We start from the raw sequence: 72,089 nt of genomic DNA on the forward strand, positions 1-72,089 counted from the left end.
AATTTCGGTGTTAAAACCTAGTTTTATCGTTCATAAATATGTATAAACATGATTTTGAATTCATTTAATTGAAAATTTTGAAAAATTTTACTAGAATTGGGTAGTCAGTATATAAGACTAGGGCTGTTCTTTTTTATCAGAGAGCACTAGATTCTAATACAACTACTGCTTTACTAGTATTTTTAATGGTAACCAAGTGTTTAATATAAAAATTTTAAAATCCGAAAGAATTTAATCCCTTCCCACACTTAAGATCTTGCAATGCCCTCATTTGCAAGAAATCAGTAACAATTTAAATTATTGAGGGTGATTTGTGTGAAAATGATTAAATTTTTACCAAAGTTTCCAAATATATTGGCGTTTGTTTGCTGAATGATAAATGGTGCACATCATTTGTTCATTCCGTCTTGTTGTTATTTCACATATATTTTGCATCTTGTCGTCAAAATTAGTTGCTTTTGCTGAACTTAATGCCAGTCTTTGAAAATGCGTTGTTTTACCCTGTTGTGTACATAAGATAAACTGCAAACATATATACATATTTTTGAAGTTTGGTATATTACCCCACATTAAAAAATTATTAAAATCTAAGAATAAAAGTTAGATAATTATAAAAATGATTACAATATTAACAAAAATATTAAATGTATCAATAATTACAAATTACAAAATAAAAAAATAATAAGTAAACTAAGGATGATATTGGTACCAATAGGGGTTCCAGGCATAACCATAAGTGCTATAGAATGCTTCGGCAGGGTCATACGTAGGATATGGTGGCTGCATCTCTATAGACCAAGGAGGGAAGACGGGTTTTGGTGTAGGAATATAGTTTCTACCTATATGTTGGCAATGAGCTATGATCTGGTTCTGATGAACTTGCCAATCTTCAAATGCTCTCTGTCTAGCATTTTCGTATTCCTGAGAAGCTATAAACCTATGCATTTCTTGCATCTCATTCCCCCCTCCTACATTACCTTGCTGCTGGTTTCTCTCCACCTGTGGATGTCTACCATGGTATCGTACTGCGGCGTTATTTCGCCTCTTCAAAACTTTCGCACCATGGTATACATTTAAACCTATAGTATCGAGGGGTTCCGGCTCTTCTAGTAATAATCCCCCCCGACTTATATCCACACCGAGATATTCACCAATCAAAGTAATAAAAATACCACCTCCTATTATGCTATGTGGTCGCATCCCCCGAACCATAGCTGATAAATAATAACCCACACAATATGGTATACTTACAGCGCTTTGTGGGTCTCGAATACACATATGGTAAAACAAATCCTGTTCATTTACTTTTTCTTTGTTCTTACCCCTTTGTGTAATCGAATTAGCTAAAAACCTATGTATCACTCTTAATTCGTCTATATCTATATCCAAATAAGAGTAGTTTCCCCCTTTGAAACGGTGATGGCTTGTCATTTGACTCCACACACCGTGTGTATCAAAATTCTCATCTATCTTTCTACCGTTTAGTATCAATCCTCTACAATCGGCAGACGCTAATTCCTCAGGCGTATATATACGTAAAGCCTGAGCCATGTCCAGTAAAGACATGTGGCGCATCGAACCGCCTAACAAAAATCTAATAAAAGAACGATCGGTTAAACTAGCTACCCGATCATTCAACTCTATACTACATAACAACTCTTCACACCATACTTTATATACAGGTCTGCGTATGGTGAATAAACATATCCAGTCATTAAAAGAAGAATTACCATACCTCTGTACAAGTAATTCCCTAATTGGCCCGGCCAATTCTACAGCTTCTAAGGGTCCCCATTCTATGACCCTCGGTACCTCAACAACCTTAGAATGAAGAGTATGCAAACCCCGTTGATATTTTGGATAATCTATCCAAAGTCTGTCAAATCTCAGGTTCGGGTGCAACTCTTCCAAATGCATATCGGAAAAGGTCATGACTGGATGAGGTACATCCTGCTTGTAGTAGTTATCTACCTCCTGTTGTTCCAAATTCTCAGCAGGAGCATTGCGGGCTTGGGATGAAGATTCACCCCTTTCATTCTGCAAAACACATCAAACACAAATTTTGTGCATCCAAATATGCATTAGTGTCAGCAAAATCATCAATCAAAATAATTACAATGACATTATCAATTTATATCAAACTTAAGCTTATTTTCACATTTTTATCAAATCTACACTTTTTCAAATAAGCATATACGAAAATTTTCGCCAAGTTCATAAGCATTCAACTCAAATAACATGTCAAAATAATCATTACTAGCAATCAAACAAGTCTCAAATGGCATTATCTTTCAAAAATAAAGTTCATGAATTTTAGACTTGAAAAAGTCCACTTTTAATTCTCAAAATCATGTTTAGGCTCAAAGTTTGGATCATTTAACTACCTAGACATGTTACACTACTCAATTTAGCAATAATTCATGATAAAAATCGGCCATAACCTGTTTATATCAAAAAGCCCCAAATTGCTCAAGAACACAAACCCTAGATTACTCAAAATTTGAAGTTTAAGGCTTCTAATCATGTTAAACAGCATCAATCTAGGTTATACAAGCATAATACATAAACAATTTAAGTCTAATTACACTAAAAAGCATCAAAATCAAATTGGGGAAAAAATAGCTCAAGAACATCAAATTTCGAATTAAATGGTGTTTAGGTGTAGAAATTTACCGTTTTTCTTGAGTAATTCTTAGATAGCATCCTTCTCAACATGATTTTAGCAAAAAATTTGGTGATTAACGGTTAAAAATTGGGATTTTTGGGGTGTTTTTGGGTGTATTTTCGGGGTTTTTCGCGTGCAGAATTCGGGTGTTTTTGTGTGGGGAGTGAACTGATCGTGCAGTTCTTTATATTTTTTTTCTGATTTTCGGTCCCTCCGCGAGTCGCGGAGGTTTTGCACTTCAAACTCCGCGAGTCGCGGAGTTTGTTTTTTTTTTTTTTTTTTTATTTTTTATAATCATTAACTTATTAAAACAATTAAGTAATTAATTTTAAAATTTTGTTTCCCTTGTTATTTAGGACGAGGTCGTTTCGGATCGATGTCCTAGTCCGTCCTTCGACAAAATTTTAAAATTTGTCTTTTTGTAGCGATTGTTTTAAAAGCTAAGATTTTTGGGTTTTTTAATGTTTTTGGCATACTTTAAATCAATAAGATTAAAAATAATGATAATAAAAGTTCTCGTCCCTCCCTTGGGTAAAGCAATTTCGGTTCAAAGACCTAGTCTTCAACTTACGACGAATTTTAAAAATCATATTCTTAACTTAATGAGATAAAGTAAATTTTTGTTTTTAAATTCACACAACTTAAATCTAAAATTCAAAATTAATATATAAAAAAAATCACACCAAACTTAAAATTTGAAATGCATAAAATTAAAAATTCATATTTTAAAAATTCACACCAGACTTAATTTAAAAATTCATATTATAAATTCACACCAAACTTATTTTAATTTTTCAAATATTTACAATTTTAAATATATTGTTTTTACAAAGTTTACAATATTAATTTAAGATTTAAATATTAATTTTAAAAACATGGTAAAAATAAAATTAAAAATCTTTTTGTCTTTTTATCCCACTTTAATCAATCAAATATTATCAAAAATATGCGCCCCTCTTTTCGGTAAAGTAATTTCGGTTCCAAGACCTAATTTAACTCATGACGAATTTTTGAAATATTTTGGGTTGATTGATTAAAGATATTTATACCTTAAGAATAAACGTTAAATTTCGCAGTGATGTAATAAACTTTTGAATGATATCAATAATTTCGGTCGCCAAACCTAATTTTATTTAATACCAATTTAATACTTTTTAGCGAACAAATTAGCGTTTATTATCAAAAGGTTAAAAATAAAAATAAAAATAAAAACTGTACAGACATACCTGTGAAATAGATTTCTTAGTTATATGATCTATTCCATTCATAAGATAGTCGGTTTAATTGATTTTCCATGGCTACATAGGCGTAACCTCGAGCATTCAGTGTCTTTTCTTCTAAACATATGAACGGTCCGTCTCTGCATAAAGTAACAAATTCGGTATTTGAATAGGTTTGATTATTTGAACATTTACCTCCATGTGACCATTTTCCGCATTTGTGACATCTTTCTAGGTGTCGTGCTCTTCTTTTCGCTGCGGATTTTGATTTTCCTTTACCAAATTGTAACTTATTATCTTCGCATCTGGATTCTTTTCTAACTCCGTCCATTCTTTCTCTGATTACTGATACTAATTCACTCGGTAGTATGTCATTATTACGTTTAGTGATCAAAGCGTGTAGCATTAGACCATGGTTTAGTTCACAGGCAGTCTTCATTTCGTAAAAACCTAAAAAAAATAAAAATTCAGAATGGGGGAGAAGACTAGTTCTTTAGGGTCTGCTAGGGAAAGACCATTCGGGTTCCATTTTTGAGAACTACACGAAAATAGACAATCTAACTCTAACAGAAATACATATTATCCTTTAAAGACTTGATTCTCCCCACACTTAGTTAGCTGTGGCGTCGAAATTGTGATTAACTTCGTTGTCGACTTCCATCGGACCATGTATGTAATGTTTAACTCTGTGACCATTAACTTTAAATTCAATCCCATTTGAATTTATCAATTCTATCGTTCCGTATGGGAAAACTCTTTTGACTATGAATGGTCCAGACCATCTTGATTTCAATTTTCCAGGAAATAGCTTGAATCGTGAATTGAAAAGAAGAACTCTGTCTCCTTCTTTAAATTCTTTTGAACTTCTGATTCTTTTATCATGCCATTTCTTCGTTCTTTCTTTATAGATTAACGAATTTTCGTATGCTTCATGTCTTAATTCTTCTAATTCATTTAGTTGACTTAATCGTAGACGTCCGGCTTCATGTAAATCAAGATTACATGTCTTCAAAGCCCAAAATGCTTTGTGTTCGATTTCTACTGGAAGATGACATGCTTTTCCATAAACAAGTCTAAAAGGTGTGGTTCCAATTGGAGTTTTGTAGGCTGTTCTAAAAGCCCAGAGTGCATCCTCCAATTTAATGGACCATTCCTTCGGATTTGATCCTACGGTTTTCTCTAGAATACGTTTTAAAGCTCGGTTGGTATTTTCAACTTGTCCACTTGTTTGTGGATGATATGCGGTGGAGATTTTATGAGTTACTCCATATCTTTTAAGAACTTTATCAAGTTGATTATTACAGAAATGAGTACCCCGATCACTTATTAAAGCTTTCGGTGTTCCAAACCTTGCAAAAAGACGTTTTAAAAAGTTGACTACAACTCGTGCATCGTTAGTTGGGAGAGCTTGTGCTTCCGCCCATTTAGATACATAATCAATGGCTACGAGTATATATAGATTATTATGAGATTTTGGAAATGGACCCATAAAGTCAATACCCCAAATGTCAAATACTTCACATACTTGGATGACATTTTGTGGCATTTCATCACGTTGACTTATTTTTCCGGCCCTTTGACATGCATCACAAGATTTGCAAAGAAGGTGTGCGTCTTTGTAAATTGTAGGCCAATAGAATCCAGCTTCATAAACTTTTCTTGCTGTTAGTTGAGGCCCATAATGCCCTCCTGTTGGTCCTGTGTGACAATGGTTTAAAATTTTACTAGCTTCATCTCCAAATACACATCGGCGTATTATTCCATCGGGACAACTTTTAAATAGATGTGGATCTTCCCAGAAATAGTGTTTTATATCACTGAAGAATTTCTTTCGTCTTTGGTACTATAATCCTTTTTCAAGGAATCCACAAACTAAGTAGTTTGCATAGTCTGCAAACCATGGGATTTCTTTATAATCTATCTTCAATAGATATTCATCAGGAAAGTTGTCTTGTATGGCCGATTCATTTAGAACTTCTAATTCGGGATTTTCAAGACGAGAAAGATGATCAGCGGCGAGATTTTCTGCTCCTCTTTTATCTCGGATTTCAATATCAAACTCTTGTAAGAGTAAGATCCAACGGATTAATCTTGGTTTAGCATCTTGTTTTGAAAATAGGTATCTAAGAGCAGAATGGTCGGTATAGACCACCGTTTTTGCTAGAACGAGATATGACCGAAATTTGTCAAAAGCAAAGACAATAGCAAGGAGTTCTTTTTCAGTAGTTGTATAGTTCGTTTGTGCTCCTTGTAACGTCTTACTAGCATAATATATAGGTTGAAATCGTTTTTCAATCCTTTGTCCTAAAACGGCTCCCATTGCAAAATCACTTGCATCGCACATTAGTTCAAATGGTAGATTCCAATTTGGTGTTATCATGATTGGTGCATTAGTGAGTTTTTCTTTAAGAATATTAAAAGATTTGATACACTCATCTGAAAAGATGAATGGCGCATCCTTTTCTAGGAGTTTATTCATAGGAGTGGCAATTTTAGAAAAATCTTTTATAAAACGTCGGTAAAAACCGGCATGCCCTAGAAAACTCCTAACTCCTCTAACATTGGTGGGATGTGGAAGTTTAGCAATTACATCTACTTTAGCTCTATCCACTTCAATCCCTTCTTTTGAAATTTTATGTCCAAGAACGATGCCTTCTTTAACCATGAAATGGCATTTCTCCCAATTAAGTACTAGATTTGATTGTTCGCATCTAATAAGCATTCGTTCCAGATTAACTAGACATGATTTAAATGTATCACCGAAGACTAAAAAGTCATCCATGAATACTTCCATGCATTCTTCTATCATGTCATGAAAAATCGCCATCATACACCTTTGAAAGGTTGCAGGGGCGTTACAAAGTCCAAATGGCATTCTTTTGTAAGCAAAAGTACCATAAGGGCACGTGAATGTTGTTTTCTCTTGGTCCTCGGGTGCTATTGGAATTTGAAAATATCCGGAAAATCCATCTAGAAAACAATAGTAACTATTTCCGGCTAATCTTTCCAACATTTGATCTATGAAAGGTAAGGGAAAGTGATCTTTTCTGGTGGCGTCATTTAATTTTCTATAATCAATACATACACGCCATCCTGTTACAGTCCTAGTAGGAATAAGCTCATTTTTCTCATTTGTAATGACAGTCATGCCACCCTTCTTAGGCACGCATTGAACTGGGCTTACCCATGGACTATCAGAGATTGGATAAATTAAACCTGCATCTAGCAGTTTAATAATCTCTTTCTTAACTACATCTTGCATATTAGGATTTAGTCTTCGTTGGCGTTGCACATACGTTTTATGACCTTCTTCCATAAGGATTTTATGTGTGCAATACGAAGGACTTATTCCTTTAATATCATGAATCTTCCATGCAATGGCTGGTTTATGAGCTTTCAACACAGAAATGAGTTGTGATTTCTCATTTTCAGTAAGAGAAGACGATATTATTACAGGTAATTCAGATTCACCATGTAAATAAGCGTATTCCAAATGGTTTGGAAGTGGCTTTAACTCTAATTTCGGAGGTTCTTCTATCGATGATTTATATCGATATCTGTCTTCTTCTTTTAGCATTTGAATTTCTTCTGTTGTTGGTTCATATCCATTAGCTATAAGTGTAGCTAACATTTCAGCTTCATCAATTGGTTCATTACCTTCTCCTAAAGAACATTCTCCTGTTCCTTGTAATTCTGGAAATTCTTCTAATAATTCTGCATGTGCATCTATAGTTTGAATATAATAACATGTATCATCTGCAGATTGCGGTTGTTGCATTGCTCTATCAACTGAAAAGGTAACACTCTCATCCTCTATACTTAGGGTCAGTTTCTTACCGAACACGTCTATCATTGCTTTAGCCGTGTTTAAGAATGGTCTTCCTAATATGAGAGGAACTTGAGAATCTTCTTCCATGTCTAAAACAACAAAATCTACTGGAAATACTAAAGTACCAACTTTAACTAGCATGTTCTCCATTATCCCTCTAGGATATTTTATTGATCTATCGGCTAGTTGTATGCTTATTCTGGTTGGTTTCAATTCTCCAAGGTCTAGTTTAGCGTATAGTGAATACGGCATTAGATTTATACTAGCACCTAAGTCTGCCAATGCTTCTATTGAACTAAGACTACCCAGAAAACATGGAATTGTGAAACTTCCTGGATCAGATAGTTTTTCTGGTATCTTATTCAACAGCACTGCTGAACAATTAGCATTCATAGTAACAGCCGAGAGTTCTTCCATTTTCTTTCTATTTGAGATTAGATCTTTCAAGAATTTAGCATATCTTGGCATTCCTGAAATCACATCAATGAAAGGAAGATTTACATTTATCTGTTTAAACATATCCAAGAATTTGGATTGCTCGGCTTCAAGTTTTTCTTTCTTCATTTTACTCAGGTAAGGAAGTGGTGGTTGGTATGGTTTAACATAAGGTTTATCCTTAACTGTGTTATCTTCATTAACCTTTTCAACTACCGGTTCTTTTTCCTTATCTTGATCAGGTTGTGGTTCTTGTGGAGTAGGAATAGTTTCATCAGAAGTTACAGGTATTTCAGGTGATTTAAGTGTTGTACCACTTCTTGTGATGATAGCTTTAGCTGTTTCATTTCGGGGGTTAGCATTTGTATCGCTAGGTAGACTTCCCGGTTTTCTTTCACCTATTAACCTTGCTAGGTTACTTACTTCTTGTTCCAGATTTTGAATAGAAGCTTGTTGATTTCTAAATGCTTGAGCATTTTGTTCATTTGTTTGTTTTTGAGATGTGAAAAACTGCGTTTGAGTTTCAACTAGCTTCGTCATCATATCTTCTAAATTCGGCTTTTTATCATCGGTTTGTTGTGGTGGTTTGTTTTGAAAATTCGGTCTTTGCTGATTGTAAGTATTATTAGATACTTGTTGATTGCTAGGACCTTGTTGGTTGTTGTATGGAATATTTCGGTTAATTCTGGTTTTGGTTGTAAATCGGTCTTGGCGGTTGATAATTATTCTGATAATTATTTCCAGGCCTTTGGTTTATGTATGAAATATTCTCTCTTTGTTCCATTGTTAATTCAATACTGAGACAATCTTTTGTCAAATGTGGTCCTCCACACTGCTCACAACTAATTCGTATTGAGTGAATATCCTTAGTCATCTTTTCCATTCGTCTCTCCACAGCATCTATCTTTGCGGAAATGGAATCTAAGTCATGGCTAGAATCGGCTCTAGCTGCTTTAGATGATCTAATGATATCTTTTTCTTGGTGCCACTCATGTGAGTGGGAAGCAGTGTTATCAATAATTTTGTAAGCATCAGTTTCGGTTTTCTTCATAATAGAACCACCAGCTGCTATATCTATGTCTTTTCTTGTAGTGATGTCGCATCCTTGGTAGAATATTTGTACTATTTGACAGGTGTCTAAACCATGTTGCGGACATCCTCTTAATAACTTTCCATATCTTGTCCACGCCTCATATAGAGTTTCATTTGGTTTCTGTGTGAACGTAACAATTTCTGCTTGAAGTCTTACGGCTTTAGATGCAGAAAAGAATTGTTTAAGAAATTTGTCAATTAAAACGTCCCATGTATCGATCGCCCCTTCAGGTAACGATTCCAACCAATCTTTGGCTTCTCCCTTTAAAGTCCAGGGAAATAACATGAGATATATCTGTTCATCCTCCACTTCTCGGATTTTAAATAGTGTGCAGATCCTATTAAAGGTACGTAGATGTTCATTTGGATCTTCCTTCGGCGCACCACTAAATTGGCATTGATTAGTCACCATGTGTAAAATTTGTCCTTTGATTTCATAATCTGGCGCATTAATGTCTGGATGAGTAATTGCGTGACCTTGGCCAGTGCGTTTAGCTCTCATTCGGTCTTCTATACTTAAAGGTTCCAGATTCTCCATAATTGAATTTGTTGAATCGGTATCACTAGATGATTCTGATTTAATGGTTCGTTCCTCAACAATCTCTGTTTGAATGATTGGTGGTTCCGGAGGAAAGTTTAATGGTTCAGGATCTACGAACCGTTCCTGAATATTTTCCGGATTCTCAATTGTGAGGTCGGGTTCAAAAAATGGATTATCGAAAATTTGAACTGAAGTACTTGGTCGACTGGATGACGATTCTAAAGAAAAATCAACGGCAGTTATATTTGTTAAACGATGTCTTGATCTAGTTACAGGTGGTGAACGTACAAAAGGTGATGAACGTCTTGCTCGGTGCATTCACTGAATATCTTATTAGTTTTAAAAAGGAAAGAAAAATTATAATAAGTTATCCAATCAATAGACTTTTCTGATTTTGCCCACGTTTCGAATAGCCAAAAGATGCAGCAGAGGGGCAGGATTCGTTTGGTCTCAATATAATTGAGGACTGTTTGGCTCCAATAACCCGGTCCACGTACAAATCCAACTATTACTACGAACCAGAAAATTTTGATGTCTATTAATTTAACCACTTAAAATAAATTTTCGTAATTTTAAGAAATTTAGATAAGAAGTAGAAAAAAAAAAAATTCTAAGTCCTAAAAACTAGAATGGCGAGAAATAAGAGAGAAAAAGAGTTCGTCGCAAAAGGTCGAAAAAGAAAAAAAATGGTTGAAAAATAAAAAGTGACGGAAAAATAAAAGAAACTTATAAAAACTTAAAAATACTTGACTAACCTAACCTTATTACTACAACTAACTTAAAATTATAATCGCAAATTGAAATTACTAATTGGAATGATAATTGGTACATAGTAAAAGGTGTCTAAAAATATTAAAGCTTACAGGAAAAACTAAATCCCAAATGGAAATAACTTAAAAAGAAACTAAAACTTAAAAAGGCGTCGCAAAATTCTAAAGCACCTAAATCTTAGTCTAAAGAAAAAGCACTTAAGGAATTCTACGGCAAAGCCTAAAAATCTAGGAGTAAAAATAACTATAGCAAAAACTAAGTTTAAAATTAAATATGAGCTAAAAATACAAATATTACGCTACAACGATTAAAAAGGGACAAAATATAAAAATATACAAAAAGTTGTAAAAAGTACAATTTTTATAAAAATATTATTTTTATATTATTTATTTTATTAAACTATTAATTTTACAATTTTAATAAAACTAATTAAACAAAATACATAAATTAAATAAAAAGTAAAAATAAAACTAAAACTAATAATAATAATAATAATAATAATTAGGTAATAATAATAATTATAATTAATATTAACCCGTAATCAATGCTCGATTAGGGCTTCCTGTCGCCTGTCAGATACCCTCCGCGAGTCGCGGCATTTATTGCATCAAACCCCGCGAGTCGCGGGGTTCAGAATTTCAGCTGACAGGTTTGAGTTTTTACGCGTTTTTATTTATTTATTTATTTATTTATTTTTTTCGTTTTCTGTTTTTAAATAAATAAAAGATTTTAAAATAAAACTTATATTTTTATAAACTAAAATAAAAATAAAGAAACTTATAAAACTTAAATATTTAACAAAATCTTAAAAATACTTATATTTTTGTTTTTCTTTTTATATTTTCGAATTTTTAAAACGTATTTTTACAAAAACGACTTTTAATAAAAGTAACTAAAAATCTTTTTTTTTTATATTAGCGTTGCGCTTCCGGCTTTTAAGATATTCCCCGGCAGCGGCGCCAAAAATACTTGATGTGCAGCGGGGTAGTATATAAAATAGTTTATATTTTACTAGGAAAAACTATTAAATACGATACAATTTTACACAAGATATTTATTTATTTATAGAATGGATATACTTAAACCTTGCTACAACACTTATAGGCAGTGTACCTAATCGTACAGTAGTGTAGTTTTTAGTAAGTCCGGTTCGTTCCACAGGGAAATCTTTAAACAAAGCTCAACGCTATATTAGTTTACTTTTATAAAAATACAAATATATATATAAGTAATATTATTATTATAAAGGGGGGTTTTTACCGTTTAATGACCGGTTTGTCGATTTTAAGACTTTAGTCGCAGTTAAAACCTAATGTAAAATATAAAATAAATACAAGACTTAAATTAAAGCGTAAAGTAAATAACGATAATGAAATTGCGAATAATAAAAATGCGATAAAATAAAATTGCGATAATTAAAAAGTACGATAATTAAAAGTGCGATTAAATAACAATAAATAAAAGTGCGATAATTAGAAGTGCAATTAAATATAAAATAAAGGAAATTGAATATGAAATAAAAGAATTATGCTTATTTAAACTTCCGTAATCATGATGTTTGACGTGTTGATTTTAGTTTTATGCCCATGGGTTAATTGTCTTTTGTCCTGGATTATTTAATATGTCCGTCTGGTTTTTGTCCATAACAGTCCATCAGTCATAAATATAAATTGCAAGTGTCCTTGTCAAATTATTATTATACCCGAAGATAAATATTCCAACTAATTGGGGATTCGAATTGTAACAAGGTTTTAATACTTTGTTTAATGAATACACCAGGTTATCGACTGCGTGTAAACCAAGGTTTTACTACTTTGTTAACAATTACACCAATTACCCTTGAATGTAATTTCACCCCTGTTTTAATTATTCTAGTGGCTATTAATCCATTCCCGTGTCCGGTTAAATGAACGATTATTCGTACATATAAATACCCCGCCCATCGTGTCCGATCGAGTGTATATGGTAATTTATAGGGACGCCCAATTGTAAATCTTTATATTAACATTAACAAACTTTCATTTAGTTAAACAAATATAAAGCCCATTAATAGCCCATAGTCTAATTTCCACAAGTGTCGTTCTTTTGTCCAAACCCCAATTATGGTACAAAGCCCAATTACCCAATTTTAGTAATTAGCCCAACATCATGATTACTTCATTTTAAATAAGCATAATAATAACTTAGCTACGAGACATTAATATAAAAAGGTTGAACATAACTTACAATGATTAAAAATAGCGTAGCGTTACACGGACAGAATTTCGACTTACACCCTTACAACATTCGCTAACATACCCTTATTATTAGAATTATAATTAAAATTAAAATATAAATTATAAATATAAATATAAATTTTACGTATGAATGAGGAAGAAAAGATGATTCATTTTGATCAGAATTCGGTTGGCTTTATAGCCAGAGTTGAAATTTGGGGCTCCGCGACTCGCGGCAAAATGCTCTTCAAACTCCGCGAGTCGCGGAGGTTAATTTTACAGCTCAGTCCTTGGAGTTTTCTCTGCCGACGGTTTTATATATATAAATATAATATATATATATATAATTAATATAATTAATTATATATTATATTATATTTATATACATAGTTAACTTGTAATTTTTAGTCCGTTGCGTCGAGCGTTAAGAGTTGACTCTGGTCCCGGTTCCGGATTTTCGAACGTCCTTGCGTACAATTTTATATTTTGTACTTTGCGTTTTGAATCTTGTACTCTTGTAATTTCGAGACGTTTCTTATCAATAATTGGAACCTTTTTGATTGTCTTTTGTACTTTTGAGCTTTTTGGTCGTTTGCGTCTTCAATTCGTCGAATCTGTCTTTTGTCTTCACCTTTTATTATTTAAACGAACATCACTTGTAAATAGAACAATTGCAACTAAAAGCTTGTCTTTCTTGAGGAATAATGCTATGAAATATATGTTCGTTTTTAGCATTATCACTTACCGACTTGAGTTACCTCAACAACTCGCGGCTGTACATAACACTTTCCACGTCTCGAATTTGAAGAAATGTTTTGCTAAAGAAGATCTCACTATTCCGTTAGATGAAATCCAAATCAACGAAAAACTTCAATTCATCGAAGAACCCGTCGAAATAATGGATCGTGAGGTTAAAAGACTTAAGCAAAACAAGATACCAATTGTTAAGGTTCGATGGAATGCTTGTAGAGGACCCGAGTTCACCTGGGAGCGTGAAGATCAGATGAAGAAGAAATACCCGCATCTATTTCCAGAAGATTCGTCAACACCTTCAACAGCTTAAAATTTCGGGACGAAATTTATTTAACGGGTAGGTACTGTAGTGACCCGAACTTTTCCATGTTTATATATATTAATTGAGATTGATATTTACATGATTAAATGTTTCCAACATGTTAAGCAATCAAACTTGTTAAGACTTGATTAATTGAAATAGGTTTCATATAGACAATTGACCACCCAAGTTGACCGGTGATTCACGAACGATAAAACTTGTAAAAACTATATGATGACATATATATGGTTATATATATAGTTAACATGATATTATGATATGTAAACATATCATTAAGTATATTAACAATGAACTACATATGTAAAAACAAGACTACTAACTTAATGATTTTGAAACGAGACATATATGTAACGATTATCGTTGTAACGACATTTAATGTATATATATCATATTAAGAGATATTCGTACATCATAATATCATGATAATATAATAATTTAAAATCTATTTTGATATTATAAACATTGGGTTAACAACATTTAACAAGATCGTTAACCTAAAGGTTTCAAAACAACATTTACATGTAACGACTAACGATGACTTAACGACTCAGTTAAAATGTATATACATGTAGTGTTTTAATATGTATTCATACACTTTTGAAAGACTTCAAGACACTTATCAAAATACTTCTACTTAACAAAAATGCTTACAATTACATCCTCGTTCAGTTTCATCAACAATTCTACTCGTATGCACCCGTATTCGTACTCGTACAATACACAGCTTTTAGATGTATGTACTATTGGTATATACACTCCAATTATTACCTCTTAGCAGCCCATGTGAGTCACCTAACACATGTGGGAACCATCATTTGGCAACTAGCATGAAATATCCCATAAAATTACAAAAATATGAGTAATCATTCATGACTTATTTACATGAAAACAAAATTACATATCCTTTATATCTAATCCATACACCAACGACCAAAAATACCTACAAACACTTTCATTCTTCAATTTTATTCATCTAATTGAACTCTCTCAAGTTCTATCTTCAAGTTCTAAGTGTTCTTCATAAATTCTAAAAGTTCTAGTTTCATAAAATCAAGAATACTTTCAAGTTTGCTAGCTCACTTCCAATCTTGTAAGGTGATCATCCAACCTCAAGAAATCTTTGTTTCTTACAGTAGGTTATCATTCTAATACAAGGTAATAATCATATTCAAACTTTGGTTCAATTTCTATAACTATAACAATCTTATTTCAAGTGATGATCTTACTTGAACTTGTTTTCGTGTCATGATTTTGCTTCAAGAACTTTGAGCCATCCAAGGATCCATTGAAGCTAGATCCATTTTTCTCTTTTCCAGTAGGTTCATCCAAGTAACTTAAGGTAGTAATGATGTTCATAACATCATTCGATTCATACATATAAAGCTATCTTATTCGAAGGTTTAAACTTGTAATCACTAGAACATAGTTTAGTAAATTCTAAACTTGTTCGCAAACAAAAGTTAATCCTTCTAACTTGACTTTTAAAATCAACTAAACACATGTTCTATATCTATATGATATGCTAACTTAATGATTTAAAACCTGGAAACACGAAAAACACCGTAAAACCGGATTTACGCCGTCGTAGTAACACCGCGGGCTGTTTTGGGTTAGTTAATTAAAAACTATGATAAACTTTGATTTAAAAGTTGTTATTCTGAGAAAATGATTTTTATTATGAACATGAAACTATATCCAAAAATTATGGTTAAACTCAAAGTGGAATAATGTTTTCTAAAATGGTCATCTAGACGTCGTTCTTTCGACTGAAATGACTACCTTTACAAAAACGACTTGTAACTTATTTTTCCGACTATAAACCTATACTTTTCTGTTAATATTCATAAAATAGAGTTCAATATGAAACCATAGCAATTTGATTCACTCAAAACAGATTTAAAATGAAGAAGTTATGGGTAAAACAAGATTGGATAATTTTTCTCATTTTAGCTACGTGAAAATTGGTAACAAATCTATTCCAACCATAACTTAATCAACTTGTATTGTATATTATGTAATCTTGAGATACCATAGACACGTATACAATGTTTCGACCTATCATGTCAACACATCTATATATATTTCGGAACAACCATAGACACTCTATATGTGAATGTTGGAGTTAGCTATACAGGGTTGAGGTTGATTCCAAAATATATATAGTTTGAGTTGTGATCAATACTGAGATACGTATACACTGGGTCGTGGATTGATTCAAGATAATATTTATCGATTTATTTCTGTACATCTAACTGTGGACAACTAGTTGTAGGTTACTAACGAGGACAGCTGACTTAATAAACTTAAAACATCAAAATATATTAAAAGTGTTGTAAATATATTTTGAACATACTTTGATATATATATGTATATATTGTTATAGGTTCGTGAATCAACCAGTGGCCAAGTCTTACTTCCCGACGAAGTAAAAATCTGTGAAAGTGAGTTATAGTCCCACTTTTAAAATCTAATATTTTTGGGATGAGAATACATGCAGGTTTTATAAATGATTTACAAAATAGACACAAGTACGTGAAACTACATTCTATGGTTGAATTATCGAAATCGAATATGCCCCTTTTTATTAAGTCTGGTAATCTAAGAATTAGGGAACAGACACCCTAATTGACGCGAATCCTAAAGATAGATCTATCGGGCCCAACAAGCCCCATCCAAAGTACCGGATGCTTTAGTACTTCGAAATTTATATCATATCCGAAGGGTGTCTCGGAATGATGGGGATATTCTTATATATGCATCTTGTTAATGTCGGTTACCAGGTGTTCAACATATGAATGATTTTTATCTCTATGTATGGGATGTGTATTGAAATATGAAATCTTGTGGTCTATTATTATGATTTGATATATATAGGTTAAACCTATAACTCACCAACATTTTTGTTGACGTTTTAAGCATGTTTATTCTCAGGTGATTATTAAGAGCTTTCGCTGTCGCATACTTAAATAAGGACGAGATTTGGAGTCCATGCTTGTATGATATTGTGTAAAAACTGCATTCAAGAAACTTATTTTGTTGTAACATATTTGTATTGTAAACCATTATGTAATGGTCGTGTGTAAACAGGATATTTTAGATTATCATTATTTGATAATCTACGTAAAGCTTTTTAAACCTTTATTGATGAAATAAAGGTTATGGTTTGTTTTAAAAATGAATGCAGTCTTTGAAAAACGTCTCATATAGAGGTCAAAACCTCGCAACGAAATCAATTAATATGGAACGTTTTTAATCAATAAGAACGGGACATTTCAAAACTTTCTTTACAATGAAAGTTGACGGCATGCACACCATTTGATAATACATCCAACTATAATTGACATAATAATAATCTTGATGAACTCAATGACTCGAATGCAACGTCTTTCAAAATATGCCATGAATGACTCCAAGTAATATCCTTAAAATGAGCTAATGCACAGCGGAAGATTTCTTTAATACCTGAGAATAAACATGCTTTAAAGTGTCAACCAAAAGGTTGGTGAGTTCATAGGTTTATCATAACAATCATTTCAATATATTAATAGACCACAAGATTTTCGTTTATAAATATATGTACACTCGCAAGTGTATAAAAGTATTCTATAAGCTGTAGGCACCCGGTAACAAGCCTTAACGTTCATGTTTTACCCTCTGAAGTACACCAGATCAGGTGTGTTTAAAATAACCTCGAAGTACTAAAGCATCCCATAGTCAGGATGGGGTTTGTCAGGCCCAATAGATCTATCTTTAGGATTCGCGCCTACCGTACATAGACAAGTAGTTTAATGTTACCAAGCTAAGGGTATATTTCTGGTTTAAACCCACATAGAATTAGTTTTAGTACTTGTGCCTATTTCGTAAAACATTTATAAAATAGCGCATGTATTCTCAACCCAAAAATATATATAAAAAGGGAGCAAATGAAACTCACCATACTGTATTTCGTAGTAAAAATACATAAAACGTCATTTAACAAGTGCAAGGTTGGCCTCGGATTCACGAACCTATATTAATTATATATATTTATATGTTGGTCAATATTTGTCTAACAATTTTTGGTCAAGTCATAGTGTACCACAATCCTAATGCTCGAGACTAATATGCAAAAGTCAACAAAAGTCAACTTGACCCAAAATGACTTCTAAAATTTATACGTGTTTATTATATAACTTAACTATAGTCGTTTTATATATTTAAATATATTTATTAGATTTTATAATAATAAAAGTCATTTATTAATAAAAATTTATATTAACGTTTATATATAATATATACTTTTATATATCTTAAGTAGTAAAATTTAGAAAGTTCACTTAATATCGTAAAACTATAGTGGTAAGTATTATTAATGTAATTATATTACGCGTGGTGAAAAATATCTTTGTATCCCCTATTTATTTGATAAAATAATATTGATCATAATAATAATAAGTAAAAGTTGTATTATTTTGTAATAATAATTATTATTATTCTATAACAATATTTATATTTACTAAAAATGGTATTATGATAAAATGATAATACTAACATAATAGTAATAATGATATTTTATAATAACAATGATATTTCTATTAAAATAATAACGACGATAGTAATAATAATCATTTTAACAATAATACTAAAATTCAGTTGACTATAACTTCTAATCCGTTCATCGAAACCATTCGATATCTAAATGAAAAGTTCTTAATTTTTCGCTAGCTTTCCAATGACATGCATATCATATACCCTGTCTCAGTAGCATATGTATCTAATTCAGGATTCAACAAACCTATCTAAGGACAATATCGAATGTACAAGTATGCATAATCCTATATACTCGAGCACTAGTCAGGGATACACTATTGATATATAAAAGTTAAGTTATGAGTGCTCACGTATCAATATTGAGATTCAATATTGCAGGAAAGTACGTAGACGCAACGGAGATGATAAACACTAGATTGACCTCACGAGCATACCCATGAACCATACCCATCACCTCCATAGCTAAAACCCATAATTTCCTTAGCTTCAACTCATTCAAAAAAACTATTTTGAAATCACTCGGACATCACTCCGTCGTAATATTTTATGTATACTAATAATATCTTGAAATAATACAGAGCAATATATATATATATATATATATATATATATATATATATATATATATATATATATATGTAAATCGATTGAGAGAGTTTAGAGAAATATATTTTCAAGTTTCTATGAAATAATGAAACCTATTGAATTCTATTTATAATAGATTTTTGAATTATTAAAGTAAATTATTAAAGTATGAATTATTAAAGTGAATTATTAAAGTATGAATTATTAAAGTGAATTATTAAAGTATGAATTATTAAAGTGAATTATTAAAGTATGAATTATTAAAGTGAATTATTAAAGTATGAATTATTAAAGTGAATTATTAAAGTATGAATTATTAAAGTGAATTATTAAAGTATGAATTATTAAAGTGAATTATTAAAGTTAAAGTAAAGTAAAAGTAAAGTAAAGGTAAAGTTAAAGTATAAAAACTATGTATGTATAATACGCGTATAAATATATATAATATTAATTTAAATCGTTATATATATTTAATGAAATAAAATATAAATATCGTTATATTTATTATACTGGTTAAGTAATGAGTTGTCAAAAGTGATTCTAGATATTTATAAAAGTTATATACGTTTTAATAATAAAGTTCTTTTTAAACTGAAAATGTTTTTGTACGTTTGAAAATAGATTAATAGAATATTATGGAAACCAATTTTCCACTAGCTTTTGTCTAACTTTCGTAAATGACACTTTTTATTTTTATTTATAAATAGCTTTACAAATTATTCCGAATATCGTTAAGAGGAATAGATTTTCTCAAATCATAGTGGACCTCTCAACAGAGACTTGTAATCATAATTCAATGTTTATGATAATTCAATCATTTAATATATTTTTTTTAATTTCGTCGATAATCATATTGAAACAAATACGTTCATATAAAGCATTATACGTTTAAATACTTTGTTGACATTTTCAATTTATAACATATACACATATACATACATATTCATATATGTTCATTTAATGGTTCGTGAATCATTGGAATTTGGTCGAGGTTTAAATGAATGTATAAACATAGTTTAAAATGCTTGAGGTTTAACTTAACAAACATTGCTTATCGTGTCAGAATAATATAAAGATAAAGTTTAAATTTAGTCGGAAATTTTCGGGTCGTCACACCAAGATTATTATTTAATCAATTATAGTAAGATATGTTATGAAATGACCTGCATGTCGTCAACTTTAGATGTAATGAAAGATCGTCTTTTCAAAACGAATGCAATGTTTGTAAAGTGTATCATATAGAGGTCAAGTACCTCGCGATGTAATCAAATGTTGTGAATCATTTATAATCGATATGGACTTCGTCCGGATGGATTAGGATGGGTCTTTACATTCATTCCGAAATTCATATCTGCGAATTCTGGACCATTACATACGGTGCTTAATCGCAAGAAGAGGAAACGAAAGAATGAAGCTGCGAAATAGAAATAGGAGTATAAATCGCAGCAAATAGAAGGGAGCATTAACTGTGGATGACAATGATTATAGAAGACAGAAGTAGGGACTTCGAAATATATGATTATAGAACACTATAAAACTAGGAGTATAGTAGAAGTAAATAGATTCTTCCGGTGGTAGATGAAAAAGAAGAATGATAGATATGAAAGTTAGGAGTATATCAAGAATCAGAACTGGATGAAGCATATTGACGAATGCTTTAAAATATGAATTGTGAAAGAAAGAATAGAAGGTGTGAGTAGCGGAAATAAGAAAATGAAGAGAGTGGATTTATAGTGAAATATTAGATAGAGAAACCGAGACAGATTATTGCATTAAATCAAAGAGGATCATAATTTCCTTAATCGTCAAAGAATCAAATCTTATATAGATTACAAAGATTTTCTTTAATCCAGATATCAACCGTGATGATGTCAAAAGATAAGACGAATCCCTATTTTCTCATTTCACTCTTTTACGATAGCTTCACTCATATGTTTCAAGTAATCGAATTATTTTATCCATATTTCTCAATCATGATAAAACCCTATGAATCAACTTATATTCGTCATAATAACATTCTTATTGTTAGCCATGACGACCTCGATCAAATTTCGGGACGAAATTTCTTTAACGGGTAGGTACTGTGACGACCCGGAAATTTCCGACCAAATTTAAACTTAATCTTTATATAAATCCGACTTGATAAGTAATGAATTTTAATAAATCTTGAACCTCTGGAAAGAGTTTTACACAAGCTTTTGGTCACCCTTTTATTCCGACGATTCACGAACGTCATAACTTGATTTAATTATTTAATTGTTTAATTATTGTGTATATATATGGATTTATATATATTTAACTTGAAAATATGATAATTAAATATCTCATTAAGTATACTAACAAAGTATTATATATATATATTTTCATACTACTAATTTAAAGAATTTTCAAACAATATATATGTTACTATTTAAACGACGTAATTAACTTATGTTAAAATGTATTTACATATAATGTATTACGAGTGTAAATACATCCTTACAAGTATTGAATACACTTTATAATATACCAAAACATATAAAGGATAGCTATACTCGTATTTCCGTTCAATTTCCTCAAGAATTCTACTCGCATTCATACGGTATTTTTACCCGTATCATACACAGCTTCTAGAAGTATTTACTATTGGTATATACTAATAGAAATCTTCAATTATTTGTGTAATATGTCATCCATGACCTAATAAATTTAATATGTCATCCATGACTTCATACATTTTAACTTATCTTAGATATTTTCATTAAAAACAAATTTTCAAGCCTATAAATAAGCCCCATTTCTAACTCATTTTTACACATTCATTTTTCAAATTCTACTTCCAATTTTCACACACACTTGCAAGAACTCTCTCAATTTTTGTTCTACTACTTCTTTCTAGCAACTTTACATTCTAAACATGAGGTAAAAAAATCTACTTTAACTCTTGTTCAATTCATATGTTTATAACTATCTATATAAGAGTTTATAAACTAGAACATAGTTTAGTTGATTCTAAACTTGTTTGAAAAACTAATCTACTCTTTCTAACTTAGCTCTAATGACACTTATTTATATGTATTATGATGTTATATTAAGTTAATATAAGAACTTATAACTTGTACATATGAAGAACACCTTGAAACTTAACGTATATCCTTTAATCTCCATTCGGTAAAAAGCGGGCTGTTTTGGGTTGGGAATTAAAAACCTATCTTAGACTTTGAGTTCGAGGCTAAGACTTTGGAAATATGTTAATATATGTAAATAAAACTTCCAGTATTGTTTTCATGATTTTAGACAAAGTGGAAGTATTTTATCAAAAATCATATATTGGGTGGATGCCGGGATTTTTCCAAATCTTTCCACCGACATAAAAAGAGGGTAAAGCTCTAAAAATTACTACTTGGAATGAAATTTTCGAATTGGTTTTGTAAAATTTACTTCTTAAGGAATCCATAGCAATTTGATTCACTTTAAACGGAGTTGTAATAAATATTTGGGGAGCAAAATAAAATCTGCTAAAATTAACGTTGTATGGACGAAATTTATATTATAAAAACTATATTAACCATATTCTTGCTAATTTTTCCTATATCCTATATATATTTGGACATGTTATCATTAGTATAACAAAATATTATAATCTTGGTTAATTCCGAGATTGTATATATATAATAATCTTGGTACGTTCCATGACAATACATGCACAATACGTTTTGATTAATCCTAAGACAATACGTACACAATACGTCTTAGTTAATGATAATGCTAAAAATGAACATATATTTCATAGCATTATTCCTCAAGAAAGACAAGCTTTTAGTTGCAATTGTTCTATTTACAAGTGAGATTCGTTTAAATAATAAAAGGTGAAGACAAAAGACAGATTCGACGAATTGAAGACGCAAACGACCAAAAAGCTCAAAAGTAGAAAAGACAATAAAAAAGGTTCCAATTATTGACAAGAAACGTCTCGAAATTACAAGAGTACAAGATTCAAAATGCAAAGTACAAGATATTAAATTGTACGCAAGGACGTTCGAAAATCCGGAAACGGGACCAGAGTCAACTCTCAACGCTCGACGCAACGGACTAAAAATTACAAGTTAACTATGCACATAAATATAATATAATATTTAAATAATTCTTATAATTATTTAATATATTATATTTATTTAAAATCGTCGGTAAACAAAGAGCCAAACTCCTCTGAGCTGTAATTTCAAACTCTGCGACTCGCGGAGTTTGAAGGCAAAATTGGCCGCGAGTCGCGGACCCCCAAAATGAGAAACTGCCTATAAAGCCAACCGAATTCTGAGAATTTTTCATCATCTATCTTTCTCTTTTCTCATTCATACGTAATATATATATATATATATATATATATATTTATAATTTATATTTTAATTTTAATTATAATTCTAATAATAAGGGTATGTTAGCGAATATTGTAAGGGTGTAAGTCGAAATTCTGTCCGTGTAACGCTACGCTATTTTTAATCATTGTAAGTTATGTTCAACCTTTTTACATTAATGTCTCGTAGCTAAGTTATTATTATGCTTATTTAATCCGAAGTAATCATGATGTTGGGCTAATTACTAAAATTGGGTAATTGAGCTTTGTACCATAATTGGGGTTTGGACAAAAGAACGACACTTGTGGAAATTAGACTATGAGCTATTAATGGGCTTTATATTTGTTTAACTAAATGATAGTTTGTTAATGTTAATATAAAGATTTACAATTGGGCGTCCCTATAAATTACCATATACACTCAATCGGACACGATGGGCGGGGTATTTATATGTACGAATAATCGTTCATTGAACCGGACACGGGAATGGATTAATAGCCACTAGAATAATTAAAACTGGGGTGAAATAATGTACAAGGACACTTGGTATAATTGATAACAAAATATTAAAACCTTGGGTTACACTCAGTCGACATCCTGGTGTAATTATTAAACAAAGTATTAAAATCTTGTTACAGTTTAAGTCCCCAATTAATTGGAATATTTAACTTTGGGTATAAGGATAATTTGACGAGGACACTCGCACTTTATATTTATGACTGATGGACTGTTATGGACAAAAACCAGACGGACATATTAAATAATCCAGGACAAAGGACAATTAACCCATGGGCATAAAACTAAAATCAACACGTCAAACATCATGATTACAGAAGTTTAAATAAGCATAATTCTTTTATTTCATATTTAATTTCCTTTATTTTATATTTAATTGCACTTCTAATTATCGCATTTTTATTGTTATTGTATTTAATTGCACTTTCAAATATCGTACTTTTTAATTATCGCAAGTTTATTTCATCGCACTTTTATTATTCACAATTTCATTATCGTTATTTACTTTATGCTTTAATTTAAGTCTTGTATTTATTTTTAATATTTTACATTTGGTTTTAACTGCGACTAAAGTTTTAAAATCGACAAACCGGTCATTAAACGGTAAAAACCCCCCTTTATAATAAAAATATTACTTATATATATATATATTTGTATTTTTATAAAAGTAAACTAATATAGCGTTAAGCTTTGTTTAAAAAGATTCCCTGTGGAACGAACCGGACTTACTAAAAACTACACTACTGTACGATTAGGTACACTGCCTATAAGTGTTGTAGCAAGGTTTAAGTATATCCATTCTATAAATAAATAAATATCTTGTGTAAAATTGTATTGTATTTAATAGTATTTTCTGTAAAAATATAAGCTATTTCGTATACCACGCTGCAAACATCAAGTATTTTTGGCGCCGCTGCCGGGGAACTACTTTATAAGCCGGAAGCGCAACGCTAATAATAAGAATTTAGAGAAAAAAAAAATTTTAGTTAACTTTTATTAAAATTCGTTTTTGTAAAAATACGTTTTAATTATTCGAAAATATAAAAAGAAAAACAAAAATTTATGTATTTTTAGGAGTTTGATAAATATTTAAGTTTTATAAAGTTTCTTTAGTTTGTAAAAATATAAGTTTTATTTAATTTATTTTATAAATATATTTTATAAATATAAAAAACTGAAAAAAAAAATATATATATAAATCTATTTTTTTTATTGTTATAAAGTATTTTATTTTTATCTTAGTTATTAAAGATAAGTTTTATTTAAATTATATAAATATTTTAATAAGATAATATAAACAGAAAATATAAAAACAGAAAACAGAAAAAAAAATAATAAATAAAGAAAAACGCGTCGAATTTTAAACCTGTCAGTTGAAATTTGAAACCCCGCGACTCGCGGGGTTTGATGCTTTGAATACCGCGACTCACGGAGTTTCTCTGACGCCACCGACAGAACCCTAACTCTGCATTAATTACGGAGTATTTATTAATTATTATTATTATAAACCCTAATTATCTATTATTATTATAATTAAGTTTTATTTTAAAATTTCTTTTTATTTAATTTGTTTCATTTAGTTTAATTAGTTTAATTAAATTGTAAAATTAATAGTTTTAATAAATAAATAATATAAAAATAATATTTTTATAAAAATTGTACTTTTTACAACGTTTTGTATATTTTTATATTTTGTCCCTTTTTAATCATTTTAGCGTAATATTTGTATATTTAGCTCATATTTAGTTTTAAACTTAGTTTTTGCCATAGTTATTTTTTTACTTCTAGATTTTTAGGCTTTGCCGTACAATTCCTTAAGTGCTTTTTCTTTAGACTAAGATTTAGGTGCTTTAGAATTTTGCGACGCAGTTTTTAGATTTTAGTACCTTTTTAAGTTATTTCCATTTGGGATTTAGTTTTTCCTGTAAGCTTTAATATTTTTAGACACCTTTTACCTATGTATCAATTATCATTCCAATTAGTAATCTCAATTTGCGATTATAATTTTAGGTTAGTTGTAGTAATAAGGTTAGGTTAGTCAAGTGTTTTTAAGTTTTATAAGTTTCTTTAATTTTTCCGTCACCTTTTATTTTTCAACCATTTTTCTTTTTCGACCTTTTTCCGACGAACTCTTTTTCTTTCTTATTTCACGTTATTCTAGTTTTTAGGACATAGATTTTTATTCTACTTCTTATCTAATTTTCTTAAAATTACGAAAATTTATTTTAAGTGGTTAAATTGATAGACATCAAAATTTTCTGGTTCGTAGTAATAGTTGGATTTGTACGTGGACCGGGTTATTGGAGCCAAACAGTCCTCAATTATATTGAGACCAAACGAATCCTGCCCCTCTGCTGCATCTTTTGGCTATTCGAAACGTGGGCAAAATCAGAAAAGTCTATTGATTGGATAACTTATTATAATTTTTCTTTCCTTTTTAAAACTAATAGGATATTCAGTGAATGCACCGAGCAAGACGTTCACCACCTTTTGTACGTTCACCACCTGTAACTAGATCAAGACATTTAGCAAATATAACCGCCGTTGATTTCTCTTTAGAATCGTCATCCAGTCGACCAAGTACTTTAGTTCAAATTTCCGATAATCCATTTTTTGAACCCGACCTCACAATTGAGAATCCGGAGAATATTCAGGAACGGTTCTTAGATCCTGAACCATTAAACTTTCCTCCGGAACCACCAATCATTCAAACAGAGATTGTTGAGGAACGAACCATTAAATCAGAATCCTCTAGTGATTCCGATTCAACAAATTCAATTATGGAGAATCTGGAACCTTTAAGTATGGAAGGCCGAATGAGAGCTAAACGCACTGGCCAAGGTCACGCAATTACTCATCCAGACATTAATGCGCCAGATTATGAAATCAAAGGACAAATTCTACACATGGTGACTAATCAATGCTAATTTAGTGGTGCGCCGAAGGAAGATCCAAATGAACATCTACGTACCTTTAATAGGATCTACACACTATTTAAAATCCGAGAAGTGGAGGATGAACAGATATATCTCATGTTATTTCCCTGGACTTTAAAGGGAGAAGCCAAAGATTGGTTGGAATCGTTACCTGAAGGGGCGATTGATACATGGGATGTTTTAGTTGACAAATTTCTTAAACAATTCTTTCCTGCATCTAAAGCCGTAAGACTTCAAGCAGAAATTGTTACTTTCACACAGAAGCCAAATGAAACTCTATATGAGGCATGGACTAGATATGGAAAATTGTTAAGAGGATGTCCGCAACATGGTTTAGACACCTGTCAAATAGTACAAATATTCTACCAAGGATGCGACATCACTACAAGGAAAGACATAGATATAGCAGCTGGTGGTTCTATTATGAAGAAAACCGAAACTGATGCTTACAAAATTATTGATAACACTGCTTCCCACTCACATGAGTGGCACCAAGGAAAAGATATCGTTAGATCATCTAAAGCAGCTAGAGCCAATTCTAGCCCTGACTTAGATTCCATTTCCGCAAAGATAGATGCTGTCGAGAGACGAATGGAAAAGATGACTAAGGATATTCACTCAATACGAATTAGTTGTGAGCAGTGTGGAGGACCACATTTGACAAAAGATTGTCTCAGTATTGAATTAACAATGGAACAAAGAGAGAATATTTCATACATAAACCAAAGGCCTGGAAATAATTATCAGAATAATTATCAACCGCCAAGACCGATTTACAATCAAAACCAGAATTATAATAGAAATATTCCATACAACAACCAACAAGGTCCTAGCAATCAACAAGTATCCAATAATACTTACAATCAGCAAAGACCTAATTTTCAAAACAAACCACCACAACAAACCGATGATAAAAAGCCGAATTTAGAAGATATGATGACGAAGCTAGTTGAAACTCAAACGCAGTTTTTCACATCTCAAAAACAAACCAATGAACAAAATGCTCAAGAATTTAGAAATCAACAAGCTTCTATTCAAAATCTGGAACAAGAAGTGAGTAACCTAGCAAGGTTAATAGGTGAAAGAAAATCGAGAAGTCTATCTAGTGATACAAATGCTAACCCCCGGAATGAAACAGCTAAAGCCATTACCACAAGAAGTGGTACAACACTTAAACCACCTGAAATACCTGTAATTTCTGATGAAGCTATTCCTACTCCACAAGAACCACAACCTGATCAAGATAAGGAAAAAGAACCGGTAGTTGAAAAGGTTAATGAAGATAACACAGTTAAGGCTAAACCTTATGTTAAACCATACCAACCACCACTTCCTTACCCGAGTAAAATGAAGAAAGAGAAACTTGAAGCTGAGCAATTGAAATTCTTGGATATGTTTAAACAGATAAATGTAAATCTTCATTTCATTGATGTGATTTCAGGAATGCCTAGATATGCTAAATTCTTGAAAGATCTAATTTCAAATAGAAAGAAAATGGAAGAACTCTCGGCTGTTACTATGAATGCTAATTGTTCAGCAGTGCTGTTGAATAAGATACCAGAAAAACTATCTGATCCAGGAAGTTTCACAATTCCATGTTATCTGGGTAGTCTTAGTTCAATAGAAGCATTGGCAGATTTAGGTGCTAGTATAAATCTAATGCCATATTCATTATACACTAAACTAGACCTTGGAGAATTGAAACCAACCAGAATAAGCATACAACTAGCCGATAGATCAATAAAATATCCTAGAGGGATAATGGAGAACATGCTAGTTAAAGTTGGTACTTTAGTATTTCCAGTAGATTTTGTTGTTCTGGACATGGAAGAAGATTCTCAAGTTCCTCTCATATTAGGAAGACCATTCTTAAACACGGCTAAAGCAATGATAGACGTGTTCGGTAAGAAATTGACCCTAAGTATAGAGGATGAGAGTGTTACCTTTTCAGTTGATAGAGCAATGCAACAACCACAATCTGCAGATGATACATGTTATTATATTCAAACTATAGATGCACATGCAGAATTATTAGAAGAATTTCCAGAATTACAAGGAACAGGAGAATGTTCTTTAGGAGAAGGTAATGAACCAATTGATGAAGCTGAAATGTTAGCTACACTTATAGCTAATGGATATGAACCAATAACAGAAAAAATTCAAATGCTAAAAGAAGAAGACAAATATCGATATAAATCAGCGATAGAAGAACCTCCGAAATTAGAGTTAAAGCCACTTCCAAACCATTTGGAATACGCTTATTTACATGGTGAATCTGAATTACCTGTAATAATATCGTCTTCTCTTACTGAAAATGAGAAATTACAACTCATTTCTGTGTTGAAAACTCATACACCAGCCATTGCATGGAAGATTCATGATATTAAAGGAATAAGTCCTTCGTATTGCACACATAAAATCCTTATGGAAGAAGGTTATAAAACGTATGTGCAACGCCAACGAAGACTAAATCCTAATATGCAAGATGTAGTTAAGAAAGAGATTATTAAACTGCTAGATGCAGGTTTGATATATCCAATTTCTGATAGTCCATGGGTAAGCCTAGTTCAATGCGTGCCTAAGAAGGGTGGCATGACTGTCATTACAAATGAGAAAAATGAGCTTATTCCTACTAGGACTGTAACAGGATGGCGTGTATGTATTGATTATAGAAAATTAAATGACGCCACCAGAAAAGATCACTTTCTCTTACCTTTCATAGATCAAATGTTGGAAAGATTAGCCGGAAATAGTTACTATTGTTTTCTAGATAGATTTTCCGGATATTTTCAAATTCCAATAGCACCCGAAGATCAAGAGAAAACCACATTCACGTGCCCTTATGGTACTTTTGCTTACAAACGCATGCCATTTGGACTTTGCAACGCTCCAGCAACCTTCCAAAGGTGCATGATGGCGATTTTTCACGACATGATAGAAGAATGCATGGAAGTTTTCATGGATGACTTTTCAGTCTTCGGTGATACATTTGAATCATGTCTAGTTAATCTGGAACGAATGCTTCTTAGATGCGAACAATCAAATCTAGTACTTAATTGGGAGAAATGCCATTTCATGGTTAAAGAAGGCATCGTTCTTGGTCATAAAATTTCAAAAGAAGGAATTGAAGTGGATAGAGCTAAAGTAGATGTAATTGCAAAACTTCCACATCCCACCAATGTTAGAGGAGTTAGGAGTTTTCTAGGGCATGCCGGTTTTTACCGACGTTTCATAAAAGATTTTTCTAAAATTGCCACTCCTATGAATAAACTCCTAGAAAAGGATGCTCCATTCATCTTTTCAGATGAGTGTATCAAATCTTTTAATATTCTTAAAGAGAAACTCACTAATGCGCCGATCATGATAACACCAAATTGGAATCTACCATTTGAACTAATGTGCGATGCAAGTGATTTTGCAATGGGAGCCGTTTTAGGACAAAGGATTGAAAAATGATTTCAACCTATATATTATGCTAGTAAGACGTTACAAGGAGCACAAATGAACTATACAACTACTGAAAAAGAACTCCTTGCTATTGTCTTTGCTTTTGACAAATTTCGATCATATCTCGTTCTAGCAAAAACGGTGGTCTATACCGACCATTCTGCTCTTAGATACCTATTTTCAAAACAAGATGCTAAACCAAGATTAATCCGTTGGATCTTACTCTTACAAGAGTTTGATATTGAAATCCGAGATAAAAGAGGAGCAGAAAATCTCGCCGCTGATCATCTTTCTCGTCTTGAAAATCCCGAATTAGAAGTTCTAAATGAATCGGCCATACAAGACAACTTTCCTGATGAATATCTATTGAAGATAGATTATAAAGAAATTCAATGGTTTGCAGACTATGCAAACTACTTAGTTTGTGGATTCCTTGAAAAAGGATTATCGTACCAAAGACGAAAGAAATTCTTCAGTGATATAAAACACTATTTTTGGGAAGATCCACATCTGTTTAAAAGTTGTCCCGATGGAATAATACGCCGATGTGTATTTGGAGATGAAGCTAGTAAAATATTAAACCATTGTCACACAGGACCAACAGGAGGGCATTATGAGCCTCAACTAACAGCAAGAAAAGTTTATGATGCTGGATTCTATTGGCCTACAATTTACAAAGATGCACACCTTCTTTGCAAATCCTGTGATGCTTGTCAAAGAGCCGGAAAAATAAGTCAACGTGATGAAATGCCACAAAATGTCATCCAAGTATGTGAAGTATTTGACATTTGGGGTATTGACTTTATGGGTCCATTTCCAAAATCTCATAATAATCTATATATACTCGTAGCCATTGATTATGTATCTAAATGGGCGGAAGCACAAGCTCTCCCAACTAACGATGCACGAGTTGTAGTCAACTTTTTAAAACGTCTTTTTGCAAGGTTTGGAACACCGAAAGCTTTAATAAGTGATCGGGGTACTCATTTCTGTAATAATCAACTTGAGAAAGTTCTTAAAAGATATGGAGTAACTCATAAAATCTCCACCGCATATCATCCACAAACAAGTGGACAAGTTGAAAATACCAACCGAGCCTTAAAACGTATTCTAGAGAAAACCGTAGGATCAAATCCGAAGGAATGGTCCATTAAATTGGAGGATGCACTCTGGGCTTTTAGAACAGCCTACAAAACTCCAATTGGAACCACACCTTTTAGACTTGTTTATGGAAAATCATGTCATCTTCCAGTAGAAATTGAACACAAAGCATTTTAGGCTTTGAAAACATGTAATCTTGATTTACATGAAGCTGGACGTCTACGATTAAGTCAACTAAACGAATTAGAAGAATTAAGACATGAAGCATACGAAAATTCGTTAATCTATAAAGAAAGAACGAAGAAATGGCAAGATAAAAGAATCAGAAGTTCAAAAGAATTTAAAGAAGGAGACAGAGTTCTTCTTTTCAATTCACGATTCAAGCTATTTCCTGGAAAATTGAAATCAAGATGGTCTGGACCATTCATAGTCAAAAGAGTTTTCCCATACGGAACGATAGAATTAATAAATTCAAATGGGATTGAATTTAAAGTTAATGGTCACAGAGTTAAACACTACATACATAGTCCGATGGAAGTCGATAACAAAGTTAATCACAATTTCGACACCACAGCTAACTAAGTGTGGGGAGAATCAAGTCTTTAAAGGATAATATGTATTTCTGTTAGAGTTAGATTGTCTGTTTTCGTGTAGTTCTCGAAAATGGAACCCGAATGGTCTTTCCCTAGCAGACCCTAAAGAACTAGTCTTCTCCCCCCATTCTGAATTTTTATTTTTTTTTTAGGTTTTTACGAAATGAAGACTGCCTGTGAACTAAACCATGGTCTAATGCTACATGCTTTGATCACTAAACGTAATAATGACATACTACCGAGTGAAATAGTATCAGTAATCAGAGAAAGAATGGACGGAGTTAGAAAAGAATCCAGATGCGAAGATAATAAGTTACAATTTGGTAAAGGAAAATCAAAATCCGCAGCAAAAATAAGAGCACGACACCTAGAACGATGTCACAAATGCGGAAAATGGTCACATGGAGGTAAATGTTCAAATAATCAAACCTATTCAAATACCGAATTTGTTACTTTATGCAGAGACGGACCGTTCATATGTTTAGAAGAAAAGACACTGAATGCTCGAGGTTACGCCTATGTAGCCATGGAAAACCAATTAAACCGACTATCTTATGAATGAGATAGATCATATAACTAAGAAATCTATTTCACAGGTATGTCTGTACAGTTTTTATTTTATTTTATTTTCTTATTTTTAACCTTTTGATAATAAACGCTAATTTGTTCGCTATAAAGTATTAAATTGGTATTAAATAAAATTAGGTTTGGCGACCGAAATTATTGATATCATTCAAAAATTTATTACATCACTGCGAAATTTAACGTTTATTCTTAAGGTATAAATATCTTTAATCAATCAACCCAAAATATTTCAAAAATTCGTCATGAGTTAAATTAGGTCTTGGAACCGAAATTACTTTACCGAAAAGAGGGGCGCATATTTTTGATAATATTTGATTGATTAAAGTGGGATAAAAAGCCAAAAAGATTTTTAATTTTATTTTTACCATGTTTTTAAAATTAATATTTAAATCTTAAATTAATATTGTAAACTTTGTAAAAACAATATATTTAAAATTGTAAATATTTGAAAAATTATATAAGTTTGGTATGAATTTATAATATGAATTTTTAAATTAAGTTTGATGAAAATTTTTAATTTTAAATTTTAAGTTTGGTGTGAATTTTTAATATTAATTTTGAATTTTATATTTAAATTGTGTGAATTTTAAAAAAAAACAAAAATTTACTTTATCTCATTAAGTTAAAAATATGATTTTTAAAATTCGTCGTAAGTTGAAGACTAGGTCGTTGAACCGAAATTGCTTTACCCGAGGGAGGGACGAGAACTTTTATTATCATTATTTTTAATCTTATTGAATTAAAGTATGCCAAAAACATTAAAAAAAACCCAAAAATCTTAGCTTTTAAAACAATCGCTACAAAAAGACAAATTTTAAAATTTTGTCGAAGGACGGACTAGGACATCGATCCGAAACGACCTCGTCCTAAATAACAAGGGAAACAAAATTTTAAAATTAATTACTTAATTGTTTTATAAGTTAAAGATTATAAAAAAAAAAAAAAAAATAAGCAAACTCCGCGACTCTCGGAGTTTGAAGGGGAAATCTCCGCGAGTCGCGGGAGGACCGAAATACAGAAAAAATAAAAAGAGCTGCAACTGATCAGTCCACACCTCAAACCAAAAAATACTGCGAACATATACGCGAAAAAACCCCAAAAACACCCCCAAAATCACAATTTTTAACCGTTAATCACCAAATTTTTTACTAAAATCATGTTGAGAAGGATGCTATCAAGGAATTACTCAAGAAAAACGGTAAATTTCTACACCTAAACACCATTTAATCCGAAATTAGTGTTCTTGAGCAATTTTTTTTCCCAATTTGATTTTGATGATTTTTAGTGTAATTAGGCTTAAATTGTTTATGTATTATGCTTGTATAACCTAGATTGATGCTGTTTAACATGATTAGAAGCCTTAAACTTTAAATTTTGAGTAATCTAGGGTTTGTGTTCTTGAGCAAATTTGGGGCTTTTTGATATAAACAGGTTATGGCCGATTTTTGTCATGAATTGTTGCTAAATTAAGTAGTGTAACATGTTTAGGTAGTTAAATGATCCAAACTTTGAGCCTAAACATGATTTTGAGAATTAAAGTAGACTTTTTCAAGTCTAAAAATTCATGAACTTGATTTTTGAGAGATAATGCCATTTGAAACTTGTTTAATTGCTAGTAATGATTATTTTGACATGTTATTTGAGTTGAATGCTTATGAACTTGGCGAACATTTTCGTATATGCTTATTTGAAAAAGTGTAGATTTGATGAAAATGTGAAAATGAGCTTAAGTTTGATATAAATTGATCATGTCATTGTGATTATTTTGATTGATGATTTTGCTGACACTAATGCATATTTGGATGCACAAAAATTGTGTTTGATGTGTTTTGCAGACTGAAAGGGGTGAATCTTCATCCCAAGCTCGCAATGCTCCTGCTGAGAATGCGGAACAACAGGAGGTGGATAACTACTACAAGCAGGATATACCTCATCCGGTCATGACATTTTCTGATATGCACTTGGAAGAGTTGCACCCGAACCTGAGATTTGACAGACTTTGGATAGATTATCCAAAATACCAAAGGGGTTTGCATACTCTTCATTCTAAGGTTGTTGAGGTACTGAGGGTCATAGAATGGGGACCCTTAGAAGCTGTAGAATTGGCCGGGCCAATTAGGGAATTACTTGTACAAAGGTATGGTAATTCTACTTTTAATGACTGGGTACATTTATTCACCATGCGTAGACCTGTATATAAAGTATGGTGTGAAGAATTGTTGTGTAGTATAGAGTTGAATGATCGGGTAACTAGTTTAACCGATCGATCTTTTATTAGATTTTTGTTAGGCGGTTCGATGTGCCACATGTCTTTACTAGACATGTCTCAGGCTTTACGTATATATACGCCTGAGGAGTTAGCATCTGCTGATTGTAGAGGGTTGATACTAAACGGTAGAAAGATAGATGAAAATTTTGATACACACGGTGTGTGGAGTCAAATGACAAGCCATCACCGTTTCAAAGGGGGAAATTACTCTTATTTGGATATAGATAGAGCTGAATTAAGAGTAATTCATAGGTTTTTAGCTAATTCGATTACACAAAGAGGTAAGAACAAGGAAAAGGTAAATGAACAGGATTTGTTTTACCATATGTGTATTCGAGACCCACAAAGCGCTGTAAGTATACCTTATTGTGTGGGTTATTATTTATCAGCTATGGTTAGGGGGATGAGACCGCATAGCATAATAGGAGGTGGTATTTTTATTACTTTGATTGGTGAATATCTCGGTGTGGATATAAGTCGGGGGGGATTATTAGTAGAAGAAACAGAACCCCGCGATACTATAGGTTTAAATGTATACCATGGTGCAAAAGTTTTGAAGAGGCGAAATAACGCCGCAGTACAATACCATGGTAGACATCCACAGGTTGAGAGAAACCAACAGCAAGGTAATGTAGGAGGGGGAAATGAGATGCAAGAAATGCAAAGGTTTATAGCTTCACAAGAGTACGCAAATGCTAGACAGAGAGCATTTAAAGATTGGCAAGTTCATCAGAACCAAATCATAGCTCATTGCCAACATATAGGTAGAAACTATATTCCTACACCGAAACCCATCTTCCCTCCCTGGACTATAGAGATGCAACCACCATATCCTATGTATAACCCTGCCGAAGCATTCTATAGCACCTATGGTTATGCTTGGAACCCCTATTGGTATCAATATCATCCATAGTCTACTTATTTTTATTTATTTTGTAATTTGTATTGTTGATACGTTTAATACTTATGTTAATATTGTAATAGTTTTTATAATTGTCTAACTTTTATTCTTAGATTTTAATAATTTTTGAATGTGGGGTAATATACCAAACTTCAAAAATATGTACATATGTTTGCAGTTTATCTTATGTACACAACAGGGTAAAACAACGCATTTTCAAAGACTGGCATTAAGTTCAGCAAAAGCAACTAATTTTGACGACAAGATGCAAAATATATGTGAAATAACAACAAGACGGAATGAACAAATGATGTGCACCATTTATCATTCAGCAAACAAACGCCAATATATTTGGAAACTTTGGTAAAAATTTAATCATTTTCACACAAATCACCCTCAATAATTTAAATTATTACTGATTTCTTGCAAATGAGGGCATTGCAAGATCTTAAGTGTGGGAAGGGGTTAAATTCTTTCGGATTTTAAAATTTTTACTTTATACACTTGGTTATCATTTAAAATACTAGTAAAGCAGTAGTTGTATTAGAATCTAGTGCTCTCTTATAATAAAGAACAGCCCTAGTCTTATATACTGACTACCCAATTCTAGTAAAATTTTTCAAAATTTTCAATTAAATGAACTCAAAATCATGTTTATACATATTTATGAACGATAAAACTAGGTTTTAACACCGAAATTATTGTTACCTCGGAAAGGACATAAATTGAGAAACAAACCAAAATGTTAAAATTCATTTAAAATGGAATAGAGGACGATAAAAAGGAAAATAAAAGCCAAGTGTGGGAAAATTTACCAAGTTATCTTAAACATATGTCACATATATCTGTAACAAATAACTGAAAATACTTTTGCTTTGGACTAAACTAAAAAGTTTTACCTGATTTACTGTAAGAAAGATGGATCTACACGATGAATCAATTCCATCATCAAAAGGAAGTAAAGTCTTCCGAAAAAGAAACGCGCTTCTTGATTTAGGTCAAGAAGTTGTCATCCAGACCAGCTGTAGGTTGACGAAAAATCTAGAAAAGTCATCACTAAAATCAGCAGGAAATCCACGGACCTCAGCATTAAACAGGGTCGCCAAGTGGTCAGATTTATCCTAACCATGAGAAGGATTTATCTCGTAAAATGGGGGGGCACCATGCAAATTAGCTGGATAAGACTAATGAATCAGATCCCCAGAAAGGATAATCTCCTTAAAAGATCAAAAATCAGCTTTTAATCCTGATATTACTCAATTCTTGAGATTGACCTTAAAGATTGAGAATTACAAACTCATGGAATTCAATGATATCTAAACTCGAGCTTGAACGAGAAAATATTTTGTTCAAAATTACAAACCGATTTGTTTTCTGAAAACCCTATTTTCAATGCGTTCATTACCATTGAACGTGAAATCCTAGGAATTCACCTGGAATTCATTAGGTCACCTGAACTAAATCGGTTGTCAACCGTAAGAACGGTGGTTGCATAGCATGGTCGAAGACAGGACCTTGTGCCAGACCGAAAAATTATAAGGGTGAGCTTTACTATTGCTCCTACCAAGGATAGTAATTGTGTCCGACACGTTATAGACCAGAATTAAAAGCATGTCAGGGGGCATTGCCTTAACAGTTGCTTGTTCAACGCTTTCCTTTACAACCGGACGGTTGTTTACCGAAAAGTAATATACGGGACAAGTAAATTGGACGTGTTGCTTTCCAAATACAAGGTTAGCAAGTGGGTGACACAAAACCGCAAGTTTTGAGCTAAAATTTTCAAATCTGAAACCCACCAAACCCACAAAAATATTTTGCAAACACCGGTAAAGGGTTATTCCGGAAAACTTATCTAGGGTAAAAACTAGATTTAATTTTCAAAAGATCAAATGTTTTCATAAAGATCCAATTTCCTTAATAGATCTAAATTTTTATAGTCATGTGGGACTGTAAACCATATCGTTACTACCATTGTTTATACCACCGTATAGAAATCACTGATGTACAAAGTGTGAAGAATAAAGAAGTGATTCTAGTATTTCAAGACGATATTGCTTGAGGACAAGCAACGCTTAAGTGTGGGAATAACTGATAATGCTAAAAAAGAACATATATTTCATAGCATTATTCCTCAAGAAAGACAAGCTTTTAGTTGCAATTGTTCTATTTACAAGTGAGATTCGTTTAAATAATAAAAGGTGAAGACAAAAGACAGATTCGACGAATTGAAGACGCAAACGACCAAAAAGCTCAAAAGTACAAAAGACAATAAAAAAGGTTCCAATTATTGACAAGAAACGTCTCGAAATTACAAGAGTACAAGATTCAAAACGCAAAGTACAAGATATTAAATTGTACGCAAGGACGTTCGAAAATTCGGAAAACGGGACCAGAGTCAACCCTCAACGCTCAACGCAACGGACTAAAAATTACAAGTTTACTATGCACATAAATATAATATAATATTTAAATAATTCTTATAATTATTTAATATATTATATTTATTTAAAATCGTCGGTAAACAAAGAGCCAAACTCCTCTGAGCTGTAATTTCAAACTCCGCGACTCGCGGAGTTTGAAGGCAAAATTGGCTGCGAGTCGCGGACCCCCAAAATGAGAAACTGCCTATAAAGCCAACCGAATTCTGAGCATTTTTCATCGTCTATCTTTCTCTTTTCTCATTCATACGTAAAATATATATATATATATATTTATAATTTATATTTTAATTTTAATTATAATTCTGATAATAAGGGTATGTTAGCGAATATTGTAAGGGTGTAAGTCGAAATTCTGTCCGTGTAACGCTACGCTATTTTTAATCATTGTAAGTTATGTTCAACCTTTTTACATTAATGTCTCGTAGCTAAGTTATTATTATGCTTATTTAATCCGAAGTAATCATGATGTTGGGCTAATTACTAAAATTAGGTAATTGGGCTTTGTACCATAATTGGGGTTTGGACAAAAGAACGACACTTGTGGAAATTAGACTATGAGCTATTAATGGGCTTTATATTTGTTTAACTAAATGATAGTTTGTTAATGTTAATATAAAGATTTACAATTGGGCGTCCCTATAAATTACCATATACACTCAATCGGACACGATGGGCGGGGTATTTATATGTACGAATAATCGTTCATTGAACCGGACACGGGAATGGATTAATAGCCACTAGAATAATTAAAACAGGGGTGAAATTATGTACAAGGACACTTGGTATAATTGATAACAAAATATTAAAACCTTGGGTTACACTCAGTCGACATCCTGGTGTAATTATTAAACAAAGTATTAAAATCTTGTTACAGTTTAAGTCCCCAATTAATTGGAATATTTAACTTTGGGTATAAGGATAATTTGACGAGGACACTCGCACTTTATATTTATGACTGATGGACTGTTATGGACAAAAACCAGACGGACATATTAAATAATCCAGGACAAAGGACAATTAACCCATGGGCATAAAACTAAAATCAACACGTCAAACATCATGATTACAGAAGTTTAAATAAGCATAATTCTTTTATTTCATATTTAATTTCCTTTATTTTATATTTAATTGCACTTCTAATTATCGCATTTTTATTGTTATTGTATTTAATTGCACTTTCAATTATCGTACTTTTTAATTATCGCAAGTTTATTTCATCGCACTTTTATTATTCGCAATTTCATTATCGTTATTTACTTTATGCTTTAATTTAAGTCTTGTATTTATTTTTAATATTTTACATTTGGTTTTAACTGCGACTAAAGTTTTAAAATCGACAAACCGGTCATTAAACGGTAAAAACCCCCCTTTATAATAAAAATATTACTTATATATATATATATTTGTATTTTTATAAAAGTAAACTAATATAGCGTTAAGCTTTGTTTAAAAAGATTCCCTGTGGAACGAACCGGGCTTACTAAAAACTACACTACTGTACGATTAGGTACACTGCCTATAAGTGTTGTAGCAAGGTTTAAGTATATCCATTCTATAAATAAATAAATATCTTGTGTAAAATTGTATCGTATTTAATAGTATTTTCTGTAAAAATATAAGCTATTTCGTATACCACGCTGCAAACATCAGTTAATTCTAAGACAATACGTATACAATACGTCTCTGGATTGATGTAAGACAATACGTAAACAATACGCTGTGGGGTAATTCTAAGATTATATATATATACTGATTAATGGACTGTTGGACTTTTCGAACTATTTTGAACTACTAACATAAAATGTTAAAAATTATTATATAAGTATTATATGAACTTATTTTTTTTCATATGTCATATTATTATCTGAATCATTATTATTGTCATAGGTTCGTGAATCCAAGGACGACGGCCATATTTTTAATAAGTTGAAAACTTATTATTAATATACTTTTACTACCGTGAGTATATAGTCCCATTTTTAAACTCTGAAAATATTTTGGGATGAGAATGCATGCATTTATGTCTTACACCATGGACACAAGTACTTAAAATATATTCTACGTTGAGTTGTACCACATTGCATATCTTCCCTAATAGCTTGGTAACTAATATTTACATGTTGTAAGAACATGTAAGCGCGAATCATATTGATAGATCTATCGGGTTTGACAACCCCAACTGGGCTAGTCACTCTAGTATCGTAAACGGTTGCATAGTAATTCGTTTTTACTACACTTGGTACAGTGTTGGGAGATTTCATAATAAAGGGAATATGCCACATTAATGGTTAAGTATGGTTACCGAAGCGCTCAACAACTTATAGAATACTTTTATACACTTGCGAGTGTACATATATTTATAACTATGAAATCTTGTGGTCTATATTTATATCGATGCTAAACCTATATATCTCACCAACCTTGGTGTTGACTGTTTAAGCATGTTTATTCTCAGGTCCTTAAGAAAGTCTTCCGCTGTTGCATTATCTGAGCAAGCTGTGCATGGAGTCTCATGCTTTTGTTTAAATAAAGTGTTGCATTCAATAAAACCTTTGTCATGTATTATATTCGATTGTTATGTCACGTGTGTAGTATTTGGAAACCGATGTATCATGGGGTTATTTCTTAAATAATCGCCCACTTGTTTAAAACATGCATTATGTATAATAATGGTGTGCTTTTTATGAAATGAATGCAATATTTTTATAAAACGTATCATATAGAGGTCAAATACCTCGCTATGGGACCAATGAATAACGTACTACGTTTATAGTAATATGGAAGGGTCGTTTCATTATAATTGAAAGTTTGGTTTGTGCCTTTCTCATTGATAGAATCATGTATATATACAAGAGATGTCCTTATCGAATGCTAACTAACACACCTACATACATGGAAAGGATTTGGACTCATTTACATCATATATATCGATATTTTGGCTAAATATAAACAAGTTGACTATGGGTGTCTAATATAGCTAATATACAGCTAATACAACCCCATAGTTTGAGCGGGAGGGTGGACAAATGTTCAAACTGGACCTGAAGTCTTCAAATAACACGCGCGGTAATCCTTTGGTAAAATATCGGCAATTTAAAACCGAGTAGGAATGTGTATCACCCGAACCTGACCACGAGACACCTTCTCGCGAACAAAGTGAATATCCATTTCAATGTATTTTGTTCGTTGGTGTTGTACTGGATTACTTGAAAGAAAAATGGCACTGACATTATTACAAAACACAATAGTAGCTTTAGAAATCGGACACCTAAACTCGAGAAGGATGTTCCGAAGCTAACAAGATTCTGAGACTACATTCGCATCACCTATGTATTTAGCCTCTGCACTAGACCTGGATATGTAGCGTGACGTTTCGCAGACCATGATACTAAATTATTACCAAAAAACACACAATAACCAGATGTCGATCGTCTCCTATCAGGACATCTGCCCGAATTCGCATCTATGTACGATACCAATTAACCGAGAGAGGAGGGTGTAAGTTGTAATCCATGAGTAATCGTTCCCCGAATGTATCTCGGAATACATCGTAACGCTTTCATGTGACAGTCCTTAGGGTCGTGCATATGTAGCAAATTTGTTGCACATGATATGAAATGTCGGGTCTAGTAAATGTTAAGTATTGTAACGCCCCAGCAAGGCTGCAAAATTTCGTGGGATTGGAGTATGGCGCCCGGTGGAGTTGCTTAATTTACGATTGGTGTCAACCGGGGTTTTAACCATATGGAAATGTTTCATTCCTGTATGTTCAAGAATTTCTTGCGTATAAGTCTGCTAACTTAAAAACAACCCATTTGTATTGCGGGTAACAACAACACCCAAAAAATAACCACCCGAGATCTTTCATGGTAAACTCACTAGAAAAGAAGGACATGAGTGTGCCGTGAAGAGATGATGAGGATGTGACCAAAATAATGTCATCAAGATATAAGAGTAAATATTATGTCTCATGTCCGCGGCTATAGATAAACAATGAGTTATCTGACTTACTATGAGTAAAACTAATAGTCGAAGCAAACATGGCAAACCGTTGGTACCATGCGCGAGGTGCTTATTTCAACCCATAAAGAGACCGTTTAAGTAAAAAAAATGTGATCTGGTCGAGATGCATCGCGAAAATCATAGGGTTGATACATGTATACGGTTTCTTTTAACGAGCCATGAAGGAATGCATTTTTTACATCAAGCAGATTATTGTGCCAATTTTTAGATAGTGCGGTGGAGAGAACTAGTCTAATCGTAGCCGGCTTCACGACTGGGCTGAATGTTTCATGATAATCTATGCCAACCTTTTGTGAGCGACTGTCACCACAAGACGTGCTTTATAGCGTTCTAAAGTTCCATCCGATTTCAACTTATGCCTGAAAATCCATATAGTACGAATACCACATAGTACGAATAACATGCATATCCGATGATCGAGGTACAAGAATCTAAGTATTATTATCCATTAAGGCCCTATATTCATCGGACATGGCCATGTTCCAATTAGGGTCATAGAGAGCATCTTTTGGAGTGCGAGGAATTGGAGACAATGTGGAAGTGGTGAAGAGATTAAACGAGATTTTTGGTTTGTGGATTCCGGTCATACTACAAGTGATAATAGTTCAGGTAGGGATGGTATAGTAGTAGTATTTGTAGAAATATTAGAGGGAGGCGATGAGTTAACATCAGAAGAGGATCGAGTACTGGACAAATTTAAGGTTGATTGTGGAGTAGTGTTGGAATTGTTGTAAGGATTGGAAGTGGAGTGAAGATTATTGGTGGAAGTATTGGGCTGTGAAGTTGAGTCCATTTGAGACGAAGGAGACATTGGGCCTGTTGGGCCTGTAGAGGAATTTGGGCTTGGTGGCAGTGAAAATGGACGAGAAGAGTTAAATATGTTATTTTCCATAAAAAAAAAGGATGGGATGTATAGGTTCTGTTAACAGATTGTATTTGGTGGGAGGGGAGCTATATAGTTTAGAATATGGAAAGGTGGACTCATCAAATATTACATGACGAGAGTTGATAATTTTTTGTGAGGAGCAATCGAAGCAAATATAGCCACGATGATTTTGTGGGTAGCCAAGAAAGATACATGGGGTGGAGCGGTGTTGAAGTTTATTGATGGTTTGAGAAGGGTGTAAAGGATAACATAAGCAACCGAAAGTGCATAAATGAGAGTAAGACGGTAGGCGACCATATAATATTTGATTAGGAGATTGATGGTTTAGATTTGCTAGGTAGAATATTAAGAAGGTAAGTTGTCATTTGAAGTGCATGATGCCAGAATGTTAATGGGAATGAGGCATCTGCAAGAAGTGTTCGGATAATGTTATTTATAGCACAGATTTTGCGTTCGGATATACCATTTTGAAATGAGGAGTAGGGACAAGAGAAACAAAATGTCATGCCTTGGTCACGACAGAATTGGTGAAATTGCTGGTTATTAAACTCGGTTCCATTATCACATTGAAATGTTTTTATAGGTTTGTCAAATTGAGCTCGAACATATTTATTGAATGTAAAACATGTTGAGAAAACTTCAGATTTGTGACGTAGTGTGTAAGTCCATAAGAAGTTTGTTATCGAGAAATAATATATATAGTAACGATGTCCGGAAGTACTCAGAATGGGGGATGTCCATAAATTACTGTGTATTATATCAAAAGGTAATAATGTAGTAGATGATGAAGAAATAAACGTTAATTTAATTTGTTTTCGAAAAACACATGACTGATAAAATGAATGCAAAAAACAATCAATAAACTTTTTATTACTAAGTGAACGTAGACTTCAACGCAGGGGTGTCCAAGGCGGTGATGCCTTACGTCTTGAGATAAAGCAGCAAATGTGGAAGTTTGAGATAGGGTGCGCAACAAGGAGGACAGAAGTGGGTAAAGATCAACATTACTATTACATCTCAGAATGGGACTGCCTTACGGGAAATCATTTATAGCAAACCCAAAAGGATCAAATTCCAAGGAAATATTATTATCAGTTGAAAGGCGGCGAACAGAAATAAGGTTCTTAATAAGATTAGGAGCATGAAAAATATTACGTAAAGATAAAGGACGAGATAGATTAGGGATAAAGGAATGATCGAAACCCTTAATTAGAATGCCTTGGTCGTTTCCAACAATTATGGTTTCCTTAATGAGTAATAAGACTTTAGATTACCTGAATTCGCGGTCATGTAAGATGTAGCCCCGGTGTCCATGTACCATGTTTCATCCGGGGGTTAAGAGTCATCGTGTGTAGCAAATTATCAATAGTATTAAGGCAATAACCATTAGCACTGGACGAAGCAGAGGAAAATTGGGCTTGTAATGGACGAGGCCCGAGTATTCTAGCTTGATTAGATGCATTATTGGTCCAACCCCAATTGGTGGTCGGATATAGGCATGGTGGTTGAGCCCACTGTTGTGGTTGATAGTTCCAGGGAGGAAAAGCAACCCAATTTGCTGGAGTGTAACCTCTGTAATTGCTACTAAATCTTCGACTACCTCTGCCCCGATTATTGTAACTACGGTTACACCCTCGTGAGTAAAAACCTCGATAGCTATTGTTGTTGCGATTCGATTACTGGGAATTGTGACTGTTTTTGAAATTATTTTGCTGAGCAGGAAGATTTTAGGGATGATTTTGTGCGGTGGTTGCTAAGAGTGAAGTGTCGGATGATGAAGAGTTGTGAGAGACCTGCTTTTGTGTGACGACCCGGAAATTTCCGACTAAATTTAAACTTTATATTTATATTATTCTGACACGATAAGCAATGTTTGTTAAGTTAAACCTCAAGCATTTTAAACTATGTTTATACATTCATTTAAACCTCGACCAAATTCCAATGATTCACGAACCATTAAATGAACATATATGAATATGTATGTATATGTGTATATGTTATAAATTGAAAATGTCAACAAAGTATTTAAACGTATAATGCTTTATATGAACGTATTTGTTTCAATATGATTATCGACGAAATTAAAAAAAATATATTAAATGATTGAATTATCAGAAACATTGAATTATGATTACAAGTCTCTGTTGAGAGGTCCACTATGATTTGAGAAAATCTATTCCTCTTAACGATATTCGGAATAATTTGTAAAGCTATTTATAAATAAAAATAAAAAGTGTCATTTACGAAAGTTAGACAAAAGCTAGTGGAAAATTGGTTTCCATAATATTCTATTAATCTATTTTCAAACGTACAAAAACATTTTCAGTTTAAAAAGAACTTTATTATTAAAACGTATATAACTTTTATAAATATCTAGAATCACTTTTGACAACTCATTACTTAACCAGTATAATAAATATAACGATATTTATATTTTATTTCATTAAATATATATAACGATTTAAATTAATATTATATATATTTATACGCGTATTATACATACATAGTTTTTATACTTTTACTATACTTTAACTTTACTTTTACTTTTACTTTACTTTAACTTTAATAATTCACTTTAATAATTCATACTTTAATAATTCACTTTAATAATTCATACTTTAATAATTAACTTTAATAATTCATACTTTAATAATTCACTTTAATAATTCATACTTTAATAATTCACTTTAATAATTCAAAAATCTATTATAAATAGAATTCAATAGGTTTCATTATTTCATAGAAATTTGAAAATATATTTCTCTAAACTCTCTCAATCGATTATATATATATATATATATATATATATATATATATATATATATATATATATATATATATATATATATATATATATATATATATATATATATATTTGCTCTGTATTATTTCAAGATATTATTAGTATACATAAAATATTACGACAGAGTGATGTCCGAGTGATTTCAAAATAGTTTTTTTGAATGAGTTGAAGCTAAGGAAATTATGGGTTTTAGCTATGGAGGTGATGGGTATGGTTCATGGGTATGCTCGTGAGGTTAATCTAGTGTTTATCATCTCCGTTGCGTCTACGTACTTTCCTGCAATATTGAATCTCAATATTGATACGTGAGCACTCATAACTTAACTTTTATATATCAATAGTGTATCCCTGACTAGTGCTCGAGTATATAGGATTATGCATGCTTGTACATTCGATATTATCCTTAGATAGGTTTGTTGAATCCTGAATTAGATACATATGCTACTGAGATAGGGTATATGATATGCATGTCATTGGAAAGCTAGCGAAAAATTAAGAACTTTTCATTTAGATATCGAATGGTTTCGATGAACGGATTAGAAGTTATAGTCAACTGAATTTTAGTATTATTGTTAAAATGATTATTATTACTATCGTCGTTATTATTTTAATAGAAATATCATTGTTATTATAAAATATCATTATTACTATTATGTTAGTATTATCATTTTATCATAATACCATTTTTAGTAAATATAAATATTGTTATAGAATAATAATAATTATTATTACAAAATAATATAACTTTTACTTATTATTATTATGATCAATATTATTTTATCAAATAAATAAGGGATACAAAGATATTTTTCACCACGCGTAATATAATTACATTAATAATACTTACCACTATAGTTTTACGATATTAAGTGAACTTTATAAATTTTACTACTTAAGATATATAAAAGTATATATTATATATAAACGTTAATATAAATTTTTATTAATAAATGACTTTTATTATTATAAAATCTAATAAATATATTTAAATATATAAAACGACTATAGTTAAGTTATATAATAAACACGTATAAATTTTAGAAGTCATTTTGGGTCAAATTGACTTTTGTTGACTTTTGCATATTAGTCTCGAGCATTAGGATTGTGGTACACTATGACTTGACCAAAAATTGTTAGACAAATATTGACCAACATATAAATATATATAATTAATATAGGTTCGTGAATCCGAGGCCAACCTTGCACTTGTTAAATGACGTTATATGTATTTTTACTACGAAATACAGTATGGTGAGTTTCATTTGCTCCCTTTTTATATATATTTTTGGGCTGAGAATACATGCGCTATTTTATAAATGTTTTACGAAATAGGCACAAGTACTAAAACTAATTCTATGTGGGTTTAAACCAGAAATATACCCTTAGCTTGGTAACATTAAACTACTTGTCTATGTACGGTAGGCGCGAATCCTAAAGATAGATCTATTGGGCCTGACAAACCCCATCCTGACTATGGGATGCTTTAGTACTTCGAGGTTATTTTAAACACACCTGATCTGGTGTACTTCAGAGGGTAAAACATGAACGTTAAGGCTTGTTACCGGGTGCCTACAGCTTATAGAATACTTTTATATACTTGCGAGTGTACATATATTTATAAATGAAAATCTTGTGGTCTATTAATATATTGAAATGATTGTTATGATAAACCTATGAACTCACCAACCTTTTGGTTGACACTTTAAAGCATGTTTATTCTCAGGTATTAAAGAAATCTTCCGCTGTGCATTAGCTCATTTTAAGGATATTACTTAGAGTCATTCATGGCATATTTTGAAAGACGTTGCATTCGAGTCATTGAGTTCATCAAGATTATTATTATGTCAATTATAGTTGGATGTATTATCAAATGGTGTGCATGCCGTCAACTTTCGTTGTAAAGAAAGTTTGTCTTTTAAAAACGAATGCATTATTTGTAAAATGTATCATATAGAGGTCAAATACCTCGCGATGTAATCAACTATTGTGAATCGTTTATAATATATATGAACGGGTCCTTTCAGTTGGTATCAGAGCGGTGGTCTTAGCGAACCAGGTCTGCATTACTGTGTCTAACTGATAGTCGTTAGGATGCATTAGTGAGCCTGGACTTTGACCGTGTCTGCATGTCAAAAGTTTTGCTTATCATTTTTATCGGAATGGTCTGCTTATCATTCTTAGTCTAGACACGTCTTACTGCATTGATTGCATAAATAGTGTATAGACAAAATACATATCTTAGCGTATCTGCTAATCCATATCTTAGCGTATCTGTTACTGTAAACTTTGCCTGACATATCATGTGACGACTCCGTCAAAACACTTAACGGCTCCGTCACTTGGTCCCACAGCTTGATCGAAACTCTATATGAATTTAATAAAACAACCTTGCATTCTTTATTTAAAAATGATTTCCTATAAAGGAAATCTACTAAAATGTATAAGTTTAGAAAAACTATACAATAATACTTTAACCAAAAGTTGACCAAAATAAAGTCAACAAACAACCACTTTTTAATGTAATAAAATAGAATGCAAGTTAATGTTTAACAAAAGCTGCCATCATAAATATGCAGACTCTCTAAGCACAGCGGAAGCAATCAATCATGAACCTGAGAATAAAACATGCGAGTAACTGTCAACAAAAATGTTGAGTGAATTATAGGTTTAATATTGCAAACAATATTTAATTTAAACAATAAAAATTTATGTTTGAAAACATAAAAACTCCTTTTTGAACCACCAAATTATATGCTAGAAAACATATAATAAAACATTATTCCATTTTCCGTGAGCCACCTGGTAACCACTTAACCATTTATTTACCCTTGCCAAACACAATAAATAATATACACCGAACAAGTGTATCTACAACAAAATACGAAGTACTAAACATTCCGATAACAAATTGCTAGCGCGACTAGCTCGAAATGGGGTTGTCAAACCCGATAGATCTATCTGTAGGATTCGCGTTCACCAGTAGAAACCAGTGATTACAGTTACCAGACTAGGGAATATTTTTGTTCAACTCACAATGAATAATTTAAACCAACCTCCACTTGTGTCCAAAATATAAAATAAATTGCATGTATTCTCATCCCAAAAGATTTAAATAGAAAAATGGGACTATAACTCACCTTAATAGCAACTGAAGAAATCTCACAAACAAGTGAACAGCAAATAAAGTAAAGTGATCAAGAAAGATCACAACGCCGACCTATAAATAAAGCAGGCCGATATAAATAACTAACTTAGGTCAAGTCTTAGTATGATAGCTATTGTACATGTTGCAAGTAGACATAGAATAACACTCGGCAAGCATCGGTTTGACTGGAACAGCATACGGACACACACTTTCTATTTTTAGAAAGTTTCTATTTTTAGCAGGTTTCCATTTTTGGAAAGTTTTCTATTTTAGGAAAGTTTCTATTTTTGGAAAGTTTCTATTTTTGGAAAGTTTCTATTTTTGGAAAGTTTCTATTTTTAGAAAGTTTCCAAATTTAGAAAGTTCTATTTTTAGAAAGTTTTGAAGTTAGGAAAGTTTCCTTATTTAGAAAGTCAACAGAAGTCAACTGAAAGTCAAAGTCAACCGAAAGTCAACTCAAAAGTCAACCTTGGTCAAACATAGTCAACATTAATTTGAAAAGTGTAAGTTATAATAATAACATAGGTTATAATGTTTATTAAAGTCAAAAGTGTATAATTATGTCTTAACATAAGTTTAATTAAATAAAAATGAATTATTAAAGTTTAGATAAGTTTAAATGATATAATTAATATAACATAAGTATTTAATTAATTAATTAAATATTAGTCATAATATAAGTATTATTAATTAATAATAAATTTTAAATCATATCATAAGTATTATTAATTAATAATGAATTATTAATCATATCATAAATTTCTAATTATACTTATTAAATCATAAGTATTTAATAATTAAATAATAACTAAGTCTTATAATAATTAAATAATTATTTAATCCTTATTATAAGTCCTATAATACTAATAATCTCATAATATAAGTTTAATACTTATCATAAGTATTTTTCATTAATAATAAAAGTATTATTAATCATAAGTTTAATTAAAATGTTAATTAAATCATAAGTCATAATTAAATGATATAATAAATATATATCATAAGTCTTAAATAATAATAATTACTTCTTATATCATAAGTAATTAACCAATAATGAAAAATCATTATTTTTCTCATAAGTTTTAATATTTAACCATAAGTTTTAATCAAAAGTTCATCGGGTCGTATCTTGAGCCCCGGGTGTCGGTTTTCGGCGAGCCTTACATATATCTCCGCCTAAGCAAACCACCCGACACTTTGGTACACTCAAGAACACACCATGAACAGCCCACAAGTCGTGATATACAGTCAATACACTACTTGGAACTTCAATTCAATCAAAAACGTGTTTTAGACGTAACGGGTGATTCGTGGCTCGGATTGAGATGACCCGAACATGAAAGTTCGCCCCACCATCAGTCGTAACACACTAACCCACCCTAAAGTCACCAAATATGGTCACAAAGTCAGACCAAACCTGGTTCATACCAAAATCACATTTCAATCTTAACAAAATACCACTTTGATCGTAACTAGGGCTCCGGGAATCGAAACGACATGAATCCGGAGTCTAAAATTAATGTCTTGATGAGAGGAACTCATTTATATACTTTATTTTATGATCAAAATCAGTTACAATATCAGAAACACACGAAAAAGCTGCTGTTCCAATTTTATCAAACCGAAAAATATGCAATCGAGTAATTCTACGAATACAATCAACATTACAACAACTAATAATCATCATACTAATAAAATATAATCAAAATACAGAAAAATAAAGAAAAATTAAAAATCTAGGGTTAGGGTTTATACCCTAATCAATAATCAAGTGATATAGACGCGTAGAGAACGATGAGAGGAATCCGTTTATGTTGAAAGCCCTAATTCTTAACCTTGATTTGATGATGAAATGGTGATGATGGTGATGAAAGGGGACGTTCATGGGAGGAGAGGGAGGAAGGAGGTGAAAAAAAAATAAGATGATTAGGTTAGAAATGAGAGTAAGTAGTGAAGTTTAGAGTAATGGTCACTAGTTTGCAAGTTTGACAAAATACTCCCCTCCTTAAGGGATTTTCGGTCAAAAACTGAATGGGGTGGGCCCCATAGTGGCCCAATTTGATAAATGACAAAATCCTAGTGGCCCGAACGCCCGAACGAAACCCGAAACGCGAAAACGCCGCTACGCGATTAATTTTTCGAAGAGATAATAAGTACGCGACGAATAAAATATATAAAAACTATATATAATCATATGACATCAAAATATCATATTTAAAATAATTAGGACTTAAAAATTCCAAAAGTTCGACCGTTGGTTTGAAAACCGAAAAGATTCGCCGGATAGAAATCCGCGACTCGTAGGAACGTATAATTTAAAATATGAATACAAATATTCATATAACACATAATAATTAATATATTATTACAAAAATAATAATATAGGTCATAGAAATGACGTGACACGAATAACAATTAACGGTCGTTAAATAGTTAACGGTAAAAGGTAACGGAAAAAGTAGGGTCGTTACAGTACCTTCCCGTTACGGAAATTTCGTCCCGAAATTTAAGCAGGTGCAGGGGTTGACTCAGCATTTGGGAACAAATGCGGGTACTTCTTCTTCATCTGATCTTCACGCTCCCAAGTGAACTCGGGATCGCGTCCGGTGTTCCATCTAACTCGAACAATAGGAATTTTACTCTGCTTAAGAGTCTTTACCTCTCGGTCCATAATTTCAACAGGTTCTTCAATAAAATAAAGTTGCTTATCAACATGAAGTTCATCAAAAAGAATAGTTTCATTGGCCTCGGCCAAACACTTCTTTAAATTCGATACATGAAAAACGTCACGAATAGCACTGAGTTCTTGTGGCAATTTCAAACGATAAGCCACTGGTCCAACTCTCTCAATAATCCCAAAAGGTCCAACAAATCGAGGATTCAACTTCCCCTTTTACCAAAACGTACCACACCCTTCCAAGGTGAAACTTTCAACATAACACGATCACCGACCTGAAAGTCGATATCGTTCCTTCTCTTATCAGCATAACTCTTTTGCCTACTCCTGGCAGTTCTCAATCTTTCCTTAATCTGTGCAATCTTCTCGGTAGTCTCGTGAATGATCTCTGGTCATGTGAGTTGAGCATCCCCAACCTCATTCCAATAGACAGGAGACCTACACTTTCTACCATACAGAGCTTCAAATGGTGCGGCTTTAATACTTGCATGATAACTGCTGTTATAAGAAAACTCATCCAGCGGCAAATATTTATCCCACCCATTTCCAAAATCAATAACACACGCTCTTAACATGTTTTCTACGTTTGAATGGTCCTTTCACTCTGACCATCCGTCTGTGGATGATAAGCGGTGCTCATATCCAATTTAGTTCCTAGAGCACCTTGTTAGGACTGCCTCAGTCCAGCATAATCGATACGGGAACACCATGTCTCGAAATAATCTCCTTCAAATACAAACGAGTAAACTTCTTCATTGAATATGTTTCCTTAATTGGCAAGAAAAGAGTTGACTTAGCGAGTCGGTAACAATCACCCAAATGGTATCATAACCACCCACAACTCCCGGTAACTTCGTAATAAAGTCCATCTTAATACCTTCCCACTTCCACTCGGGAATTTCAGGTTGCACCAAAAGTCCAGACGGTTTCTGATGTTCAGCTTTAACCTTAGCGCAGGTCAAACACTTAGCCACATACGTAGCCACATCAGCTTTCAAATTAGGCCACCAATACAGCTCCTTAAGATCATGATACATCTTTCCTGAACCAGGATGAATAGAGTACCTAGACTTATGAGCCTCATCTAAAACAAGTTTTCGTAGATCACCAAACTTCGGAACCCAAAGGCATCCCGCAAAATACCGAGTACCATCGGTTTGTACCTCTAACTGTTTACTCAAGCCTCGGACCTTCCCGTTACAAAATTTTCCTCCTTCAAGGCTTCTTATTGTGCCTCAAGGATCTGCCTAGCGAGGTTTGTTTGAATTGTCATATTCAAGGCCCTAAACCTGCGAGGTTCAGCCCTTTCTTTACGACTTAATGCATCAGCCACATCATTGGCCTTTCCCGGATGATATAAAAGTTCGCAATCATAATCATTTAACGTCTCAACCCATCTTCGTTGCCTCATATTTAACTATTTCTGATCAAGAATATGTTGAAGACTTTTGTGATCAGTGTACAATGTACCTTTGACCCCATATAGATAATGTCTGCAAATCTTAAGCGCAAACACAATAGCTCTCAACTCTAAATCATGGGTTACGTAATTCTGCTCGTGAATCTTCAACTGACGTGACGCGTACGCAATAACTTTCTTTCGTTGCATCAAAACACAACCAAAGTCTTGACACGAAGCATCACAATAGATAACAAAATCATCATTACCCTCAGGTAGTGATAATATCGGTGCAGAAGTTAACTTCTTCTTCAGAGTTTGGAAAGCAGACTCTTGTTCACTCTTCCACTCGTACTTCTTCCCCTTATGCGTTAAAGCAGTCAGAGGTTTCGCTACTCGTGAAAAATCTTGAATGAACCTTCTATAATAGCCTGCTAATCCTAGAAACTGGCGAATCTGAGTAGGAGTTTTCGGAATTTTCCACTTTTCAATTGCCTCAATCTTGGCGGGATCAACTAGTATTCCTTGTTTACTAACAATATATCCAAGGAATTGAACCTCTCTTAATCAGAAATTACACTTAGAGAACTTAGCGTACAACTCTTCTTTTCTCAATAAATCAAGCACCAACTTCAAATATTCTTCGTGTTCTTCATCACTCTTAGAATAAATAAGGATGTTGTTGATAAAAACAATAACGAATATGTCCAGATAGGATCTGCACACACGGTTCATGAGGTCCATAAACACAGCAGGTGCATTTGTCAATCCGAACGGCATAACAAGAAATTCAAAGTGACCGTAACGGGTGCGGAAAGCAGTTTTCAGAATATCAGTTTCTTTAGCGCGTAATTGGTGATAACCGGAACGAAGATCAATCTTATAATAAACGGACGAACCTTGAAGTTGATCGAACAGATCATCAATTCTCGGAAGAGGGTAACGGTTTTTAACAGTAAGCTCGTTCAATTCACGATAATCAATACACAAACGAAATGAACCATCTTTCTTCTCAACGAACAGAACGGGAGCTCCCCAAGGGGACGAACTGGGCCGGATGAAATAAAGTTGCATTAATGAAGGAAGAAATAAATATGGAGTAGTCACATCGGTGGCATAGATATTTAAGGCAATTCTCTCAAAGGAGTTAACGAGGATCATGGACTCCAAAGTAAATTTTCATTATATTTCCGAAAGGAAGACGTATGAAAGGTGTGATAATTCAACGAGAGTGAACTTCCTTGTACAATGAGCGAGGAAGTCTAGGATTAATCCATATTCTTAAATTTATGTGCGGATGAAAAGAACGCGAATCATGGGTTATAAAGAATGGCCGACTCCAGGTGAGATGAATCTCCAAAAATAATTTCGTGCACCCTAAAGTATCGAATCCTAGGATTGATGTTTACGAGGGTGTTGCGATTGACAGCGAAAATTGAGAGTAGAAACTCCTCAAACGGTCTAGAGTAATATATATCCATGATACCCATTATAACAACAGTTGGGGTAGAAACCCACCTAGCGCCTTTTCTACAATAAGGTGACCATCGAGTGTACCCCAGAAACTTGATTTATCGGTCTGCGTTTCGGCCATGTCCAACCATAAGAGGGAAAATTCTATGAGCGCAAAGACTTTCCAACAAATTTTATAAAACCGGCATCCAAACTGGTGTAAGAATTTCTATCAATGGACTTAATGGTAAATTTTCATCCTTAAACGGAGGATGAGAAGAAATGTGATCCAAACACTCTGTAGAGTAATGCGAAAATTCTAATGTAATCAATCAAAGAAGTTTTGAAAAAGCTTTAAACGTCTAATGTAACCCCATAAATGGAACGAAGCTCTTAGTAAATTTAGAAGTATGTACAACGTGTACCATTTTACGTAAATCAATTTGAGTTAACTAGACAACTCAATAAGAGTGGTTTTAAAATAATTTTGAAGGTATAAATTAGTGTATACTAGCCAAAATAGGTAAGGGTAAATTTGTCCATTTGAATTCATACGTACATATATGATTTTATAAATAGTATACATGACAAAGTATTTCATTACTTCTATTCGCCCATAAATCTCGTGAGAACCGCCCAATTACACAAATGTGTAAAATTTTTAATGAAAAGCAGGGTATCCGCATCACAGAGGTTACGAGTTGAAGTAAGATCGTTAAAGCTCGGGTGATGGACTTGAATCGCTTGCGACATCTCTTCAATAAATGCTACGAGGTCATGAAAACCAATGAGTTAAATAATGTCTTGACTTTTATCAGAACACAAGTCCTTGGGTCAAAACTATTCACGTGCGAAGCTGTCACTAACAAGCGAGTTATAAATGATAAAACATGGGGTAGGTAGTTCGGTTAAGATGAGTCTCTCGCATATCAACAAATAAGATAATGAGTATCTTCCTTACTCATGTAATAACGTTAGAATTTCCGAATGAGTGGTGTACAAATTTTCTTTGACTCGCTTTCTATTCCTCATGTCACAATATTGGGACTTTTTATGAATTAACGTAATATAATCACGTTGGCCTGACGCCATTATATTTCACTAACTCATAGTTCCATTCCAATATCACTACATAAGGTCAGGACACGTGGTCAACCTCGAATTTCAACACAATTTCCCTAAAACAATTTCTTAACAATGTGCTAAGGATAGCACAAGAGGCAAAGACATCGAAAGTAATGAATAGGAGTAATGGTGACATGAAAATGTCTTCGAAGTACCAAGAATCTCTAAAAGTCAAGGATGACGTTTTTCGGTTCAAAAACCAAAGCACATAGGCACAACGGCACAATGCCATGTAATGTAACAAAAATGTTATATACCCAAACACAATAGCTGACATTGAAATGCCGAGCCTTTAGAAGTCAAGAATGACATCTCGCGTAATATAACTAAAACGTTATATACATAACCATAATAGATGACATAGAAATGCCGAGAATTTTAGAACACCTAATGTAACTCAAATGTTATATCAATAAACACAAATTATGACATAGAAATGTCGAGAATTTCAGAAGTCAAGAATGTCACCCCCCCCCCCCTCGGTTTCACTAACCGAGGTGTTCCCATAAAAGATGAACTCGCATGAGTCGGAGAATACGTTTAAATCGGAATGGGAGTTCCTCCCGGATTCAGAACATAATAGAAATGTATGTATGATAACAATATACATACCAATACGATACAAATGATCACATATAGTAATATATAATAGGCCGGGCTGTAGACTAGACTCACTAATGCACCCTATTGACTCGGGTAACGACATCAATGCAGCCTAATTCCCTACAACCAGAGCTCTGATACCAACTGTGACGACTCCGTCAAAACACTTAACGGCTCCGTCACTTGGTCCCACAGCTTGATCGAAACTCTATATGAATTTAATAAAACAACCTTGCATTCTTTATTTAAAAATGATTTCCTATAAAGGAAATCTACTAAAATGTATAAGTTTAGAAAAACTATACAATAATACTTTAACCAAAAGTTGACCAAAATAAAGTCAACAAACAACCACTTTTTAATGTAATAAAATAGAATGCAAGTTAATGTTTAACAAAAGCTGCCATCATAAATATGCAGACTCTCTAAGCACAGCGGAAGCAATCAATCATGAACCTGAGAATAAAACATGCGAGTAACTGTCAACAAAAATGTTGAGTGAATTATAGGTTTAATATTGCAAACAATATTTAATTTAAACAATAAAAATTTATGTTTGAAAACATAAAAACTCCTTTTTGAACCACCAAATTATATGCTAGAAAACATATAATAAAACATTATTCCATTTTCCGTGAGCCACCTGGTAACCACTTAACCATTTATTTACCCTTGCCAAACACAATAAATAATATACACCGAACAAGTGTATCTACAATAAAATACGAAGTACTAAACATTCCGATAACAAATTGCTAGCGCGACTAGCTCGAAATGGGGTTGTCAAACCCGATAGATCTATCCGTAGGATTCGCGTTCACCAGTAGAAACCAGTGATTACAGTTACCAGACTAGGGAATATTTTTGTTCAACTCACAATGAATAATTTAAACCAACCTCCACTTGTGTCCAAAATATAAAATAAATTGCATGTATTCTCATCCCAAAAGATTTAAATAGAAAAATGGGACTATAACTCACCTTAATAGCAACTGAAGAAATCTCACAAACAAGTGAACAGCAAATAAAGTAAAGTGATCAAGAAAGATCACAACGCCGACCTATAAATAAAGCAGGCCGATATAAATAACTAACTTAGGTCAAGTCTTAGTATGATAGCTATTGTACATGTTGCAAGTAGACATAGAATAACACTCGGCAAGCATCGGTTTGACTGGAACAGCATACGGACACACACTTTCTATTTTTAGAAAGTTTCTATTTTTAGCAGGTTTCCATTTTTGGAAAGTTTTCTATTTTAGGAAAGTTTCTATTTTTGGAAAGTTTCTATTTTTGGAAAGTTTCTATTTTTGGAAAGTTTCTATTTTTGGAAAGTTTCCAAATTTAGAAAGTTCTATTTTTAGAAAGTTTTGAAGTTAGGAAAGTTTCCTTATTTAGAAAGTCAACAGAAGTCAACTGAAAGTCAAAGTCAACCGAAAGTCAACTCAAAAGTCAACCTTGGTCAAACATAGTCAACATTAATTTGAAAAGTGTAAGTTATAATAATAACATAGGTTATAATGTTTATTAAAGTCAAAAGTGTATAATTATGTCTTAACATAAGTTTAATTAAATAAAAATGAATTATTAAAGTTTAGATAAGTTTAAATGATATAATTAATATAACATAAGTATTTAATTAATTAATTAAATATTAGTCATAATATAAGTATTATTAATTAATAATAAATTTTAAATCATATCATAAGTATTATTAATTAATAATGAATTATTAATCATATCATAAATTTCTAATTATACTTATTAAATCATAAGTATTTAATAATTAAATAATAACTAAGTCTTATAATAATTAAATAATTATTTAATCCTTATTATAAGTCCTATAATACTAATAATCTCATAATATAAGTTTAATACTTATCATAAGTATTTTTCATTAATAATAAAAGTATTATTAATCATAAGTTTAATTAAAATGTTAATTAAATCATAAGTCATAATTAAATGATATAATAAATATATATCATAAGTCTTAAATAATAATAATTACTTCTTATATCATAAGTAATTAACCAATAATGAAAAATCATTATTTTTCTCATAAGTTTTAATATTTAACCATAAGTTTTAATCAAAAGTTCATCGGGTCGTATCTTGAGCCCCGGGTGTCGGTTTTCGGCGAGCCTTACATATATCTCCGCCTAAGCAAACCACCCGACACTTTGGTACACTCAAGAACACACCATGAACAGCCCACAAGTCGTGATATACAGTCAATACACTACTTGGAACTTCAATTCAATCAAAAACGTGTTTTAGACGTAACGGGTGATTCGTGGCTCGGATTGAGATGACCCGAACATGAAAGTTCGCCCCACCATCAGTCGTAACACACTAACCCACCCTAAAGTCACCAAATATGGTCACAAAGTCGGACCAAACCTGGTTCATACCAAAATCACATTTCAATCTTAACAAAATACCACTTTGATCGTAACTAGGGCTCCGGGAATCGAAACGACATGAATCCGGAGTCTAAAATTAATGTCTTGATGAGAGGAACTCATTTATATACTTTATTTTATGATCAAAATCAGTTACAATATCAGAAACACACGAAAAAGCTGCTGTTCCAATTTTATCAAACCGAAAAATATGCAATCGAGTAATTCTACGAATACAATCAACATTACAACAACTAATAATCATCATACTAATAAAATATAATCAAAATACAGAAAAATAAAGAAAAATTAAAAATCTAGGGTTAGGGTTTATACCCTAATCAATAATCAAGTGATATAGACGCGTAGAGAACGATGAGAGGAATCCGTTTATGTTGAAAGCCCTAATTCTTAACCTTGATTTGATGATGAAATGGTGATGATGGTGATGAAAGGGGACTTTCATGGGAGGAGAGGGAGGAAGGAGGTGAAAAAAAAATAAGATGATTAGGTTAGAAATGAGAGTAAGTAGTGAAGTTTAGAGTAATGGTCACTAGTTTGCAAGTTTGACAAAATACTCCCCTCCTTAAGGGATTTTCGGTCAAAAACTGAATGGGGTGGGCCCCATAGTGGCCCAATTTGATAAATGACAAAATCCTAGTGGCCCGAACGCCCGAACGAAACCCGAAACGCGAAAACGCCGCTACGCGATTAATTTTTCGAAGAGATAATAAGTACGCGACGAATAAAATATATAAAAACTATATATAATCATATGACATCAAAATATCATATTTAAAATAATTAGGACTTAAAAATTCCAAAAGTTCGACCGTTGGTTTGAAAACCGAAAAGATTCGCCGGATAGAAATCCGCGACTCGTAGGAACGTATAATTTAAAATATGAATACAAATATTCATATAACACATAATAATTAATATATTATTACAAAAATAATAATATAGGTCATAGAAATGACGTGGCACGAATAACAATTAACGGTCGTTAAATAGTTAACGGTAAAAGGTAACGGAAAAAGTAGGGTCGTTACATATCACGTAAATTCCTCCGTAATCTACGAAATCTTTTGCGCTATATATATAGATATTCTACGTAATTAGAATACCACCCGATAGCCGAAAAATCATTTCATATCGAAAAATCCTTTATTCAATCGAACGAAATGGAATTCGGCATTAGGTCAAGTCCCTCGAATTCCGATATGAAATCCCACTCAAGCTCCGAAAGCAGTGTGACCGGAATGGATCAACCAATTAGCCATCATCTATTCTAGATGAATTGGGGATAGGTTCGTAGCCTCCTCAATAATTGGAGACAAGAAGAAGGTGATCCCTTCCATCCACCACATTGCCCTCTTGGCGATGAACCTGAAGCACTTACCGGCGAACCGGTCCGAAACACCATTTTCTCTCTCATTTCCAGAGTATCTCGTCACGATTATATACTACATTAAATTCTAGATTTTATTTATCCGCTCGTTCGAACCGAAAATCACCCCGGTGTAATAGAAGAAGTCAACGAGCTTCGCGCTCGAGTAGTGGCTTTAGAGAATATGGTGCAAGGGTTACAAACACCAACAAATAACGAAGTATTAATTCATAATTTCAATTTTATTGAATAAATACTCCGTAAAAGTTATGTAATTTCTAAAGTCTTTAGGGATTATTCAGTTCTAGTTTCAACCGTAAATCAAATGAGTTTAATTTAATATTAACTCATTAAATCTATGTTACATCTGAAGAAAATATGCACATATATATTTTCATAAAGACTGTAATAATATTCTGTTGTACAAAATATTAATTGTGAAATTTTTTTTAACGGGTAGGTAATACCCGAGAGATACATAAATTCAAAATTAATATGTTACATTTTTCGAATCTGATTAAGCAAATCATCAACTATACTCCCAAAATCTCACAACAATATACATTCTTGTATAGTAATCAAAACAACCATTCTCACCCAAATTTGATTACGCATTCTGATTTTGACAAATCAAAATCCAAGTCATGATTTAACAGAAGACATCACTCTTAGATTCCTACATCTTTCAAAGCTATGCTTTGGCTTCAAAACTGTGTTAGAACATCATATGTATATTAACGATTACAAACTGTGTTCAAACTCTCCGAAGTTTTCGAAGACACTTCAAACAATGAACAATCGAGATGATGATCCAACCACATATTACCCACATTTATGTACCTAAAAAGCTCTCGAAGCCAAAGTCATAGTTCGACGCGTATCCGTGTCAGACCCTTTGGCATTTATTAGCTAAAATGACTTTTCAATTCCTTTTCAAAGTAGACAATTTTGTCACAGCTCCAGCAAGTCAACTTCGACTTTTCAGTCGGACTAGTCTTATTATAACCTCGATAGATACGTTGCTCTTTCGTCATCGTTACTGGGGACCTTTCATATCTCGCCACCTTAGCAATAAACTTACCAACAACTTCAATTATCTTTGACTTTTCGAAAAATCATTATATTTATTGAAATCACATCATTTACTCATTCGCATCTTGTAACGAGAATTGTCATACGAATCATCGGAAAACAGTAACCAGTATTTTGAAATCTCGCAGCATGTCTACGCCAACAGTTATATGTGTACGTAAAACGTCTATCTCCTGGACTTACATACTTTGAATGTGAAGTTCTGAAAAATATTTTGAACTGCAAACTAGTTCTTGAAATGCTGACGAAGCATCAAAAACTGTAAACGCTCTTAACAGTAAAAAAGTTTGATGACAAAGAATAGTAAGGTGGTAAAGCTGAGAAAAAGAGAAGGTTTGGAACTGGAAAACGGATTGAACAGACTATGAAGGAGGCTGTGGACAAATCACAAAGACTAAATCTGCCTTCAAAGAATCCAAATAATTCAGTGCCTGCTAAAGTCATTAATGAATAACTAAACTCTTTATCTGAAGTCATTTATCTCTTTGCGCTATCAGTGTTACATCATATAAGAAACTATTAGTTTCTATATTCTATAAACTTTCGAGTTTAAATTATGAATGTTTTGAAGTAGTATTGGGAACTGAAGCATGAGTTAGTATAATATAATGACACTTGATCAACGTGATTATATTACAGTAAGTCATGCTGAGTTTCTAATGGGACATGACGATTCACAGACCATGCCGTCATCATGTTCCATGTTACACGATTCTTGTATTCTATTTAATCTCTAAAAATATCAAGAATATATTTTCTTGATGATTCGGTCTTTTCAGGGTATTCTGGTAAATTAATAATCAAGATCGTGCCATTACCATTTCCTTCTTAGAACATTAACTATGTTCATTCTGAAATTCATATCTGCGAATACTGGACCATTACAAACGTTGCTTAATCGCAAGAAGAAGAAACGAAAGGACAAAACTCCAAAATAGAAATTGGAGTATAAATCGTAGCAAATAGAAGGGAGCATTAACTGTGGATGTCAATGATTATAGAAGACAAAAGCAGGGGCTTTGAAATATAAGGGAAGATATAAAACCCAACAACCACCCAAAAATTATAAACCGTATATATCGATGCATATAGCAATATAAAGACACGGAAGAACTAAAAATACTATAAAACCGAGAGTATAGTAGAAGTAAATAGATTCTTCCGGAAGCAGATGAAAAAGAAGAACGACAGATATGAAAGTGAGGAGTATATCGAGAATCAGTACTGGATGAAGCATATTGACAAATACTTTAAAATATGAGTTGAGGGAGAGAGAATAGAAGGTGTGAGTTGTAAGAAAACGAAGGAGGTGGATTTATAATGAAATACCCGACAGAGAAATCAAGATGGATTATCGTATTAATTCGAAGAGAATCATAATCTCCTTAATCACCGAAGCATCAAATCCAACATAGATTACAAAGATTTTCTTTAAATTCGGAGATCAGTTGTGATGATGTCAAAAGATATGACGAATCACTATAATCTTATTTCCTTCATTTATGATAACTTCCCTCATACACTTCGAGTAATCGAATTATTTTATCCATACTTCTTAGACATGATAAAACTTCATAATCGTTACGTCATAATAACATTCTCATTGTTAGTCATAACGACCTCTATCAAATTTCGGGGACGAAATTTCTTTAACGGGTAGGTACTGTGACGACCCGGAAATTTCCGACTAAATTTAAACTTTATCTTTATATTATTCTGACACGATAAGCAATGTTTGTTAAGTTAAACCTCAAGCATTTTAAAGTATGTTTATACATTCATTTAAACCTCGACCAAATTCAAATGATTCACGAACCATTAAATGAACATATATGAATATGTATGTATATGTGTATATGTTATAAATTGAAAATGTCAACAAAGTATTTAAACGTATAATGCTTTATATGAACGTATTTGTTTCAATATGATTATCGACGAAATTAAAAAAAATATATTAAATGATTGAATTATCAGAAACATTGAATTATGATTACAAGTCTCTGTTGAGAGGTCCACTATGATTTGAGAAAATCTATTCCTCTTAACGATATTCGGAATAATTTGTAAAGCTATTTATAAATAAAAATAAAAAGTGTCATTTACGAAAGTTAGACAAAAGCTAGTGGAAAATTGGTTTCCATAATATTCTATTAATCTATTTTCAAACGTACAAAAACATTTTCAGTTTAAAAAGAACTTTATTATTAAAACGTATATAACTTTTATAAATATCTAGAATCACTTTTGACAACTCATTACTTAACCAGTATAATAAATATAACGATATTTATATTTTATTTCATTAAATATATATAACGATTTAAATTAATATTATATATATTTATACGCGTATTATACATACATAGTTTTTATACTTTTACTATACTTTAACTTTACCTTTACTTTACTTTAACTTTAATAATTCACTTTAATAATTCATACTTTAATAATTCACTTTAATAATTCATACTTTAATAATTCACTTTAATAATTCATACTTTAATAATTCACTTTAATAATTCATACTTTAATAATTCACTTTAATAATTCAAAAATCTATTATAAATAGAATTCAATAGGTTTCATTATTTCATAAAAACTTGAAAATATATTTCTCTAAACTCTCTCAATCGATTTACATATATATATATATATATATATATATATATATATATATATATATATATATATATATATATATATATATATATATATATATATATATATATATATATATATATATTTGCTCTGTATTATTTCAAGATATTATTAGTATACATAAAATATTACGACGGAGTGATGTCCGAGTGATTTAAAAATAGTTTTTTTGAATGAGTTGAAGCTAAGGAAATTATGGGTTTTAGCTATGGAGGTGATGGGTATGGTTCATGGGTATGCTCGTGAGGTCAATCTAGTGTTTATCATCTCCGTTGCGTCTACCTACTTTCCTGCAATATTGAATCTCAATATTGATACGTGAGCACTCATAACTTAACTTTTATATATCAATAGTGTATCCCTGACTAGTGCTCGAGTATATAGGATTATGCATGCTTGTACATTCGATATTGTCCTTAGATAGGTTTGTTGAATCCTGAATTAGATACATATGCTACTGAGATAGGGTATATGATATGCATGTCATTGGAAAGCTAGCGAAAAATTAAGAACTTTTCATTTAGATATCGAATGGTTTCGATGAACGGATTAGAAGTTATAGTCAACTGAATTTTAGTATTATTGTTAAAATGATTATTATTACTATCGTCGTTATTATTTTAATAGAAATATCATTGTTATTATAAAATATCATTATTACTATTATGTTAGTATTATCATTTTATCATAATACCATTTTTAGTAAATATAAATATTGTTATAGAATAATAATAATTATTATTACAAAATAATACAACTTTTACTTATTATTATTATGATCAATATTATTTTATCAAATAAATAGGGGATACAAAGATATTTTTCACCACGCGTAATATAATTACATTAATAATACTTACCACTATAGTTTTACGATATTAAGTGAACTTTATAAATTTTACTACTTAAGATATATAAAAGTATATATTATATATAAACGTTAATATAAATTTTTATTAATAAATGACTTTTATTATTATAAAATCTAATAAATATATTTAAATATATAAAACGACTATAGTTAAGTTATATAATAAACACGTATAAATTTTAGAAGTCATTTTGGGTCAAGTTGACTTTTGTTGACTTTTGCATATTAGTCTCGAGCATTAGGATTGTAGTACACTATGACTTGACCAAAAATTGTTAGACAAATATTGACCAACATATAAATATATATAATTAATATAGGTTCGTGAATCCGAGGCCAACCTTGCACTTGTTAAATGACGTTATATGTATTTTTACTACGAAATACAGTATGGTGAGTTTCATTTGCTCCCTTTTTATATATATTTTTGGGCTGAGAATACATGCGCTATTTTATAAATGTTTTACGAAATAGGCACAAGTACTAAAACTAATTCTATGTGGGTTTAAACCAGAAATATACCCTTAGCTTGGTAACATTAAACTACTTGTCTATGTACGGTAGGCGCGAATCCTAAAGATAGATCTATTGGGCCTGACAAACCCCATCCTGACTGTGGGATGCTTTAGTACTTCGAGGTTATTTTAAACACACCTGATCTGGTGTACTTCAGAGGGTAAAACATGAACGTTAAGGCTTGTTACCGGGTGCCTACAGCTTATAGAATACTTTTATACACTTGCGAGTGTACATATATTTATAAACGAAAATCTTGTGGTCTATTAATATATTGAAATGATTGTTATGATAAACCTATGAACTCACCAACCTTTTGGTTGACACTTTAAAGCATGTTTATTCTCAGGTATTAAAGAAATCATCCGCTGTGCATTAGCTCATTTTAAGGATATTACTTGGAGTCATTCATGGCATATTTTGAAAGACGTTGCATTCGAGTCATTGAGTTCATCAAGATTATTATTATGTCAATTATAGTTGGATGTATTATCAAATGGTGTGCATGCCGTCAATTTTCGTTGTAAAGAAAGTTTGTCTTTTAAAAACGAATGCATTGTTTGTAAAATGTATCATATATAGGTCAAATACCTCGCGATGTAATCAACTATTGTGAATCGTTTATAATATATATGAACGGGTCCTTTCATTTTGCTTTCGAGTTTCTTCAAGTATCAACTTCGATCTCGCTTCATAAAAATAAGGTAATTTACTCAGCTGTGTGAAATACGTACCCACGTTGTCAAAGTTGTCATTGAGGCCAATCATAAGTTGTAGGACCATTTGATCTTCAAAAAGAGTATCACCCACATTATTTAATTGATCGGCTAGCACTTTTATTTCTTGACAGTAGGCCGATACGTTTGGAAAATCATCAAGTTGAATTGTGGAGAATTGTCGATGGAGATATAAGGCTCGTGAATTTTTGTTGTCCTGGAAAATACCTTCTAAACGAGACCATGATTGTGCTGCATTAGCCTCGTTTTCAATAATAGTTTTATGCAAATCATTGTTAATGGTGCCTTAGATCCATTGCAACACTATGGCATCCAATCGATCCCAAATAGGATCCGATGTATCAGGTGTAGGAGGAGGTAAGATATGATGAATCACATAATAGTCACGGCAATGGATTTTAAAGAGTTGTACCCAAGAATTGTATTGACCCTTATCATTTTCGAGTGTGATAGGGATTAGGTTTTTGATGTTGGAGATGGAGAGTGTAGGGTGGAACTTATTTTTGTCTGTCATCGTGATGGAGGAGAAGAAATTTGCAGGTGTGTGTAGATAAGAAAATCGGCAGAAGGTTTAAAGAGAGAGGTACCGCAGGCTTGATACGTCTTATAATTGAAAGTTTGGTATGTGCCTTTCTCATTGATAGAATCACGTATATATACAAGAGATGTCCTTATCAAATCCTAACTAACACACCTACATACATGGAAAGGATTTGGACTCATTTACATCATATATATCGATATTTTGGCTAAATATAAGCAAGTTGACTATGGTGTCTAATATAGCTAATATTCAGCTAATAAAGGTGCTTGATGAAATTCTTGAAAGAAATAAAGTGATGAATGTAAGTAGGAAACGGCATGAAAGTGTAGTGTAGTATGGTTACAATTATTCACTATTAAAACATGGTAAAGAGATTTGGTTAATGAGTTAAAAGAGGTTAAAATGTTAGGGTGTAGTCAGTGTTGTAGATCTCCTTATTTCTCCCTGAGATCTCGTTTTTGGAAGGCAGCCGAGACGAGATTTCCATCTCCCGAGATTTCTCGGTCAACGGGGGCCAAACTTGGTCAAAACCACGATTTCTCACATTTTCACGTAATTTCTTAGATATTTTTGCTCATTTCTCTGATTTTCTTCTAAATTCTCGTAAAAATGTATATAAATATACATATTTTTATTTAATTATATATATTTATATTAAAAAAAACTAAAAAGTCAACGTCCGAGATCTCCCCGAGATCTTTCCGAGATGTCGTGATCTTTCCGAGATGCCAAACAAGATCTCATTAAAAATGTCCAAATGAGATCTCCCAGAGATCCGAGTCTCCAACCTTGGGTGTAGTTAATAAGTCAAAAACTGGCTCGGATGAGTTAGATGTGACGAACATGATCATGAGGGGTTAATTGTTTAAATTAACCAATTGATGAATTTTATGATAAAAATGACTTGTGAAAGATAAGTTTATGTTATGTTCTTGAATGTAAAGAGGTTAATTGGTTAAAATTAACCTATTTATAATTGTGAAAATAAAGAGTTTATGAGAAAGCAAAGATGAATTAGAATGGTAAGAAATGGGGTAAGCAATAGAATATGAACGTATGTTGTTCACTAGTTAAGTTAATTCAGTAGTAATTAAATGAAAAGTATGATAAATGTAAATTACTGAGATTAGTACTGCTATAGTACTATTATAAGGAAAGAAGAGGTGTTGGATCATGAAGAAGACCAAGGTGAGTTAATTGGGAGTAATTTGGGCGGGTCAATGGGTTACGAGGCTAAGGACAAGCAATATATGATTGATGATGAAGGTTGCAAGGGGCTAGTTCTGAGAGGACTGTGCACTTTCTCCTTAAGTGATGATGAATGTGACAAAGGGCTAGTTTCGAGAGGACTATGCACTTGTTAAGTAAGGAATGATGATCGTTGCAAGGAGATAGTTATGAGTGGACTATGCACTTGTAATGCAATGTATGATGGTGACTTGGTGCTCCCGGATTGCATCCGTGCAAGAGGGTGATGATCAATTTCACGAGTTGATGAGATAGGCATATTAATCATGTCTATCGTATGATATGATCGGACCTGATTCAGGAATGCAACCTTCGGGTTGAAAGGTTATGGTCATGTTCAGGTTATGTTTACGTTTATGTTATGCCATTTTACCTGCCTTTAACTCACTAAGCTTTGTAGCTTACTCCTTTTTATACTGTTTATGTTTTATAGGTTCTGTGTGCATCAGGATGGTAAGGGACAGGCATTAGACTAGAGGAGCATTTTGATTACAGTGTAAGTGGTATGCTAGTCTTCATTTATTTTTTTTTATTTTTTTTTTTGAAAAGCCATGCTAGTCTTCATTACCTCATGCTTTTGATTTGCCGCTTGTTAGATGCCAAGTGTATTCAGTCATGATTGTCATACGTATGATTTATGAATATGGAACTTGTATGTAACGCTAATGTATTTCGCTTGAGAAATTGGATTAAGTAAAGTCCCAAGTAGTAAGGCATTGAATGGTGGAATGTGCGTAATGAAAATTTTGTTAAAACATCATATTTGTTGTTAAAATGGTCAAGTAGGTCGCTTAATCAACAGATGTCGAAATGGGTTTTAGAAGCGGGTCAAAAAGTGTTCAAATGGCTGAAATTGAACTTTCAGCATGTGGTGCGCCGCACCCAAGTGGGGATGCACCGCACCATAACCTGGGTTTAGCTACTTACTTTGATTTTCCAAAAATCAGCTTTAAGGTGCGCCACAATTGAGTTTAACTACAACGCACCAATGTTGAGGTGTGCCGCACCTGTAACATGGTGTGTCACACTGGTTTGCTAATCTGGGTTCGCCTGAGGAATGGTAGGAGATCGAGGAGGCAAATTGAGCTAGAGATTAGAGTAGATAGAGATTTGGTTTGTCTTGATGAAATGGTTGCTGCTAATGAGGTATAGGCCAAGAAAAGAAGACATACTGGTAGATCAAACAAAGATAAATCAATTTCTTTACTTCCAATTCCATCTTCAGTTAAGAAAAAGTTGTATACTTTTGTTTTAGGCTTTGATTTTTGGGGTTTGTTTATTTCTTGCTTATACTGATTTATTTGAGGGTTGCAGAAGGAAATGATGATGATGATGAATATGGGTATTATTTTGATCGAATTGGATTACTGGTCAATGATAATGTGGAATGATGTTGCAAAATCAACACTTTGGTTCAGGTATGGTTCACTTTGTTTCATATCTTCGTGTTTTAAAACAAGTATTATCTTTAGGTAAGTGATGATCATATTTTCATTCTTTCATTTTTGACGATATTTCATGCTTTTCGGCTTTTGTGACAATTTGATCCTTATTTTCTCCATGCTTTCTTTGATATCTCAATTCGGCCTTCTATGTTTAGGCGTTTTGTTCTTCTCAAATATAATTGCTCAATGGTCAGATATGAGAAACATAAATAACATTGAAATCGTGTAACGTTACAAATAATACACAATTATAGGTCTTTGTTTTAACTTGTTGGATTCACAAACTTACTAAACGGTGTAAAGAACAAAAGAGAATTTAAGGTGAAGGAAGATGGTATTTTGAGAGTTAATTGTACTTTCCGCATTAAAATTTGAAAATATAAAAGCTCGAACTTTTTCAGGTGAACCATCGATAACCCTTAAAGTATAATTCATATCCTAATTCCTAAGTACACTACACTATGCATTACTATAAGAAATCCGTACATATCATTTCATGTTGCTCCATTATTACTTATTGGGTCACATTGTAACATTTTAAGAGGCTTTGTGAATTTGGTAAGATCAATTTCAACATTTGTTTTCAATGTATCAATTGTGAAAACTCAAATTTCATGTTTCCGTAATACAAGGTTCTTTATTGGCTTGACGAGCCCAAAATTGTACTCGTTATACTCGATTAAAATACGTGGAAAAGGTAAAGATGAATAGAAATCGGCTATATTTTCTATTAGTAATCACGGATTTTTGGAATTTGACTTCAATCAAAATTCGCATTTTTGTAGGTAAGTTTTTCATTAAAAGTTAAATGATCTAGCTGACTATTGTGTTAGCATTAGTTTTGTTTGAACCTTGGAACAAGTTTGTTTATCTGTCTACAACATTCCTATTTATGGTGATCTTTCGATGGTATAGACAAAAAAAGAGAGGATAAAATCGATCCTCTGGAGGCCCCACACCGACCGGTCCCACGACCAATATGTGAGAGGAAAGTCGCGTAACCCATATTTAAAGGGACATGGACATGGATTGAACCCATGACCACCGCTTTATGTTGCATGTCCCTCAACCACTAAGCTACCATCGTGGGGACCGATGGTATAGACAAGAGTTGCAATGGGAAGGGAATATAGAGGAGGAAGGCCAACAATATTGGGTTATGGTATGACTGTCTACATTTTACTTTCTTATAACATGCAAACAACAACAACAACAACAACAACAATACCAACATCAACAACAACAGCAACAACAACAGCTAAAGCAACAACACCATCACCAAGAAGCAACTAGCAACTAGCAAATACTTCGTAGCAAATAGCAACTACCAACTACCAACCACCAACTAATAACTAACAAATAGCAAAAGCAATAACAATAGTAACAGTGGTAATAATAGTAATAATAGTAATAATAATAATGATCATAACACATTTTATCAATTTATTACAATAAAACCTTTTTTATTTTCCACTTATACAATGTTTTGAAAATGTTCAAAATGCTTGGTACAAGACATTCGCTTCTTAAATGAGTCTACTATATTTTCTTCCTAAACACTTCTAGAATACATACGTCGCCTCTTTACTATAACTTCGCATATATAGTAAAATTTGTGAAGGATGCGTTTGGGCACCACGCAGAAATCCATGTTCATTTGTTATAACAATAGCACCGACATTGACACAAAACATATGCACGAGATATTCAATACCTGGGATAACATCAAGTAAAGAAATGAATTTTTTTTTTATACAAACAGCTTTCTGAGTAGCTTCAGAGTTAGCTGTGTATTCTTACTTTGTAGTAAACATCGTGGTTGTGCTCTACTTGGAGCTTCTCTATTCAACTACGTCTCCATTCATAACGAAAATATATCCTCCATTCTTAACGAAAATGTAGTCAGGTTGTGATCGATTATGATCTCGAGTTGTTTCGAAACTAGCATTAATGTAACACTTCACATCTAGTTCACTTGATCTCACCTTAAATCAACATGTTAGTTTTTGTAACACCAGTCATTGTTTTTTAAACACAGCGAAAGTCTAAACTATTTAAACCACGACATTATTATATAAATCCACATACTTAAATCTAAGTTTACACAACGGTGTTATTTTATTACAAAACAACTGTTAACAAAAGTTCACATCATAGTTCTCTCGTCCACCATGTTGTCAACACCGCACCCAGCTCAACTAGCAGTACCTAAACCTGCAGGGTTGGAAAATGTGGGGGAGTTAGCACTCAGCTAAGTGAATGGATCTATCTAACAGAATAAGATTAACCATCATACATGTAAACAATATCACAAACACGCTAACAACCAACTAATATACAAGTAAAGACAATACAAGGATCGACGGCTTGTACGGGCACACGACCCTAGTAGATCGGGCTAGAGTCTACCTAGAGTCTTTCCTGCTGAATCAGTACACAAACAACAAGAATTGAACCCAACCTCCACAGGCCCGGTTGACCTCATACGGATTCTACCTCCACATGCCCGGTTACGAGTCCCCATCCTCCACAGGTCCAGTTATGAGTCCACAGCCTCCACAGGTCCGGTTGGTGTCAAACATATTGCGCAAATAAGATCACATAACAACAATAAGCATGCAATATCTAACTAGCATGATAACCATTATCTAAACATGGCAATAATGTAGTGACCCGAACTTTTCCATGTTTATATATATATTAAATGAAATTGTTATTTACATGATTAATTGTTTCCAACATGTTAAGCAATCAAACTTGTTAAGACTTGATTAATTGAAATAGGTTTCATATAGACAATTGACCACCCAAGTTGACCGGCGATTCACGAACGTTAAAACTTGTAAAAACTATATGATGACATATATATGGATATATATATATATAGTTAACATGATATTATGATAAGTAAATATATCATTAAGTATATTAACAATGAACTACATATGTAAAAACAAGACTACTAACTTAATGATTTTGAAA

This window comes from Rutidosis leptorrhynchoides, chromosome 7, assembly GCF_046630445.1.
Source record: "Rutidosis leptorrhynchoides isolate AG116_Rl617_1_P2 chromosome 7, CSIRO_AGI_Rlap_v1, whole genome shotgun sequence".
Classification (NCBI taxonomy): Eukaryota; Viridiplantae; Streptophyta; class Magnoliopsida; order Asterales; family Asteraceae; genus Rutidosis; species Rutidosis leptorrhynchoides.